General features: G+C 41.3%; 1 protein-coding gene and 1 non-coding gene across 2 annotated transcripts; one reads left to right on the forward strand and one right to left on the reverse strand.

The window, feature by feature from the left end:
* Positions 1 to 4425: 4425 nt before the first annotated feature.
* On the reverse strand, positions 4426 to 31067 carry LOC126235545 (trichohyalin-like). The gene is made up of 2 exons (XM_049944262.1): positions 30874 to 31067; positions 4426 to 5599 (listed from the first exon to the last, which is right to left on the reverse strand). Exons 1-2 carry the CDS (start codon positions 31065 to 31067, stop codon positions 4426 to 4428), a joined length of 1368 nt encoding a protein of 455 aa, XP_049800219.1.
* Trnas-uga (transfer RNA serine (anticodon UGA)) lies at positions 17992 to 18066 on the forward strand. Its single transcript has one exon. It is a non-coding gene; the product is annotated as a tRNA-Ser (tRNA).
* Positions 31068 to 51494: the final 20427 nt, after the last annotated feature.

Genomic DNA, 51494 nt, shown 5'->3' on the forward strand with positions numbered 1-51494 from the left:
AGCGGGTACCATAGTGCTATCTGGTTTCCCCCTTCAAGCTAGAGGAGTTTCGTTCTTTGTAGTTTCTTCGTTTGATGCTTATTTTGTGAGCTATTTGGCCCGGTCACTATCAATAGACCACCCTGTATATGGATCATCTGGCAGTAGCATTCCTTATGGAAATTAGGTTATTGCATAACCAATTAATGAGATGGATATTATTTCTCCAGGAATATCAAATAGAGATTAACTACATAAGAGTCACAAAATAAAGTACTAGATGCACTGTTATGATTGCCATTGGATGTGAGTGACTTGACTGGAATTGAGAGACCAGGTGTTATTTTCACAATAATTTTTTAGTTTCAAGTTCCACAAATAACAACATAAGGAAGTTAGCAATAAGAATAAAGCATTCTGCAAGGATATATGAATATTTTAGAGAAAAGCTACAGCAATGTGGGCAAAGAATGTTACTATCAGAAAAAACATGTCTGTGGACAGTAGGAGAAGGTGCTTTGTTCTGGAGATTAAGAGAGAATAAATTCACTTGCAAGTTGCGTATTCCACAAACAGTAAAAAGAGATTTAATATGGCTTATCCATAAAGGATATGGACATATTGGAATATGTAAATGTATTCAACATTCAAATATATCCAACATATATTATTTTAAGAATCTAAGTAGAGAAGTGGGAAAGGTATTGAAAACCTATGAAGTATGTCAAAGAGTTAAGATCATAACATTAAAGCGCCATGCAAACTGTACCCAGTAATACTGAAAGTTCTACATGATCATCTACCTGTAGCAGAGTTTCATGGCCAATTGCCTAAAGGTAGAGAAGACATAACATACATTCTTGTTCTTATTGAATGTTGGTTGAATTATGTAAATCTATATCCACTTAAACAAGCAAATGTGGTTACCATAATGAACTGCTTAAAAGAATACTTTACAGATATAGTGAAACCCCCACAATTACTAACAGGTCACAGTTCACGAGGAATAGTTTTAAAGAGTTTCTAGCATGGGAAGGTGCTAAACACATAGCTATTTCAAAATATCACCCACAATTCAATCTTGTGAGCAAGTAATGAAAGAAACTGGACGTTTGTGCAGAACCAGCTACATGGGTTCAGATGATTCCATAGTTTCAAGTGATCATAAATGAACTACCACACATGTCTACGGGACTGTCTCCTGTCGAAGTGAGGAATAAAACTTTTATTGGGGAGCCCCTATTAAAATTAATTAAATGCTCACCTATAGGAAAGGTAGAAACAGAGGAATTGTGAAGATAGTCAGTAATAGTTTGCACAAGCAAGCAGATATCAGAGTGAAAAGAGACAATGAAAGTGTGAATGTGCCCTTATTCTATACTGATAAATTTGCAAGTTCCAAGGGGAACCTGCACTCTAAGTGTATTCAACAGTTTGATGTCAATTGGGTTTACTGAGTTAACTGTTTCAGTATTTTCTGTTGAGTTTTCCTCCAAACAATTCCTTGCCCTTTCGTTATTCTGTTATCTTTCAGCTGACTTTATCTCTTACTGTACTATGTTATATTTAGTTAAAAAGTCACACTTATGTTTGTTTAAAAACATGTTAGAATGAAACGAACCCTTACCTTTTTATAAAGATTAAATAGTGGTGCTTAGGCACATACAAAAGTAATAAAATGTAGCAACTGATTTGTACAAGCTATACATAGAGAGATGGTTTCATATGTTTTGTACATGGGATTTCCTACATTTTCTTCTTTCCTCTTATAAACAATGACTGGCTTTCTTATATCTTTTATAGTGGAGATTAGGTACTATAAGTCACCAAGTACATAAGTGATTATGACAAAGATTAAATATTTTATGTAATCACATACATACATACTTACTTAAGACAATGGTGAGATACTGTAAGTAAGCAAAGACTTAAGGAACTGATGAGTAGGACTAAGTTACATTCTTCTTCAAAAAAAATGGCTCTGAGCACTATGGGACTCAACTTCTGAGGTCATTAGTCCCCTAGAACTTAGAACTAGTTAAACCTAACTAACCTATGGACATCACAAACATCCATGCCCGAGGCAGGATTCGAACCTGCGACCGTAGCGGCCTTGCGGTTCCAGACTGCAGCGCCTTTAACCGCACGGCCACTTCGGCCGGCACATTCTTCTTCCCCTGGTGTTCTAGTGAAGAATCTGACTAGGAGGAAGTCCTGGGGGAGTGAGATGGGAATCTGTCATCTTTATTTCTTTAATCCTAGCACACTAATTATTACCTTTACTAATTATTACCTTTCATTTCTTTCTTCTTCAGTAGGAGTACCGGTTCTGTTTTATTCATATGTTTCTATCACTGAAACCCTTCTTTTATCCATGCCACATAATGGTAATTACAACCTGTTTTCAAAGGACAGCTGAGAGATAATGCATGTGATGAAGGGTAGCACAATGACACAGTCAACATATGTATTAAAAACACACTATATTGGTTTTGACATATTATGATGTTACTGCATTCTACTAAAACAATCAGTGGTCTAAAATATGGTAACATAAGTAACAGAGGTACTAAATAAAAAGAACAGTAGGTTGTCATTGTTGTCTTCAAACCAAAGACTGGTTTGATGCAGCTCACCATGCCACTCTGTCCTGTGCAAGCCTCTTCATCTTCGAATAACTACTGCAACTTACATCCTTCTGAATCTGCTTACTGTATTCATCTCTTGGTCCCACTCTATGATTTTTACACACACCCCCCCCCCTCCCACTCCCCTCCAATACTAAACTGAAGATCTCTTGATGTTGCAGAATGTGTCTTATCAACCGATCCTTTCTTCTAGTCAGGTTTCGCCACAAATTTCTTTTCTACCCAATTCTGTTCAGTACCTCCTAATTAGTTACGTGAGCTACCCATCTAATCTTCAGCATTCTTCTGTAGCACCACATTTCAAGAGCTCCTATTCTCTTTTTGTCCAACTGTTTATCGACCATGTTTCGCTTCCATACATGGCTACATACCATGCATACATGTTCAGAAAAGACTTCTTGCAACTTAAATCAATATTTGGTGTTAGCAAATTTCTCTTCCTCAGAAATGCTTTCATTTCCATTGCCATTCTAAATTTTATATCCCCTCCACTTTGGCCATCATCAGTTATTTTGCTGCCCAAATAGCAAAACTCATCTACTGCTTTCAGAGTCTCGTTTCCTAATCTAATTTCTTCAGCATCACCTGATTTAATTTAGCTACATTTCATTATCCTTTTTTTTTTTTTTTTTTGCTTTTGTTCATGTTCATCATCTTATATCTTCCTTTCTAGATACTATCCATTCCATTCAACTGCTCCTCTAGCTCCGTAGCTGTCGCTGACAGAATTACAATGTCATCAACAAACCTCAAAGTTTTTATTTCTTGTCCCTGATCTTTTATTACTACTCCAATTTTTTCTTTTGTTTCCTTCAGTGTCTACTCAGTGTAAAGATTGAATAACATTGGGATGGGCTACAACGATGTCTCACTCTGTCTCAACAAATGCTTCCCTTTCATGGCCCTGGGCTCTTATAACTGCCATCTAATTTCTGTACAAATTGTAACTAGCCTTTCACTCCTTGTATTTTACTCCTCCCCCCCACCCTTCAGGATTTCAAAGAGAGATTCCAGTCACTTAGTCAAAAGCTTTCTCTAAGTCTGTAAATGCTACAGATGAACGATTGCCTTTCCTTAAACCTCAAACAGGCACGCCATTTTTCAGAAAACAAGTGGGTACATGGTGCACAATGTACACATGTGAAGGATAGCTGTCTTTGTTACCAAAGTAAATATGTATGAGCAGAATCACAGTTTAATGTTAGTTTAATTATATGACAATAAAATAAACTTACATAATATGAGCTAAAGAATGTTTAATTAAACAATAGTGAAATAAACCTTGATTGTATCATTCTATGCTCATGGACAGGGAATTACCCTCAGAAATGACCCACTCAAAGCGTTAAACAGTGCACCTGCATCAGATCCCAGCCAACTGCTTTTTCAATTGCTAATTATCTTGTGACAATGGCCTCATTGTGGGATTGTGCTGCTAGCTCATAATCTGAGTCATTTTTTTTGCATGGATCATAAATTTTTCTCACCTAACTCACCATTTATTTTTTACTGCTGCTGATCACTTGGATATATGACAACACAATATATCATTGTGTCAGCTGAAGCAATAATGAAAGAATAGGCATGGGCTCACAACTGCATAGTGACAATAGAATGATGCAAACACCCTCCCCCCCAAGGGGCTCACCACTCTTGGTGAGTACGTGTTTGGTGACCATGGGGCAATATTATCTCTTGTACTGTGCTCTTTCTCCCTGCACCGCTCTTTCCCTGTATTGCCCTTTCCCTGTACTATTTTTTCCTCGTTTTGCTCCTTCCCTGTTTAGCTCTTTCCTGTTCAGTTTTTTCCCTGTTCCACTCTTTCCTTGTTCCTCTCTTTCCTTGTTCCTTTCTTACCTTGTTCCTTACCTTCCTCGTTGCTTTCTTTCCTCGTTGCTTTCTTTCCTCGTTGCTTTCTTTCCTCGTTGCTTTCTTTCCTCGTTGCTTTCTTTCCTCGTTGCTTTCTTTCCTCGTTGCTTTCTTTCCTCGTTGCTTTCTTTCCTCGTTGCTTTCTTTCCTCGTTGCTTTCTTTCCTCGTTGCTTTCTTTCCTCGTTGCTTTCTTTCCTCGTTGCTTTCTTTCCTCGTTGCTTTCTTTCCTCGTTGCTTTCTTTCCTCGTTGCTTTCTTTCCTCGTTGCTTTCTTTCCTCGTTGCTTTCTTTCCTCGTTGCTTTCTTTCCTCGTTGCTTTCTTTCCTCGTTGCTTTCTTTCCTCGTTGCTTTCTTTCCTCGTTGCTTTCTTTCCTCGTTGCTTTCTTTCCTCGTTGCTTTCTTTCCTCGTTGCTTTCTTTCCTCGTTGCTTTCTTTCCTCGTTGCTTTCTTTCCTCGTTGCTTTCTTTCCTCGTTGCTTTCTTTCCTCGTTGCTTTCTTTCCTCGTTGCTTTCTTTCCTCGTTGCTTTCTTTCCTCGTTGCTTTCTTTCCTCGTTGCTTTCTTTCCTCGTTGCTTTCTTTCCTCGTTGCTTTCTTTCCTCGTTGCTTTCTTTCCTCGTTGCTTTCTTTCCTCGTTGCTTTCTTTCCTCGTTGCTTTCTTTCCTCGTTGCTTTCTTTCCTCGTTGCTTTCTTTCCTCGTTGCTTTCTTTCCTCGTTGCTTTCTTTCCTCGTTGCTTTCTTTCCTCGTTGCTTTCTTTCCTCGTTGCTTTCTTTCCTCGTTGCTTTCTTTCCTCGTTGCTTTCTTTCCTCGTTGCTTTCTTTCCTCGTTGCTTTCTTTCCTCGTTGCTTTCTTTCCTCGTTGCTTTCTTTCCTCGTTGCTTTCTTTCCTCGTTGCTTTCTTTCCTCGTTGCTTTCTTTCCTCGTTGCTTTCTTTCCTCGTTGCTTTCTTTCCTCGTTGCTTTCTTTCCTCGTTGCTTTCTTTCCTCGTTGCTTTCTTTCCTCGTTGCTTTCTTTCCTCGTTGCTTTCTTTCCTCGTTGCTTTCTTTCCTCGTTGCTTTCTTTCCTCGTTGCTTTCTTTCCTCGTTGCTTTCTTTCCTCGTTGCTTTCTTTCCTCGTTGCTTTCTTTCCTCGTTCTGCTCTCTTTTTCCTCCGCTGTGGCGTTTGAGGCCATTCTTTCTTTCCTCCTTATCTTTTCTTCTCCTTCCTGTTTGTGCCTGATGGCCATCCATGCGTTTGATGTGTAGCAGGAGACTGGGTAACAGGTAATTCCCAGCCCTGGGTTGGCATGTAGGGCCCACATATACCCCTGGTACAGGCCAGGCCCAGGGAGGGGTGATTGCCTGAGCTGTTACCTTCCTCCTCTGCCAATTGGTCCCTCTCTCTGTCGTTCAGGAGGTGTGACCTAAGGTGAGGACAATAACCTAAGGCAGAGGGCTCCCCTTTGGAGGGCCCCTGGCTGGAAGGAGCGCGCCATCGGAGACGCTGACAATTATGGGGGACTTCTTCCCAATGACTGACTTTCCTTCTGTTTCTCTGAGTGTTTCTCATAAAAGAAAGTGGAATGAGGCTCCTACCTCAGTGTCTCTTCCTGTCGCGCCTTGATATCTAGTAGTCTCACGTTTAGACAAAAACCAGACTTTTGCTATGTTAACCCCTTTGTTATACAGAAAGGCGTGGATGGCATCGCCGGCCCTGTGAAGTCATGCTCTCGTCTCCACAATGGTACTCTCCTTTTGGAAATTAATAGTGCTCTCCAGGCCCAGAAACTACTCAAGGCCCAAATCCTGCACGAATATCCCATAAAAGTGGAGGCTCACAAGACACTTAACTCGTCCTGCGGTATTATCTATACCCGGCTGTTGGATGGTTTGATGGAGGATGAAATAACTAATTATCTGTCAGATCAGGGCATTACTGCTGTTCATCAAGTTATGAAGAAGGAAGCTGCCGATTTGGTGCCCACTCGCACATTGTTCCTGACTTTTGATTGGTTAATGCTTCCTACTAAGATAAAGGCAGGCTATGAAGTCATCTCTGTGCACCCTTACATTCCCAATCCATTGGGTGGTGTTATAAATGCCACCAGTTCAGTCATACCAGCACGTCATGTAAAAACACAGCCAAATGTGTCACTTGAAGCAGGGATGCACACATGGGCGCCTGTCCACCTCCTTCCCCTCGCTGAGTTAATTGTCATGGAGAACATGCTGCTTCTTCTCATTCTTGTCCCATCTATCAAGACGAGCGGGCTGTTCAGGAGATAAGGGTGAAGGAGAAGGTACCTTTTCCTGTTGCCTGGAAATGATTGGCGAGCCATAAACCGAATGTTCCTTCGTCTGAAAGCTACAGCACTGTGTTAGCCTCTCCTCATCCCACGAAAAACATGGCTATGCAAACTTGTGACTTACAGTTCAGTTTTATGGTGGTAAAGTTGCCTTGCCTTCAAGCTGACACTCTGTCTCCCACTTCCTGGGCTGTCGATAGTGCTACCCGTTCTTCGCCCTCACCAGCAAAGACAGTTGCAACACAGCCAGCGATCCGTCAATTCAAAAAGGATTATTCCTGGGAAGATTTCTTGTGTACCACGAGTTCGCAGCCGTCTGGCTCTTCTGCCAATCGCCAAAAGCCAAAACAATCGTCCAAAGGCAAACAGTCTTCCCCCTCTCTGACTCGTCGGCCCTCCTTGACTTGTCAGTCCTTTTAAACTGACCGACACCAAGGAAGGTCCGTTGATCCTGCTGAGTTGACGGACGAAGATCCCCCACCTATGGATTCCAGTGGCCATCCTCCCTCGACAGCCTGCCCTAAGTGGCTGTCAAGGTGAGTGTTTCTTCTTCATTCTCCGGTGTTCCTAAATTTTTATTGCCCTTTTACGATGGAATATCTGTGGCCTTCGGTCTAACAGGGTGGACCTCCAGCTGCTCCTGCGATCACAATGTCTGCTTGTAGTCAGTCTCCAAGAAACCAAGCTATGTCCTCAAGACCATTTTGCTCTTTCCCATTTTACTTTGCTATGGATGGACCTTCCCCATACGGTGGGGATTCCTGGTCATGGTGGGGTCACGCTGCTTCTCCGAGATGATGTTTGTCATCGTCCTATCCCCTTGCACACCCACCTGCAAGCAGTTGCTGCCTGTGTTTTCCTTCCCGAATTTACCTTTTCCCTCTGCACCATTTATATCCCTTCGTCTTCTGCTGTCACTACATCAGACCTGACGCAGCTTGTTGCTGAGCTTCCTCCACCCTTTCTGTTCCTCGGTGACACCAATGTCCATCATCCTCTTTGGGGCTCGCCTGTCGCCTGCCTGAGAGGTTCTCTTTTGGCGGATCTTCTGAATCATCCTAATCTTGTGTGCCTTAACACCAGCGAAGCCACATTCTCTCTGATTCCACGCACACTTATTCCCACTTAGACCTCTCGATCTGCTCTGCCCAGCTCGCTTGATGTCTAGAGTGGTGTGCTCTTTCCAATCAGCTGCCAAATCCTCTATCACTCGTACTACTACTTCTTCCTGTCAGGTCCTGGTCCCTTGGTGGACTGTGGAGTGCACAAATGCGATTTGTGCCCGAGAACGTGCACTTAGTGTCTTTCACCGTCATCCTACATTAACGAACTGTATCCGCTACAAGCAACTATGTGCGCAGTACCGTCGCACTATTAAGGAAAGCAAGAAAGCATGCTGGGTTTCCTTCGCCAGTTTGTTCAACAGATTTAATCCGTCCTCCCTCGTTTGGGGTGGCCTGTGCCAGCTTTCCAGCACTACTGCCCACTCCCTGATTCCTGGTCTGACTGTGGCGGGAAACATCATAGGTGACCCTGTTGATGTTTACAATGCTTTGGGCCAGTACTTTGTGGAGGTTTCAAGCTCCACCCACTACCATCCTGCCTTCCCTCCTCGGAAACAGGTGGAGAAGGCTTGTGCAATCTCTTTTCTCTCTCTGAATCAAAAATGCTACAAAACTCCTTTTACTATGAGGGAGCTCGAGCATGCTCTCTCCTCATCCAGGTCCTCTGCTCCTGGGCCTGATACAATCCCCATCCTCATGCTGCAGACTCTTCCTCCTGTGGGAAAATGCTTTCTCCTCGATACTTACAACCATATTTGGACTGATGGTGTATTTCCCACACGTTGGCTTGAAGCTACTATTGTTCCCCTACCTAAGCCTGGCAAAGATAAATCTCTTCCTTCCAGCTATCTCCCAATTTCCCTTACCAGCAGCGTTTGTAAGGTGATGGAATGCATGATCAGTGGTCGATTAGTGTGGTGGCTGGAGTCCCACCATCATCTCACTAATGTTCAGTGTGGGTTCTGAAAGCGGCACTCAGTGGTTGATCATCTTGTCACCCTGTCAACGTTCGTCATGAATAATTTTCTGCAGAAGTGACAAACAGTGGCCGTTTTCTTTGATTTGGAGAAAGCCTATGATACCTGTTGGCAGACAGGCATTCTACGTACTACGCACACATGGGGCCTTTGTGGTCATCTTCCCACTTTCATCTGGGAATTTTTAACAGACTGAGTTTTCCTCCTTATCCCACACCTTTCCACAGGAGAACGTGGTGCCTCAGGGCTCCGTACTGAGTGTCGTCCTCTTTGCCATAGCCATCAACCCAATTATGGACTTCCTTCCAGCTGGCATTTCCGGCTCTCTTTTCATTGACGACTTTGCTATTTATTGCAGCTCCCAGCAGACATGTCTCCTGCAACGCTGTCTTCAGTATTGTCTGTACCATCTCTATTCATGGAGTGTCACAAATGGTTTCCACTTTTCTGCTACCAAATCCGTTTGGTTCAACTTCTGGCGGTACAAGGCATTTCTTCCACTGTCCTTGTGACTGGGTCAAAATGCTCTCCCGTTCATGGATGCAACGAAGTTCTTAGGTCTTACATTCGATAGGAAACTCAGTTGGTCTCCCTATGTGTCATGGTCCCAGCATTCTCTGGTTCTCTACTGGGTGCTTATAACCTTAGATGTTTTGTGCCCTAAAACCCCAAACAAACAAAAAAGATGCAAAACAATTTTAGTTATGGCTGTGTGCACTTTATACATAGGTGTGCCCAGTCAAGAGTGAAAGCACAGGCATGAATGCAAATTTGTAGGAGTGTGGAAATGTAAATGGAAATGTAAATATATAGTGACCAGGAAAAATGAACAGGAAAAAAAGGGTAGGATGATTTGTATAAATGGCAAGTGTTTGTGGTGCAGTGGACCCAAGATAATAAATGTATTGGAGATTAAATGTAGGTGGACCCATGGAAGGGATGGCAAACACCTAGGTCAGGTGAATGCACAGATGGAATGACCTGAGCCAAATTTCAGGAGTTGAGTTTGTAAAGGGACATTGGCATTTTAAATGGAAAGGTGATAAGAAGGAGGTGGTCTGTTCCAATTCAAGAAGGGTTATCCAAACTAGTACAATGTAAAGAGACATACCTTGTTGGTGCCAAAGTAAAACAGCTGCTTTTCTATGCATGCTTCATTCCATAAATGTGTGAGAATTGCAATTAGCAGCCGATGGTTGAATTTACATATCAGCATGTAGCTTTTTGGGTGCATAAAATAAGGAAGGTAGCTAGCCTATGCTTAAATATTTATTAATATAATAGAGGGAAACATTCCAGGGTGGGGAGTCATTCCGGTCCCGGGAGCAGGGGGACTTGCCTTGGGGGGGGGGAGGGAGGGACGGGTGTGCACTCGCGCGCGCACACACACACACACACACACACACACACACACACACACACACACACACACACACACACACACACACACACACACACATGTGCGGACGCAGGCAGACATATTTAAAGACAAAGATAACTCTTTGTCTTTAAATGTGTCTGCTTGTGTCTGTATATGTGTGGATGGATATATGTGTGTGTGTGTGTGTGTGTGTGTGTGTGTGTGTGTGTGTGTGTGTGTGTGTGTGTGTGTGTGTGTGTGCGCGAGTGTATACCCGTCCTTTTTTCCCCCTAAGGTAAGTCTTTCCGCTCCCAGGATTGGAATGACTCCTTACCCTCTCCCTTAAAACCCACATCCTTTCGTCTTTCCCTCTCCTTCCCTCCTTCCCTCTTTCCTGATGAGGCAACAGGAAAGCTTGAATTTTGTGTGTGTGTTTGTGTTTGTTTGTGTGTCTATCGACCTGCCAGCGCTTTCGTTCGGTAAGTCACATCATCTTTGTTTTTAAATATTTATTAAGTTAGAGCAAAGTAGTAGTGGCTTCCTCTGTTGCATAAAAGAGACACAATATATGGTCATCAATATAAGGTGACAAGACAAAGGAAGCTTGGAAACTATTTTACATGTAAACCCTCTCATTAGTGTGACAGTATTAAGTAAAATGGAGATGATATCTACAGTGAGGAGGAAGTAATTCACAAAACTTACATTGGAGGAAGTTAATGAAATGGGAATATGTTTCATAAATGATTATGGTACCTACAGGGGAACTGTACAGCAAATTTACTAAACAAATAGTAAACATAAAACTCCAGATATTTCAAGAGTATGATGATTATATAAGAAAAATAGTCCATTATCATAGTGAAATATAAAACATATAAAAAGGCATAAAGTGAAATAGAAGATAACTTTAAGATAATAGGACTGAAATGGAGAACAAAGCTCTTGTTGATTCTTGAAAAGAAAGTTTAACTATGTTGAAATGATTACAGTCATGTATGCAGAGAAGTGTTAATTGATAATGTAGGTTTTGTGATTTATATGAAATAATGCTTTCCACAATGTAAACAAGACCCCAATTAATAAAAACAGAAATGAAAGTTATAGTGATGGGCATTGAAAGGGAAGAGCTAGTCTCTTATCTGCTTCATAGTTATGGAATAAAAGCTTAAGTGAGTCCAAAGGGACGTTAATTGTAAATAATTTGATTGTTAACATCACAACTTTGCAAATTGTTGTAATGGGTTGTTTAAGGCATCTTTCATCTTAGCAGGGGAATATGAAGATTGTCATGACTTTTTAGGATGGCGTGTCCCGCTTCCAACCTTCCATGACAATAAAAGATGTTCATGACATTTAGTAGTAACTGTCAGGACAACCCACTGAAAGATATTGTTTCTATGTGTACAGATGGGAAAACAGGTTGAACAATGTGTGTGATGAGCAGTTTTATTGAGAAGAAAAATGGATTTTAAGATTTACATCTTAATTGTCTTTCACATCAGATACAGCACTGTCTCTTCAGTGAGAACAGTAGCTGAGACTGGGTCGACATAGTACCAAACATTTTGTGTAACACCCATACTGAGTCCATGTGAAGATCATTCCACAGGAGTATCGCTGACTAGGGACGATATGTTGTGTACCACTGACAGAGGGATGTCCACTGAAGCACACTCTGCCCACCAGTAGGAGGACTGGGGACTGTCACGTGGAGTGCACCAAATGGGATAGTAAGAATGCATTGGTATTGAGAATGCTCTCTTGCCTGCCAGCTCAGTGCAAGACCGGACATGTCCACTAGTTCCTCCTTTTAGGGGCACAATTTTGCTGTTGCAGCCTCCTGTTGCTGTAGTGAGTTTGAGTTTTGTGTACCCCTTAGGCATAGAATTTTGGAGAAATAAAACCTCCACTGGAAACAGTCTTTTCTTTCGAATATTTTCTACTAACACCACTAGTCATCCCACGTCGCACTCATTTTCCCATCCTGACCAAGTCAAATATGTACAATGTGATGTAAGCTGAAGACAGGTTATCTCACTGTTATGTCTGGCTGACAAGTTTCCTTTGGGGATTGCTGCCACTGTAATTTGAGGGATACGAGCTTGCAGAGCCTGTTAGCCTGGTATTTACCATGTAATCCGGCCAATTATAGAAAACTTCAACGTCCTGTTTGTGCTTGGAAGAGCACATTGTGCGCTTGCCGTGAGTCAACATTTGTGGTGAACACCATCAACCATTAGGCCATAGACAGCCCCTTTGCTGCATGAGCCACATGAGGGCACTCTTCAGACTGTGCCACACTGCTGCTACAGCCTTGGAGATGCTGAGATGCTGTGTGCACATTCTGGTGCATGCTGTCAACCACACTATGTCTTTGTAGCCACAGAATCTTGTTGCACCACCAGGGATCCATGTCACCTCGCCACTGCATACAGATGCTGCCACCAATGTCCTTGTCATCTCGAAGCCTGGCACTGCTGTACTGCTGGTTTGTCAACACCACCACCTTTGCCACTGTCTCCAGTGATGCGGGATGTTAATCAGTCACTGCAATGCATCTTTACTTGTCTTCACCATCTGCACTGCTATCCCCCACTGTGGGAACTCTTCGCTGCTTAATCTAGTATTACTTACTGTTGAAACCCCTATTTTGTAACATTGTTGTCCTACAGAAATCTTGGCCTTAATATTGTAACCGTACCTGTTACGCATTGATGTACTTTGCCAGAGAAGCAAAAAACAGCTTCTGCACTCATTGCTGCTTCAAATGACGAGGTAGATTGTCTTGTGCTCTTACAAATGCAGCTTAATCAAATGGCACTTACGAAATTAGAGTTCCAGAGACAGCTTGATGAAGCTTTATGTGAGCCCCACTGAGAAACCTTGCAGGTGTCAGTACAGACTGCAGCAAACTCTTCCAAAGCCACTGTAGTGTCTCCTATCAAAGATGTGCCTAATGTCGCGAGTATGCTCCCTGCTGTTACTTTTGCACCTTCAGTTTCTGGAAAACTAGGAGAAAATACACTCCTGGAAATGGAAAAAAGAACACATTGACACCGGTGTGTCAGACCCACCATACTTGCTCCGGACACTGCGAGAGGGCTGTACAAGCAATGATCACACGCACGGCACAGCGGACACACCAGAAACCGCGGTGTTGGCCATCGAATGGCGCTAGCTGCGCAGCATTTGTGCACCACTGCCGTCAGTGTCAGCCAGTTTGCCGTGGCATACGGAGCTCCATCGCAGTCTTTAACACTGGTAGCATGCCGCGACAGCGTGGACGTGAACCGTATGTGCAGTTGACGGACTTTGAGCGAGGGCGTATAGTGGGCATGCGGGAGGCCGGGTGGACGTACCGCCGAATTGCTCAACACGTGGGGCGTGAGGTCTCCACAGTACATCGATGTTGTCGCCAGTGGTCGGCGGAAGGTGCACGTGCCCATCGACCTGGGACCGGACCGCAGCGACGCACGGATGCACGCCAAGACCGTAGGATCCTACGCAGTGCCGTAGGGGACCGCACCGCCACTTCCCAGCAAATTAGGGACACTGTTGCTCCTGGGGTATCGGCGAGGACCATTCGCAACCGTCTCCATGAAGCTGGGCTACGGTCCCGCATACCGTTAGGCCGTCTTCCGCTCACGCCCCAACATCGTGCAGCCCGCCTCCAGTGGTGTCGCGACAGGCGTGAATGGAGGGACGAATGGAGACGTGTCGTCTTCAGCGATGAGAGTCGCTTCTGCCTTGGTGCCAATGATGGTCGTATGCGTGTTTGGCGCCGTGCAGATGAGCACCACAATCAGGACTGCATACGACCGAGGCACACAGGGCCAACACCCGGCATCATGGTGTGGGGAGCGATCTCCTACACTGGCCGTACACCACTGGTGATCGTCGAGGGGACACTGAATAGTGCACGGTACATCCAAACCGTCATCGAACCCATCGTTCTACCATTCCTAGACCGGCAAGGGAACTTGCTGTTCCAACAGGACAATGCACGTCCGCATGTATCCTGTGCCACCCAACGTGCTCTAGAAGGTGTAAGTCAACTACCCTGGCCAGCAAGATCTCCGGATCTGTCCCCCATTGAGCATGTTTGGGACTGGATGAAGCGTCGTCTCACGCGGTCTGCACGTCCAGCACGAACGCTGGTCCAACTGAGGCGCCAGGTGGAAATGGCATGGCAAGCCGTTCCACAGGACTACATCCAGCATCTCTACGATCGTCTCCATGGGAGAATAGCAGCCTGCATTGCTGCGAAAGGTGGATATACACTGTACTAGTGCCGACATTGTGCATGCTCTGTTGCCTGTGTCTATGTGCCTGTGGTTCTGTCAGTGTGATCATGTGATGTATCTGACCCCAGGAATGTGTCAATAAAGTTTCCCCTTCCTGGGACAATGGATTCACGGTGTTCTTATTTCAATTTCCAGGAGTGTATCATCATGCTCCTCCTAAATGTCCATGATGTAGGGAAAACATATTCCTGGACTGACAGTTTTAAATGTATTGAAACTTTCTGGCAATGCATGGATGTATATGGAGTCAATTTATGTATTACATGACACAGTCACTTTTGATATCATGGCGAATGGGTTAGCGAATGCAACTCTGATAAGCAGGGTGTCAGTTATTACTGTGATTGGTTATTGACACTCTCAAAGAAGAACAGAGAAAATTTTGAAGTATTTGCTGATCGCATCAGAACTGTATCTTGCCGCAGCTATACCTTAGGCAAGAATCAAACCTGTAATGATGTGCTAATGAAAGAGGCTGAAGTCAGACTGATTGATGTATTTATGTGGGGAATTAATCCACAGATGACGAGTGAGGTAAAAGTAGCCTCCCCCACCTCTCTGCATGAGGCAATTTGCTTAGCATTAATATGCGAAGAAGCAGGGTGGTTCATTTAGAAACCTGCTCACAATCATGAATCAGACCAAGTTTTTGTTGATGATAGCAGTGGTGCAGAAAGCCAAATCACACTGCAGACCATTGTTGCACACCTTGTTGCACAAAATGCCACATGATTGGGCATCCAAGCTACAAATGTTCACAAGGGACAAAGCTTTCCTCAGAGGGCTTCTCCACAAAATGACGGAAGAAATGGGAGGCTTCAGTGAAACAATACACAGTAGAGAATGAGTGAGGGGCAGGCCCTGCCACCCACACTCCCCCCCCCCCCCCCCCCCTCCCCTGCCAGTCAGAACTATGAATCCAGTCAAGAAGGGAACGACTAATGAGGTTATGGGTTTAGTACTAGAAGGTAAAATCAGACTGGAGACTTTCCCTAAGTTAGTAGATACCGGAGTTCAAATTAGTGTTTTATTTATGTCCCAAAATGACAAGTGTGCGCTCAGGCCACCATGGTACAATATTAGTGGCTTAGGTGAGGAGATAATAATACTGGCTGGAACTTGTTCTGTTGATCTGCAGATTGACAGGAAAAAAAAAGGTTTGACATGGAAGAAGTAAGGAGATGCAGGCGAGATTTTGATTTTATTTTAGGGAATGATTTCCTACACTGTTTTCAGGTGGTGATAGGTTACTAGATATGAACTGTTCAATTCAGTGAGGCAACTCACTGTTTTGGCAGTAAGCGTCCATCTCAGTCACAAGCCCAATAGAACCATGTACATGGGCTTTAAAAATTACCACCCATATCAGAATCAGTGGAGGTAGGGAAAAGTTCTCTGGATTCATGTGAAAACATGAATACTGTGGGATCAGACTTTCTGGTCAATCTGCTCAGCCAGAAGAACATTCTTGACTAGTTGCCAACCCATGTTAAGAGAAGCATAAGTAACCAGATGTTTTAGGAAAATAGTGTATAGTACCAGTTTATGTTGATGATTTCAACAGGATATTGAGATTCCACAGAGAATTATATTGGTAGGTGGAGAAGAGAAACAGAAGTTCAAAATGAAAAACAGTTTAAGCAAAGTAACAGGAAGAATTTGGTAGTGAGAAACATTGTTGAAGTTACACCTGCATTATGGAAGTAGTTGTGAGAGAAGTTGGTGCATTTGCATAAGTCAAATTACAATCTTTAGTGCCCAGTTCTGGAGGAATATGCATGGCTGTTCGAGGAACAGCAGAATTTGCCAGCAACTGGCCTTGTACAGCATGGAATTTTCGTGGGAGACACTAGACTGATTGCTCAGAAATCATATAGAGTACCATTTCATTTACAATCTGTTGTTGAAGAAGCTATTCAACCTTCTGGAAACACATGGTTGTCACCTGTAGTCATGGTCTCAAAAAAATCATTGAATGGAAAGAAGTCCTTTCATGAGTGTGACGATATGAAAGTAGTGAACAAAGTCACTACCCCTGACACTTACTCTCTACCCCATATCGACAAAACATTGGACTGATTAAGGAATTGTAAGTATTTTACCACATTTGACATGCACTCTGGGTGTAAACCTTTTGTGATTCCTGTTGAATTATGTGAGCTTCTCCATATGCCTTTTGGTCTAAGGAATATACCTGACACTTCTCAAAGATTTGCTGCCTTACTCTTGAGAGATTTGAAGTCTACTATGTGTCTCGTGTATCTGGATGACATAATAATTTTTTCAAGGACAATTGAGGAACACAGAAAGAGATTAGGGACTGTGTTGTCTAGGCTGCTAAATGCACACCTAAATTTGAAGATGAGAAGTGTTCATTTGCTAAGTAATAGGTCCAGTACCTGGGATATGCTATTATTGCAGATGGAGTTAAGCCATAGGTTGACAAAAGCTGTAGACAATTTTCCAATACCTACAAACTTTAAAGAGTTGCAGTCATTTCTGGGACTAGCAAGTTTTTATCATGATTCTGTGGAGGACTATCCTATGATAGCCAAGCCACTGACAAAGTTGTTAAAGGTGGGTGTTGAACTTGAGTGGACAGAGGAATGTGACATAGCTATGCGAAAAATTAACTATGTTTCAATGAGTTCACCTTTGTTAATCTACCCAGATTTTGAAAAACCATTTATTCTTTCCATGGATGCATTTGGTTACACTGTGGGTGAAATTCTTTCTCAGGAATACAATGCCGAAGAAAGACATACAGGTTTCATCTCTAGGCAGATAATTGTAGCTGAGATTAATTATAGCATTACTGAGAAAGAGTTTTGGCTCTTAAGTTTGGTGTTAATTACTTTAAGTGGTATCTGTAGGGATGCAAGTTCATTGCAGTCACTGACCACACCGCTCTTGTGTGGATGTTAAGTTTAAAGGACCCCAGTACTCACTTAACTTGATGGGCATCGAAGCTATCAGAGTATGATGACACAGTATGTATTAAGCCAGGCTGTCTCCATCAGAATGCAGATGGGTTAAGCCAAAAGGTCAGAATTGTTCAGATAGGTGATGCTTCAAAAGAGGAGCTATGGGAAGCACAAGAGAGAGATGTAGAATGTCACCAGTAGGTGTCCTATCCATAATTTGTCACTGAAGACAACGTTGGGTAACAGAAAGGTAATACTTAAAGAATTACAGCAGTGCATTATGGCGCAATGGCCTTACAGTATGTAGGCCTGGCTCTCCTGCGAACCTTGCAGAACTAGCACTCCTGAAAGAAAGGATATTGCGGAGACATGGCTTAGCCACAGCCTGGGGGATGTTTCCAGAATGAGTGAAAATTTCATTCTGGAAACATCCCCCAGGCTGTGGCTAAGCCATGTCTCCGCAATATCCTTTCTTTCAGGAGTGCTAGTTCTGCAAGGTTCGCAGGAGAGCTTCTGTAAAGTTTGGAAGGTAGGAGACGAGGTACTGGCAGAAGTAAAGCTGTGAGTACCGGGCGTGAGTCGTGCTTCGGTAGCTCAGTTGGTAGAGCACTTGCCCGTGAAAGGCAAAGGTCCCGAGTTCGAGTCTCGGTCGGGCACACAGTTTTAATCTGCCAGGAAGTTTCATATCCGCGCACACTCCGCTGCAGAGTGAAAATCTCATTCAAGGTACTGAGCTTTCACACTGATTCTGCTGACATATAGAAAGCTTGGCACTGTACCACCACACCATTTATTATTCATTCTCAGTCAATCTATACACAGCTAAGCAATGACCTACTTGGCACACTAGAACATCGAGAAAATAAGATTATATTGTTCAATCAGTATGTTTCATTAACTGAATAAGCAGACAGTCACATCCAAATAGCAACATCAGTTAGGAAGACTTACATTTAACTGAAGTATCATCACTGGAAAAACTAATACTGTGTAAAGTACTTGCATATGTTCAGATTAGTTAGGAAGCCAATTCTGAAGTAGGTGACATATCTGCCAACCAGTTTACACACCTTTAATGAGTTGTTTTGCAAGGAATTAGTCTTGGTCAAATTTTTCGCACTCAGTAATCCATGTCTTTGCAATAATAGGAACCTATTTCTGAATTAAGGAGTCAACCAAGGTAAGTTTATTTTTGCTGGTGCTGATAGATGTAGTACAGTACTACAAGGAATATTACAAGAAATATGTGTTCACACTATGCACCCATGGATTATCTAGAGAATGCCATAATTTTATCCTGTTAAGGCACAGAAACCTAGTTGTAAGCTGCAAATACCAATAAATTGCATAAGGGATGGCACACAGTTATGTCACACTGAGTCGGAATTTGTATTGTGCAGGTTATGCTCTTCTCCACTGAATGGCAACCATCATGAATAGTGTGAATATCATGTGGAATGTAGCAAGTACTGCCACAACAGATGGTGCACATCATCGTTCAGCCATGCCCCAAGCCTGCACATGTGTGACTGTGAGGAACACAAATCATGATGCAGCCTTCAGCTTGATCTGTTGACCATTTCTAATACTATCACCTGATAGGAAAAACAAGATTTTGATCCCATTATAGTTACATCCTAATATCCTTCTTCAAAAATAATGGAAAGGGCACAGTAAAATGTGAAGATTTAATGGTGAACTGATCACTCATTTAGAGTAATGTCTGACATATAGGCATCAAATTAATACCTCTACCACTGTCATGTATAAAAAATATTATTCATGGCTGGAATGTTTAGCGCTCTTTTGAGACTTTCTTGTAAGCCTTTTGCATAATAACATCCCCTAACCATGGCTCTTTGAAAAGATTTCATTGGGTTCCACAAGTAATTTGATTTTGCCATTTAATTCTCAGGAACTAATACTGTGGTCAATTTAGCTGTTGGCTAAACATAATTTAGTTTGCCCTGCTAAGACACCTGACTGCCACACCTCCAGTTGGCTTGGATTGTTTTATTTATCATCATGGCATAGCTGGTTAATGGAGGTCCATATGTGAGCAAAGGCTCTGCTACTATGTGCATCTTTGTGATTTGCCCACTACGAGGAAGATAAGCAAAACAATCCAAACCACCCATGAAATTGTTGAGCCTTAACAGCATTGTAAATAAAATTATGATTATGATGTCATCTTATTCAAGCTACAGTCAGAACAATCCTTATTCCCGTCTACCTTCCATTATTTTGCAATCAGACCAAGGTGAAATACATTGTTCATTTATTAGTTCCATACTAAAACTCTTTAACTTCTAGAAGTAATTTTGTGTATTTGACTTACAAAGCCACTGAGGCTATTAATTTGCAACTCCAAAATTACTAAATAATGATTGCTTATCTTTCTATATTAGCATACACAGGAATTCCATGTATGACTCCTGTATGTACCACGAATCATATTGGTGCTGATGGTGTTGTTGTGGTCTTCAGTCCTGAGACTGGTTTGATGCAGCTCTCCATGCTACTCTATCCTGTGCAAGCTTCTTCATCTCCCAGTACCTACTGCAACCCACAACCTTCTGCATCTGCTTAGTGTATTCATCTCTTGGTCTCCCTCTACAATTTTTACTCTCCATGCTGCCCTCCAATACTAAATTGGTGATCCCATGATGCCTCAGAACATGTCCTACCAACCGATCCCTTCTTCTAGTCAAGTTGTGCCACAAACTCCTCTTCTCCCCAATTCTGTTCAACACCACCTCATTAGTTATGTGATCTACCCGTCTAATCTTCAGCATTCTTCCTTAGCATCACATTTCGAAAGCTTCTATTCTCTTCTTCCTGACACTTAAATCTATACTTGATGTTAACAAATTTCTCTTCTTCAGAAACGATTTCCTTGCCATTGCCAGTCTACATTTTATATCTTCTCTACTTTGACCATCATCAGTTATTTTGCTCCCCAAATAGCAAAACTCCTTTACTACTTTAAGTGTCTCATTTCCTAATCTAATTCCCTCAGCATCACCTGACTTAATTCAACTACATTCCATTATCCTCGTTTTGCTTTTGTTGATATTCATCTTATATCCTCTTTTCAAGACACTATCCATTCCGTTCAACTGCTCTTCCAAGTCCTTTGCTGTCTCTGACAGAATCACAATGTCATCGGCGAACCTCACAGTTTTTATTTCTTCTCCATGGATTTTAATACCTACTCCAATTTTTTCTTTTGTTTCCTTTACTGCTTACTCAATATGCAGCTTGAATAACATCAGGTAGAGACTACAACCCTGTCTCACTCCTTTCCCAACCACTGCTTCCCTTTCATGTCCCTTGACTCTTATAACTGCCATCTGGTTCCTGTAAAAATTGTAAATAGCATTTCACTCCCTGTATTTCACCCCTGCCACCTTCAGAATTTGAAAGAGAGTATTCCAGTCAACATTGTCAAAAGCATTTCTCTAAGTCTACAAATGCCAGAAACGTAGGTTTGCCTTTCCTTAATCTATCTTCTAAGGTAAGTCATAGGGTCAGTATTGCCTCAGGTGTCCCAACACTTCTATGGAATCCAAACTGATCTTCCCTGAGGTTGGCTTCTACCAGTTTTTCCATTCATCTGTAAAGAATTCGTGTTAGTATTTTGCAGCCGTGACTTATTAAACTGATAGTTTGGTAATTTTCACATCTGTCAACACCTGCTTTCTTTGGGATCGGAATTATTATATCCTTCTTGAAGTCTGAAGGAATTTCACCTGTCTCATACATCTTGCTCACCAGATGGTAGAGTTTTGTCAGGACTGGCTCTCCCAAGGCTGTCAGTAGTTCTAATGGAATGTTGTCTACTCCCAGGACCTTGTTTTGACTTAGGTCTTTCAGTGCTCTGTCAAACTCTTCACGCAGTATCATTTCTCCCATTTCATCTTCATCCTCTTCCATTTCCATAATATTGTCCTCAAGTACATCGCCCTTGTATATACTCGTTCCACCTTTCTGCTTTCACTTCTTTGCATAGAACTGGGTTTCCATCTGAGCTCTTGATATTCATACAAGTGGTTCTCTTTTCTCCAAAGGTCTCTTTAATTTTCCTGTAGGCAGTATCTATCTGACCCCTAGTGAGATAAGCCTCTACATCCTTACATTTGTCCTCTAGCCATCCCTGCTTAGCCATTTTGCACTTCCTGTCGATCTCATTTTTGAGACGTTTGTATTCCTTTTTGCCTGCTTCATTTACTGCATTTTTATATTTTCTCCTTTCATCAATTAAATTCAATACCTCTTCTGTTACCCAAGGATTTCTACTAGCCCCCATTTTTTTACCCACTTGATCCTCTGCTGCCTTCACTACTTCATCCCTCAGAGCTACCCATTCTTCTTCTACTGTATTTCTTTCCCCCATTCCTGTCAATTGTTCCATTATGCTCTCCCTGATACTCTGAACAACCTCTGGTTTAGTCAGTTTATCCAGGTCCCATCTCTTTAAATTCCCACGTTTTTGCAGTTTCTTCAGTTTTAATCTGCAGTTCATAACCAATAGATTGTGGTCAGAGTCCACATCTGCCTCTGGAAATTTCTTACAATTTAAAATCTGGTTCCTAAATCTCTGTCTTACCATTATGTAATCTATCTGAAACCTTCTAGTATCTCCAGGCTTCTTCCATGTATACAACCTTCTTTCATGTTTCTTGAACCAAGTGTTAGTTATGATAAAGTTATGTTCTGTGCAAAATTCTACCAGACGGCTTCCTCTTTTATTTCTTACCCCCAATCCATATTCACCTACTTCATTTTTTTCTCTTCCTTTTCCTACTATCGAATTCCAGTCACCCATGACTATTAAATTTTCGTCTCCCTTCACTATCTGAATATCTTTTATCTCATCATACATTTCATCAATTTCTTCGTCATCTGCAGAGCTAGGTGGCATATAAACTTGTTCTACTGTAGTAGGCATGGGCTTCTTGTCTATCTTGGCCACAATAATGCATTTACTACGCTGTAGTAGCTTACCCACACTCCTAGTTTTTTATTCATTATTAAACCTACTCCTCCATTACCCCTATTTGATTTTGTATTTATAACCCTGTATGCACCTCACCAAAAGTCCTGTTCCTCCTGCCACTGACCTTCACTAATTCCCACTATACAGGGTGTTACAAAAAGGTACGGCCAAACTTTCAGGAAACATTCCTCACTCACAAATAAAGAAGAGATGTTATGTGGACATGTGTTCGGAAACGCTTAATTTCCATGTTAGAGCTGATTTTAGTTTCGTCAGTATGTACTGTACTTCCTCAATTCACCGTCAGTTGGCCCAATTGAAGGAAGGTAATGTTGACTTCGGTGCTTGTGTTGACGTGCAACTCATTGCTCTACAGTAGTAGCATCAAGCACATCAGTACATAGCATCAACAGGTTAGTGTTCATCACGAACGTGGTTTTGCAGTCAGTGCAATGTTTACAACTGCGGAGTTGGCAGATGCCCATTTGATGTATGGATTAGCACGGGGCAATAACCATGGCACAGTACATTTGTATTGAGACAGATTTCCAGAACGAAGGTGTCCCGACAGGAAGACGTTCGAAGCAATTGATCGGCGTCTTATGGAGGATGGAACATTCCAGCCTATGACTCGCGACTGGGGAAGACCTAGAATGACGAGGACACCTGCAATGGACGAGGCAATTCTTCGTGCAGTTGACGATAACCCTAATGTCAGTTTCAGAGATGTTGCTGCTGTACAGGGTAACGTAGACCACGTCACTGTATGGAGAATGCTACGGGAGAACCAGTTGTTTCCGTACGATGTACTGCATGTGCAGGCACTATCAGCAGCTGATTGGCCTCCACGGGTACACTTCTGTGAATGGTTCATCCAAAAATGTGTCAATCCTCATTTCAGTGCAAATTTTCTCTTTATGGATGAGGCTTCATTCCAATGTGATCAAACTGTAATTTTGCACAATCAACATGTGTGGGCTGACAAGAATCCGCACGCAATTGTGCAATCACATCATCGACACAAATTTTCTGTGAACGTTTGGGCAGGCATTGTTGGTGATGTCTTGATTGGGCCCCATGTTCTTCCACCTACACTCAATGGAGCACATTATCATGATTTCATACGGGATACTCTACCTGTGCTGCTAGAACATGTGCCTTTACAAGTACGACACAGCATGTGGTTCATGCACAATGGAGCCCCTGCACATTTCAGTTGAAGTGTTCGTACGCTTCTCAACAACAGATTCGGTGACCGATGGATTGGTAGAGGCGGACCAATTCCATGGCCTCCACGCTCTCCTGACCTCAACCCTCTTGACTTTCATTTATGGGGGCATTTGAAAGCTCTTGTCTACGCAACCCCAGTACCAAATGTAGAGACTCTTCGTGCTCGTATTGTGGATGGCTGTGATACAATACGCCATTCTCCAGGGCTGCATCAGCGCATCAGGGATTCCATGCGACGGAGGGTGGATGCATGTATCCTCGCTAACGGAGGACATTTTGAACATTTCCTGTAACAAAGTGTTTGAAGTCATGCTGGTACATTCTGTTGCTGTTTGTTTCCATTCCACGATTAATGTGATTTGAAGAGCAGTAATAAAATGAGCTCTAACATGGAACGTAAGCGTTTCCAGACACATGTACACATAACATATTTTCTTTCATTGTGTGTGAGGAATGTTTCGTGAACGTTTGGCCGTACCTTTTTATAACACCCTGTATATAACTTTAACCTATCCATTTCCCTTTTTAAATTTTCTAACCTACCTGCCCGATTAAGGGATCTGACATTCCATGCTCCGATCCATAGAATGCCAGTTTTCTTTCTCCTGATAACGACATCCTCTTGAGTAGTCCCTGCCCCGAGATCCGAATGGGGGACTATTTTACCTCTGGAATATTTTACCCAAGAGGACGCCATCATCATTTAACCATACAGTAAAGCTGCATGCCCTCGCGAAAAATTACGGCTGTAGTTTCCTCTTGCTTTCAGCCGTTCGCAGTACTGGCACGGCAAGGCCGTTTTGTTAGTGTTACAAGGCCAGATCAGTCAATCATCCAGACTGTTGCCCCTGCAACTACCAAAAAGGCTGCTGCCCCTTTTCAGGAACCACATGTTAGTCTGGCTTCTCAACAGATACCCCTCCATTGTGGTTGCGCCTATTGTACGGCTATCTGTATCGCTGGAGCACACAAGCCTCCCCACCAACGCAAAGTCCATGGTTCTTGGGGGGGTACAGGTGCTGATGCCACAAAATAAAGTGGAATACTGCTGCATACTAGTTGTGAATGTTCTTTGTAACAGCTGCCTGTGGAGCTGAAGCAACACACTGCCACAAGCCACCTGGGCAGATGCGTAACTCTGTCCCGCTGAGATGGCACATACCAAGTGCCAATAAGCAACACACTGTACTGTGGGCCAGATGCTATAGAGTATATTAGTGACCCAGTACAATCAACTTTAAAAACATTGCTGATATAAGCCATTGTACACTATTTAACATGCAAGTAGTGCAACATTTCTTCTCTGTGTGCTTACCGCTAATGACCTTGAAGTACCTATTCTGGATTTACTGGTGCAAACCATGATTAAAGGGATTTCACAAACTCTGAGCCTGTAGGTAGCCTGCCCCCTCCGTGCTTAATTACACAGTCCCTACTGGACCATCAGGTTGGGTAAATCGACCTTTTGAACAAAAGAACACAAGTACAACACACTGGAAAAATGTATTCGGAGACATTGACTATCTTTAGCAATCAAACACAGTACAAAGCTTTTACAAATTTTCCATAATTAGTACTTGTATCCCAACACACTGGGGATACTCTTAATTTGTATGTTTTGCCCTATTACATCATACAATATGGCATTAGAAGACTGTAAACACTGAGGATGAATCATATGCACACGTAAACCCAATAGTGAAATGCTGACTGTTATATTATTATTATTAGTGCCCTGATACACTATACACTTGAACATAAACTAGATATTCATGAGCCAAGTTATTTTGATTAGTTCACCCAAATACAGACACAACTTATATATTTTGCACCAAGACAATCCAGTGCTAGTTTAAGAAGCCAATTGCATATTATGTTTATTACTGAGCTCTAATTATTTGTAGCATTGGTGTGAAACTTCTGATCTACACAGGCAAGGACTGTTGATGCTGCCAATGGGACTTGTCATCCAGCATAGCCGTTAGTTATAGATGCAGGTAAGTTGAGCACAAATGACTGAAGTGTTAAAATGCACAAGGACTCACATTTGAAATAGAGGCATCTGTCCTGGTAACATTTATGACAATAGGAGATCCCATAAGGAAGTATATCAGAGAGCTGGTAACAGTTTAAAAAAGATACAAGGAAACAGTTTTTCTTTACTAACAAGTCTCAAGAAGCAGTGGTAACATGCATTGTAAAGATGGCAATCAGCACCCTCATACGAGACAGATATTTTCAAAAGTACCTTCACAAGTTCAAGAGTTTGAGAAATAAAAAAATAAGAGAAAATTGCTCCAGAATTAACAACGGAAGAGCTGACTATGTCCACGGCTGCTCTAGCCACTAATAATGATTGTTGCATTTAGCTTAAGGTTATTGAGGTCCACCTTGCTGTTTTTGCATTAGTGTATATTAGATTTTGTAATTTTGTTCAATAAAGAGTGACAGTTTTCCCCCACCTCTGTGCTTGGGTGTAGGCTTAATTGCATTTTGTGTCATTTGCATACTGATAATTAATTGAAGGAATTGCCTTATTGCAGCTAGGTATTTTGATAAAAATAGATAGCATGTATCAATTCTTAGTAGTTCATTTATACATAACAATGTTAGGAAAAGCTTACTTCTAACATTAACGTCACTTCCACAGCTGTGACTCTGTCAGTGATTTACTATTTTCTGTTGTGGAAGAGTATTCCTTGTTAGGAGGTTGGATTTGAAATTGAACAAGTTCACCCAACACAAATTGCTATATTGCCCTTTGATTTGGGTGAAAGCAGCAATTCCAAGTGAGCACGAGTTAGCATAGGTTATTTGCACAAGAACTGGCAGTAGTTAACTGTGACAAGGAAAGTCTGTGATGAGTGATCCCATTAATAACATTATTGCACTAGAGGGACCATATGGGATATACCAATGTACCATAACATCATCAAGTGACAATGATGCACGATACTGAGGGAATGATCAATTTTGGTGACACAGTGTTTTTTGCTGGTGGACATGTGAGGGAACATTGATTTGTCCGATGGTGAACTGAACTTTGAATTCCCCCTCAGTATTTCTTACCCTTTTGGCGAGTTACCAACTCTATTCTGCACTTCCTTCTTCTGTTGAAGAGTGGCCAGCCCAGGTTAATCTGGACTGAGTCACTCCGACAGTACTGAATCTATCTGATCTTTTCCATCCAATAACAATGAAATATTGCTCCTCCTTTGCTGCAGTATTCCATACTTAATTTTACCCTTGTTTATCATGAGGCATGGCCAACATCTCACTCTTTCAACCAAGAAAACAACTGATGTTTTGAAGTACAAAACAGTGTATCGATGGTCTGTCAGTAAGTGGTTGGGCAATTCTAGGGAGAAAACCCTTTCATTGAGGCCCACGCTATGCCTCTGACACACACACACACACACACACACACACACACACACACACTCTCTCTCTCTCTCTCTCTCTCTCTCTCTCTCTCTCTCTCTCTCTCTCTCTCTCTCTCTCTCTGTCCATTATCTACACACGGAGTGTGTTATGTGGTCTTCAGCCACACACTGGCGTGCTGTGTTCATGTGCACCACATAATGTATTCACACACACTCAGAGTGGTGCCTTGGGCTTCTCTATTGTTTTAATGCTATACATGTTTTCATTTTTATGTTCTTCATATGTTCAGACACTTATATGATTATGTGGTGTGACACATTATCCCCCTTAATTAATTTTGATACCGTGAATGTTAAAACACACATTGCTGCTGTACAATGGAATACACCTTTTTGAGATCCCCTATAAAACTGATGGCAGTATGAAGTGGGAGTGCGAAACGTGTCAAAATTTATCTTGTGTTAAATCAGCATTACTAGTAGGTGTCACCTCATCTCATTATCAAAAAATTTGCTGTTATGAAAAGAAATGTGTGTGTATGGGTTGTTTGGAAAGTGTTCTTATATGTATTTTTGTAAAATGTAGAAATTGTTGCCTGAAAATACCTGAGAAGCAGAATCTGGTCAAAGCCACCAAGTTTATTATGCATGGACAACTGCAGAGTTGCAGCTCGTGGCAAACAATAACATCTATGGCTCAACTGGCCACTTCAAGACTCCAACAACAGCCACAAATAAAAACCAATTATTGTTAAAAGAATTAACATGCTATGTTTTTTCATCATAAGTGGTTCTTGGCTTATCCCATAAGAAATTTGGTTAAATGTTGTTGGTTGGTACGTGGACTAACATCAGTCCGAATCAGGATTAGAGTTTGGAGTGTTTGAGTTAAATGCTACAGTCAAAGATTAGATGGCAAAAAGTCTGCAACATTGTAAAAAGCAAAAATATAAATTCCCAAGGAAATAGGAATATTAGTTCAGAGTTGTTAATTTTGAAATAGAGAAATTATTTCATATTTCTTAAGTTAAAAAGGAGAGAAATTTCAAGAGTGAGATTTTCACTCTGCAGCGGAGTGTGCGCTGATATGAAACTTCCTGGCAGAAGTTTTAAGTTTAAGGAGAGAAATTATTTCCAGGATTTCATTTAAAGGGAAAGAAAATTAATTCTTCAAAGAAAGATAATTTACTCATTTCTGAGAGGGTGCGAATTTTAAAATGTATTAATACGTTGATTTTCAAGCTATGCAATGATACTGTTGAAGCATGGCTGCTATCACAGACATATGTCTGTGGTTGCTACTTACAGAAGTTATCTATGATTAATAACATCAATTAAACAAGAGCATAAATTATATCTCTAAAAATTTGGTGAAAAATAAATATTATTTAAACATGCAGGCAAGTACACTTCCGTTAGCTGGTTCTGCTTTATTTGGTTGTGGTTTTGTATTGGGAAGATATTTATATGGTATTGTCAAACATGACAGTTTGTATTTTTTAATAAAAGAGTTGAACATTTCTGGTAAGCTGTTGTTTAGTGGATTGTGTTGTCATGTAGTAGAGTTACGCGCTGAAAGCTTTTATTCCATTGCTGCGAGTGGTGAGGTCAAGTATCGGATTTTCTATCCAATGTATAATATAGAGCATAGCATATGCTATTGAAGATGAGAGATTGGTGGTAGTTATTCTTATGAACCTTGTAAATCTTTTGATAATCAGACAGATACACTGAAGAGCCAAAGAAACTGGTACACCTGCCTAATATCATACAGAGTCCCCACAAGTACACAGAAGATGTCTGAAGTAGTGCTGGAGATACCTGACACCATGAATCCTGCAGGGCTGTCCATAAATCCATAAGAATACCTGAGGGTGGAGGTCTCTTCTGAAAATCATACTGCAAGGGATCCCAGAGATGCTCAATAATGTTCATGTCTGGGGAGCTTGGTGGCCAGCAGTTTAAACTCCGAAGAGTATTCCTGGAGCCACTCTGTAGCAATTCCAGATGTGTGGGATGTTGCATTGTCCTGATGGAATTGCCCAAGTCCATTGGAATGAACATGAATGGATGCAGGTGACTAGATAAGATGCTTACATATATGTCACCTGTCAGAGTCGTATCTATACATATCAGGGGTCCCATATCACTCTAACTGCACACACCCACACCACTACATAGCTTCCACCAGCTGGAACAGCCCTCCACTGACATGCAGGGTCCATGGTTTCATGAGGTTTTCTCGTTACCCGTACACATCCATCTGCTCAATACAATTTGAACGAGACTCATCTGACCAGGCAACATGTTTCCAATCATCAACAGTCCAACGTCAGTGTTGATCGGCCCAGGTGAAGTGTAAAGCTCTGTGTCATGCTATCATCAAGGGTACACGAGTGGGTCTCCTGCTCTAAAAGCCCATATCAATGATGTTTTGTTGAATGCTTCACATGCTGACACTTTTTGATGGCCCAGCATTGTAAGCTGCAGCAATCTGCAGAAGTGTTGTGCTTCTGTCATGTCGAATGATTCTCTTCAGACATCATTGGTCCTGTTCTGGCAGGAAAAGGATCCAGCTGCAGTGATGTTGGAGATTTGATGTTTTACTGGATACCTGATATTCACGGTACAGTTGTAAAATGGTCATACAGGAAAATCCCCACTTCATCGCTACCTCAGAGATCCTGTGTCCCATCGCTCATGCACTGAGTAATAACACCACATTCAGACTCACTTAAATCTTGATAAACTGCACCAGACACTTGTTGTCTTATACAGGTGTTGCTGACCACAGCACCATATTCTGAATATTTACACATCTCTGTATTTGATTACACATGCCTATACCAGTTTCTTTGGCACTTGAGTGTACATTCAGTAAACTAGATAAAAAACCAGTAATGTCATATCTCAATGAGGAACTTGCAACTTCCAGCACAGGGCAGGAGCATACAGAGGAACTCTGGCTCAAGTTTAAAGGAACAGTTGTACATGCAATGGATAGATATATACCCAGTAGAACAGTTCATAATGGGAGGGAATCTCCATGGTGTACATTTACTGTAAAGAAACTTCTAAAGAACCAAAGATTACTGCATAATAGGCGTAAAAGAAAGTGTAGGGCTATAGATAGAGAGATGCGGAATGAAACACGTTTGGCTGTCAAGAGAGCAATGCGTGATGCCTTATGCTATATCTGCAGTAGCAGAGACAAAATGCAGATGACAATTCCTCAATCTATTTTTATTGGGAAAAACCAATAAACAACATTGCTGATGTGAATGTAGTAGTTGAAACAAAACACAATTCAAACAAGAAACAAAATATGGATCCTACTCTGGATCTCATAGCAGGGGTATAAAAAAATAAAATGTTTTCCTCACAAGTCTCTCACTTGAGAGAGTCTGCCAAATAAAGACAGAAACAAAACTACTAGAGAATGGTTGGCACAGTATTACCACAATGCTGTCCAGAGAGGCCAGGCCACCATTACATGTCACTCTTGAGTCACATTCCGAAGCTACCACTCCTGATGATCTGGGACTAACAGCAGACGTGGCGCGCAGATGTTGCGTCTGGGATGGCAGGACCCTACAAGTCCGAGCAGCATGTCAAACTGCCTTCTGGCCAGTGGTGGACCGGCCTATAAGGCCAGTTGGCAGATGGATCTTGTGGGACTATTTTCTATCATGTGAGTGGCATATGACAATAGTCCACTTGTTGATTGTGACCTATGGTCAATCAGCAGTGCTCAGGTAGCAGGCCGTGGCAGCCATTGGCTGAGACACAAGACTGCGTTTTCATCTAAAACAGTGGCCTCAGTCATTCCATAAACATCTGCTCTGGTTTCACACTATGATGAAGGCATATTGCATCTCTGTTTTGTCATGCAGGATGCCAGTGTCACAGGTGGATGGGATGGATGCTGCAGTCCTCTCCCACCACTGAGGGATGAGGTGAAGGCTCAGCTTGACATCAGGCCCCAGATCAATTGGTAACAGTAACTCCAGTGTGGCAGCAAGTGCTGGATCCCCTTCCATAGGCATAGCGGCAGGAGCACGAGGATTCACCTGGTATGCTGCAGGTGGCAGTATACAGCAGAAACAGACTGCAGGGCAAACAGTGATCTTCCCTGAGGTCCAGTGGAGGAGAAGGCAGCATAGGAGCCTGTTCCAAAGCACATCATGGGCTGAGCTGGTTGCTGTGCTTCTGGCGCATCATGCCATCTTTGATGGTGACACTCACCATAAAGTGGCTGAGGAGCTTGGAGATCATGGCTGGGACCCACCAGGGATGGTTTATTGTGAACACCATCACCAAACTGGATCCTGCAGCAAAAAATGAGAGTGGTTAGAATGTTTCTGAGGAGGGAAGGTGGAAACAGGGTGGACAGGGTCAATCATTGAGGGCGGCCATGAAGTTTTTCTGCTGAGGATAACCCATCCTGGACTGTGGAAAGGAATATGTAAGGGAGATGTCCAGAGTGTGCTTCTGATGCAGTTTGGCCAACTGTGTCTTAAATGTGTGGACAAATCTCTCTGCCTAACCACTGGATGCAGGATAAAATGACACCGTATGGACCAACTGCATGCCAGAGGTAGCATAGAAGGAAGTGAATTCAGCCGACATAAATTGAGGGCCATTGTAGTCCCTCAGTGGCAAAGATGTGGGAGAGACCATGAGTGGTACTTGTCGCCAATATGGAGGACATGCGGGAGACATATGGGGGACGTATGCCGGCATCCAGAAGGATGAGCCAGGAGGAATCAAGAATGGGCCTGCAAAATTCAGGTATCAGTAGGACCCAGGGGAAGCAGTTGGACGCCAAGGGAACAGGCAATGAGGGCACACTGATTCTTGACTTTCACATGTGGTACATGATGTCAACACATGGGTGATGGCAGCAAATATCCCTCTCCAGTAAACATGTTGGCGGACAAGGCATTTCGTGTGACCGGTACTCCAATGTCCAACAAACAAGACCTCCAATACCCACTGGTGCATTGAGGGCAGGAGCACAACCCACCAGCGATCATTATTCTCCAAGATGAGGATACCATCTCTGACAAATAAATCATTGTGCTGGTGGTAGTAAGCTTGTACCTCTGGCTATGTAAGCTGATGACAATAACATGGCCACCCTTGCTGAAAGTGGTGCATGATTGTTCAAAGTGTTGGGTTATCCACCATTGGAGCTTGGCATCCAGTGGTAACATAGATACTGTAATGGCAGCAGCGTCATCCAAGTGGAAACAGGTAACTGGGTTGGTATCAAACTTTGGATTGGTCCCCACCAGGAGACGAGAGCAAATCTGCATTGGCCTGTAGAGCCGTGACCCGGTATTGAGTGTCATATGTATACTCTGCGAGGAACAACACTCAGCATTGGAGGTGGTGAGCACTCCTCATAGGGATGGCTGAAGTGGCACCGAACTAATCCATGAACAATGTGAAGCGGCAGCCACAGATGGAGTCGTGAGACTTCTTAAATCCGAAAATGATGGCTAAGGCTTCCTTCTCGATTTGGCTATAATTGCGTTGTCCAAGTGAGAGAGTTTTGGAGACAAAGGCAAATGGGCATCCAATGCTGTCAACAGTGTGAGGCAAGATGGTCCCCAATCCATAGTCTGACACATCTGCAGCCAAGGTGACAGTTTTGGAGGGGCATAAAGCACACTGGCTTAAGGAGGGCTGATTTGAGACACTGAAATGCCTGATCACAAGCTGGAGACCATTCCCACAGTGTATTTTTGCAAGGAGAGTAGATTAGATTAGATTCAGTTTTTGTTCCATAGACCCAAAAAATGAGATGAGTGTGGAAGTAGTTCTTCCAGAGCTGCAGCGTGGAGAATACAACCCCTGTAGTAATTCACTCTCCAAGGACAGACTTGAGCTGCGAAGTGTCCTTTGGTGGTGGAAGCTGCTATATAGTGCCGAGATATTGTGACATTGGACAAATGCCACACCACTCAAGACATGTCTGAGGTATGTTACCTGAGGCACAAAAAACAGACACTTCTCCACCAAATAACGTTGAAAAATGGCTGGGGAACTTGCTACCCTGAACAGAAACTGGTTGTAATGGAAAAGTCCAAAAGGGTTACTGATGGCCAGGAGAGAATTCGATGTCTTCTACAAAGGTAGCTGGAGGTAGGCATCATTAAGATCAATCTTGGCAAATATTTTTCTGCCCACCATTTTTACGGGATGTCCTCAACTTTTGGTATGGGGTAGGTGTCAATAACGGATTGCACATTGACAGTAGCTGTAAAATCCACATATACTCAAAGAGACCCGTTTGGCTTCTCAACGATGATGGTGGGTGAAGCCCAATGACTACGGTGCACTGGCATCAGGACTCCTTCATCTTCCAGGTGCCGAAGCTCCAGCTGCAGCTTATTGCAGAGTGTGAACGGTACTGGACGGGCTTTGTGGAACTTCAGGACTGCCGAGCGGAGGAGTTCAATGGAGTTCAATATGGGCTTTGAAGCCAGAAACCTCTGGAGAGACATTGGAAAATGTCTGAGAATGAGTCCAGAAGCTCCTGCAATTGATTGTCAAAAGACTTTGTCTTGACAGCAGGTGTATCTTGAGCCGCAGGAAGTGGAAGAGGTTTGTCCCTGATAAGCTGGTGGCCTTGGAGGCAGCAAGGACCAAAATCCATGCTGACCCATCATGCATGAGGCATTGGATCTGTGCCAAGAACCACCCCTTTAGTTGGATGATGTCATTGCTGTAACTCTTCATAGTCATTGTGAATAGATGGAAAGGCAGCAATCCCAACTGGTGGATCAAGCCCCCATCAATGATAGTGGCTGTGGACCCAAAATGAGAGGGGTGTCATTTACCTGCACTTTCAGAGTGAGAGCGCCATTGTGTGCCAAAAAACTGACTGTACAAACCAAACTGGCAGAATTTGGTTTGACTCATCTCCTACAGATTCTGGAACATCTATTGTAGTGTGGTCCACAACCATCAATGTTGATTACTGGCAGACTTTGGCCAAATGACCCTGCATCCCACAGGCTGAGCAGGTCACCTTCTGGAAATGACAATCTTGTTGTTGACGCATAACAAAACATTGATTAAATGAATGCAAACATTGATTTTGTGGCCGAAGGTGGGGACAAAGGACCTGGTCGGAGGGGGCAGCCACAGCCCCTGTGGAGGGTCCCTGTTGCTGATGTTGTTGTTGCAATGTGCAGCTGCATGGCATGCAGGCAGCAAAGACCTTAGCTGGTGATTGGAGTGTGGCAAATGATCGAAGTGACTGTCAAATAATCGAAAAACAATTTTCCAAGGAGGAATCTTTCAGTTTCGAAAGATCTGTTCACAGGGAGTGATTTTGGGCATGGACAAGAATCATGTCCTGAATGAGTGCTGAATCATATGACTGCTTGCAATGCGGGTTCCCACAGAAGAATCACCAGTCACTGGAAGGATCTTGAAGAGCTGCAGTGCATTTCCTGCAAGACTGTGTTGGGAGTTTTCGGCAACAGAAGAACTTGCACTGAGCTGTTGCAATGTGTACCTGTGAGACAAAATAATCCAACAGGCTTGCTGATCGCGCCTCATAGGAGAGAGTATGAGGCTCCTTGTTTGGATGTAATTAATTCAATAGATGATAAATTTCAGGGCCACATTGGCAAGAAAAAATGTGTGACATTGTGCGTCACTAGTGACATTATGTGCAATGAAATATTGTTCCAAACAGGCCACATAGTTTTTCTTTGGCTCAATGCTTTGTCAAACATGACAAAAGCTGGCGGTGTTGCACAGAACCCCATCAGAGAGGAGTCTGAATACGACCTATGTGTCGAAACCTCCAAGGGTGGGAAGGTCATTGCCTGTAACTGCAGGATAATGAGCTCATTTGTTTGTTGCATGCGTTCTAAGAGTGCTATGACTCCTACTGAAGGTTCATCGTAAACTAGGATAATGTCTGTCACAGAGAAAAACAACCTGAAAAATGCATGAATATAAAAAAAGAACCTCCCTGTTGCCATTGCTCTGTCAGCAGTAGCAGAGAAAAAATGTGAATGAAGTAGAAGTAAAAGTTTATTGTCTCATTACATAAAATTTCAAGCCATTGACTTAAAAGTACAGGAGACTCATCAAAACACAGAAACTGGTTTACAATTTTCCTTATAATATCAGTAATATAATATACAGTACTGAATAATTACTTAATTAAGCAGTTAATAGTTTTTCTTCGAAAGTAACAAACTTTTAACATTATCAGTCCTAAGTAATTGCTCTATCCTGCTCAAATTTTCAGGTTGTCATTTATGAATTCTTCTACTGAATAGTAACATTTCTGCACTACTTTCTCATATAAGGATTTTTTCAGTGTTTCTAAATTTATGCTGAGCAGTTCTCTTCCTTTCACTTTGTTATAAATTTTCATACCTATATAATGTGGAGTTTGAGCATAAAGTTTTAAACGTTGGGTGGGCAGCATAAAATTCTTTTGATTTCTGGTGTTGTAATCATGTTGAAAATGATTTGCTACAAATAAATCGGGGTTACTATGTACAAACATAATCAGCTCATATATTTATAGTAAGGGAACACTTAGTATACTCAGATTTTTTAAGAATGGGTGACATGATTTTCTTCATCCTACATTTTACACATTTCTGATGATGACTTCTGAAGTTTTAGTATTTGACACATATGGTTTGAGGCACCCCAAAACGCAATTCCAAACCTTATTACTGACTCAAAGTAGCTGTGATGTACTACTTTTCTTATGCCCATACTGGTAGCATTGTACAATATTTTCATTGCATATGCTAGGCTATTTAATTTATTTGCAGGGTACTGTATGTGTGACCCCCATGATAGATTTTTATCTAGTTGCATTCCTACGAATTTCACACACCTAGCTTCCTGCAAATCCTGGTTTCTGTGACCAACCTGAATATCATTTAATTTTGCTTGTTTTGTTTTAAATTGCAGTAACTGAGTCTTTTCCATGTTTTATTTTAACCCGTTTAAATCAAACCAGGTATCTAAGTTTTCTAGAGTATTTAATACAGTTTGTGGAATTTGATCTGTAATGTTACTTTCAATGATTAAAGATGTGTCATCTGCAAATAACTGAGTGACACTCAATATTAAGTGGCAGATCATTTATGTACAACAAAAACAGAATGGGACCTAAGACAGAACCTTGGGGTACTCCTTGTGAAATGGTTTTCCATTCTGAAGTATAAGTTCCTCTCTCTGATGTTATAACCACTCTTTGTCTTTGGTTGGTTGGATAGGATTTAAACCATTCTAATACCGTGCCCCTAATTCCATACTTTTCCAGTTTACAAAGTAGCAAGGAGTGATTCACACTATCAAAGGCCTTTGATAGGTCACAAAAAATTCTTGTGGCATGCAGTGAGTTGTTTAGAGACGAGCTAATTTTATCAACAAAATTATTTATAGCAGATATTGTGGTTTTGCCTTTTTGAAATCCATAGTGATTTTTTGAAATTATTTTAAATTTTTCTATGAATTTTTGAATTTGTATGGTGACTACCTTTTCAAATATTTTTTACAGTGATGGAAGAAGAGAGACTGGACAATAGTTTCCCATGTGTTCTTTTGTGCCTTTTTTGAATAGTGGCTTAGCTACTGCGTACTTCGGTGTTCCTGGAAAATACCCTTCTTGAAGGGACTGGTTAACTATTGTAGTTAGTGGCTGCGCAGCTATTTTAGAGACTGTTTTTAATACTTTTGTTGGTATCCCATCCCATCTGCTGATGTTTTACTTTTTGTGACACTAACACATTTTCTATATCTTTTACTGTAGTTTTTGTAAAGGTACTGAAAAATTCACCATCAGGTTGCTCACTGTTGAAGAAATTTACTGTGTCTGGATACTCTACTACATTGACATTAGATTTATTTGCATTTATAACAAATTCATTAAACAATTCAGAAATTTGAGCAGGATTTACAATAGTTTTATCCTCTATCTTGATTTCAGAAATATTGTCGCCTCTATCTGTGGCACCTGTTTCAGCTTTGATCACTGACCATAATGCCTTTGATTTGTTTTCACTATCCAATATAAATCTATTATTTGCCAGCTCTTTGGCTGCCTTTACAACTTTTTTAAAAATATTTTTGTAATCTTTTACATAGGTAACAAAATCAGCACTTTTATTATGTTTTAGTTCCCTATGTAGCCATCTTTTTCTTACACTCAAGATTTTTATTCCTTCAGTAATCCACTTTACTTTATTTCCTACTTTTTTATGATGTACACTAAGGGGGAACATTTCATTAAAAACGAGAAGGAATTTTTCCAGAAAAGTAGCTAAATTTTCAGAGCATGAAATACTATGATCTATAGACCACTCCACCTTATTTAATCTATGATAGAATAAGTTTATATTTTCTTTGCTGAATTGGCATTTGGTGTAGGTTTTTTTTGTGCAATGTTCTATTGTTTTTGGTAACTCCATAAACAGAGTGCAATGATCAGAAAGTCCTAAATCTAAACAAAACTTATTTGCCTCAGTATAAGTGTAATTGGTTAAAATATTAATGATATGGTTATAATAGAGGGAAACATTCCACGTAGGAAAAATATATCTAAAAACAAAGATGATGTGACTTACCAAATGAAAGTGCTGGCAGGTCGACAGACACACAAACAAACACAAACATACATACAGAATTCAAGCTATTTGTCTGCTTGTGTCTGTATATGTGTGGATGGATATGTGTGTGTGTGCGAGTGTATACCCGTCCTTTTTTCCCCCTAAGGTAAGTCTTTCCACTCCCGGGATTGGAATGACTCCTTACCCTCTCCCTTAAAACCCACATCCTTTCGTCTTTCCCTCTCCTTCCCTCTTTCCTGATGAGGCAACAGTTTGTTGTGAAAGCTTGAATTCTGTATGTATGTTTGTGTTTGTTTGTGTGTCTGTCGACCTGCCAGCACTTTCATTTGGTAAGTCACATCATCTTTGTTTTTAGATATATATGGTTAAAATATTATCTATACATGTTGCAGACACTTCGTTTACTCGTGTGAAATCAGTGAAATTTGCACTGAAACCTGATGTTTGAATCATATCAATGAATTTTGTTGAGTTATTGGCTTCACTGGCTAGATCTATGTTGAAATCAGTGGTTATTATGATTATTTTCTTGGTTTCTTTTTGAAGTTTTTGCAATAGACACTGGACTTTCAACAAAAAATGTTTTGTTATTTTTGCACCCGGAATTCTGTACACAGTTAAAATTACAATATTTTGTGCTAACTCTATGCAGCAGCTTTCAAATACAAATTATTCATTAAGGGAATCGAAATCGAGTCTTGCTTTATATTCCATTGATCTTTCCACTAGTATGCACGATCCTCCTCGAGTTAAATTATTTCCGCAAAAGCTGCTGGCAAAATAAAAATTATCAAGGTTATTTAAGATTTTGATACTATCCTTTGTAAGCCAGTGTTCATTCAAGCATACAATCTTGATATTTGGAATTTCCGACAAAATGATTTGCAAGTTGTTAAGTTTAGTTTCTCTGCCATTTGTATAATTTGAACTTAACCCGTTTATGTTCAAGTGCAATAAGAGCGTATTGTTACCTTTTTGAATATGCCTAATGGCATCTGGTTTGTGAAACACTGTTTGTGTATTTTTGTTTCAACTTTCTGAGTCTTTTTGTTGGGAAAAACCAATAAATAACATTGCTGATGTTGACAAAGTAGTTGAAACAAAACACAATTTAAGCAAGAAATAAAGTATGGATCCCATTTTGGATCTTATAATAGAAGAATAACAAAATAAAATGTTTTCCTCACGAGCCTCTCACTCGAGAAGGTCCACCAAAGATAGAGGGAAACAAAACTACCAGAGATTGGTCAGCACAGCATTACCACAAAGTTGTCCAGGGAGGCCAGACGACTGGAACACGACACTCTTGAGTTGCAGTCCAAAGCTACCACTCCTGATAATCTGGGACTACCAGCAGACAAGGCACATGGGTGTTGTGGCCGGGATGGCAGATTCCTATAAGTCTGGGCGGTGTGCAAAACTGCCTTCTGGCTGCCAGGGTGCTGGCTTATAAGGCTTATTGGCGGACGGATCTTCTGGAACTATTTTCGATCATGTGAGTGGCGTAAGAAAATAGTCTGCTAGTTGATCGGGATCTCTGATGCTGCAGCCGATCTGTGGTGCTTGGGTAAAGGGACCTGGCAGCTGCTGTCTGAGACAAGAGGCTGTGTTTTCACCAGTAGCAGCAGCCATGGTCATGCTGTAAACATCTGCTTTGGTTTCACTTGCTTTGATGAGGGCATCCAGCATCTTTGTTCTGTCTTGCAGGATGCCAATGTTGCAGACGGACAGGAAGGATGCTGCACCTTCAATGACTACTGTAGCTAATATTGTCAAGTAATCCTTCACAGAACACAAAGAAATTCTGGTTGTATGTGTAAAGGCTGTTAGTGGCACCAAAGTTAGTGTCCAGTCCCTACTGAATGAGACAGGAACTGAAATTGAGAGTAGCAAAGCAAAAGCTGGAATGCTTAACTCCACTTTCAAATGTTGCTGTACATAGGAAACACCTGGAGAATTGCCCAAATTTAATCCTTGTACCACTGAAAAGATGAATGAAATCACTATTAGTATCAGTGATGTTGAGAAACAGTTGAAATCATTAAAACTGAACAAAACTCTGGGGCCGATGAAATCCCTGACAGAGCTTATACTGAATTTGCAGCTACATTAGCCCCACTTCTAACATAATCTATCATATGTCCCTTGAACAAAAAACCATGCCCAGTTCTTGGAAAAAGGCATGAGTCAAACCTGTCTACAAGGAGAGCAGTAGAAGTGATCCAAAAAACTACCATCCAATATACTTGACATCAATTTGTTTGTTGAGCTCAAACATAATGAAGTATCTTGAACAGAATGACCTCTTCAATGCCAACCAGCATGGATCTCAAAAACATCAGTCATGTGAAACCCAACTTACACTTTCCTCACATGACATACTGAAAGCTTGGGATTGAGGCAAGCAGGTAGATCCTGTATTTCTTGATATCCAAAAAGCCTTTGTCTCAGTACCACACCTATGCTTATTGTCAAAAGTATGATCATTGGGGTGTAAAGTGAAATTTGTGACTGTATTATGGACTTTTTTGTACGGAGGATGCAACATGTTTTCTTGGATGGAGAATCATCATCAGTTGCAGAAGTAACTTCGGGTGTGCCCCAAAGAAGTGTGTTGGGACCCTTGTTGTTCATGCTGTAGATTAATGACCCTGCAGACAATATTAATAGTAAAATCAGGCTTTGTGCAGATGATATAATTAAGTACTATCTGAAACAAGCTGGATAAATATTCAGCCAGATCTTGAGAAGATTTCAAAGAGGTGCAGAGTAAGCAACTTGCTTTAAATGTTCAGAAATGTAAAATTTTGCACTTCACAAAATGAAAAAGACTTAGTATCCTATGACTATAATATCAATGAGTCATTGTTGGAATTGGCCAACTCATACAAATACCTGGCTGTAACACTTTATAGGGATATGAAATGTAATGATCACATAGGTTCAGTCATGGGTAAAGCACACTGTGGAAATGCAATCAATCTACAAAGCAGACTGCTTACAAATCATTCATGCAACTGGGTCTAGAATATTGCTCAGGTGTATGGGACCCATACCAAATAGGCATAACAGGGAATATTGAATGTATACAGAGAAGGGAAGCATGAATGACCTCAGGTTTGTTTAATCTGTGGGAGAGTGTCACAGAGATATTGAAGGAACTCTTGAAAATAGACATAAACTATCCTGAGAAAGTCTATTAACAAAGTTTCAAGAACCAGCTTTAAATGATTACTTTAGGAATATACTACAACCCTCTACATCTCGCTCACATAGGAATTATGAAGATAAGGTTAGAATAATTATTGCATACACAGAGGCATTCAAACAATCATTCTATCTGTGCTCCATACATGAATGGAGAGGAAGAAACCCAAATGACTTGTACAATAGGACATGCCCTCTGCCATGCACCTCATGGTGGTTTGCAGAGCATAGACATAGATGTAGGTGCATTATTAATATCATTATCATCATATTCCGATAGGTACCACCAGCCCATCAAACCACAAATAGTATCTGTGGCAATTCTGTAGTGCACAACATATTTATAGTTGTACGCAGTGTGGGCTGTATTGAGAGAATTTCAACATCCAAGTAAAAGAGTCTACATTGTGATTTTGACAGATTTACAATACAAAATTTCTGCCTGCTGGTTATCTTAAATGCAGTTTTCACTTTGAAGTGGAGTGACATAGTTCCAGGGTAGAGATAACATAGCAGATTCTTGTGTTGTGCTTTTGACTACGTCTGAGCAAAACTAAGGTGTCCATTTCTGCTGTACAACATTGCTCTCCACTTATGTGTCACTGTGCCTCCGTGGTGTCTAATCGTTTTGTTATTTCTGCAAGGGTGATCGTGTTATTGTATATTAAAAATTGTAACTAAAGAATAACAATGATAAAACTAATGTTACCTTACACTCCCTGGAAAAACTTTAAAATAACAATGAATACCTACCAATTTAAGATTTATTTGCATTAATTCTAAAGTAATAGTTTTTAAGACAATTGTTATTTGTGTTAGTTATTTGATAATAATTTCAGGGGGTTGGCGGGGGGGGGGGGGGGAGGGAGTTGGGGGGAGGCTTTGTAATGTGCCAAAATTTGTGTTCTGTTAAATTGGCATTACAAGTAGGTGTTGTCTCATCTTATTATCAAAATTTGCTGTTATGAAAAGAAATGAGGGTGTAATAATTCATTTGGAAAGTGTTCTTATATGTGTTATAGTAAAATATTGTAGAGATTGTTGCCTGAAAATATCTGAGCAGCAGAATCATATCAAAGTCAGGAAGTTTACTATGCATGGATGATTGCATAGTTGCCATCTGGATTTGCTCACATGTACCACACAGTGCCATTTGGTCACACTCGACAATTATCTGCTGTCTTATTACCACGCACCTCCTTGGTAGAATACCAAATACACTTTGTACATACTACAACATTTTACACTAAAAAGTCATTACATTTTGTTCAGAGGAAATAATTCAGCTTTATTGCTATAATTCTACACCTAAGGGTACAGGAAACTGAATTTCTGATTGCTCAGGATTAGAACACCACTCTAATGGATTCCCATGCTACACCTGGTATCCATTTTGCTGAACTACTTGCATCGGCCTCCTGCCTGTCTCCTAGCTGCTGTTAGGAACTATACCCTATTGTCTAACAGTACACCCAATCCTGTAGGTGAGCTTTCTTGGACTTTTCCATTACTTGCCATCTGGTCATTTTTGCTGACCAAATGCATTGGTTGTAAGACAAGCAATTTCAGGTATCAGATTACACCTACTTGCACATTAACGCCAACTCATGTGGTTTGTAAGCATTCAGAATCGTACACTGCCTCATATTTCCCCCCTCTTTTCCGCTTCTGGGTTCATGTAAAGCATTATCATTACAATGTTGTATGCGGTTTATCCCATCATCTGTTGTCCAAGTTCACCATTTCACGCTGTCACATTCCACATAGCACTCTTCAGTAGTTCATTAAATAACATACACATAACTACCTAACAATGTTCTTCCTGTTGCCAGTTATTTTACAGGAAGTAAATATTTTGTGTTATAAGCTGATTAACTGAAATCAAATGATCGTATGGCATTGTTGGCCAGGAGGCCCCATGCGAGGAAGTTCAGCCGCCGTATTGCAAGTCCTTTTTAGTTGACGCCACTTCGGCGACTTGCGAGTCAATGATGATGAAATGATGATGAAGAACACACAACACCCAGTCATCACGAGGCAGAGAAAATCCCTGACCCTGCCGGGAATAAAACCCAGGACCCCGTGCACCGGAAGCGAGAACACTACCGCAAGACCACAAGCTGAAACAGTGCTAGAACTTATTATCCTAATGTAACACAGTAGTGTGAATTATTGTAGGCATCCAGGTTAGTATCAAATGGTGCTGCTACTAAAACATCATAAATGGGTACCATTACACTCTCATCACCTGCTGCTGATCCTTACCAAGAGGTGCTGTATTGTGTTCACTTAACTCACTAGTGCTGCGAGTGCCCCCACCTTTCCAAAACACCTATCATCATTGGGTTTAATGTTAGAGCATTTGGATAATGTGCTGTACACCCATCATCATGTCAGCATAGGGGATGTCTTGGACTAGGCCATTTTAAGAGCAGAAGAAGTAGAACTACATCAAATTACGAATCGATTTATGGTGTGTGAAACACTGTTGCAAAGGTCGGGCCAAAGTGGAATGCTTCCTATCTTAGGAGACATTACAGAGTTGCTTATTACCACCCAGGAACAGCAGAAAAGCATTTCAGACGCCATGCTACTGCAATACACCAAGCGATTTCAGTTCAATGCAGGTGGCGCTGTGATGAAAATAATATTTGGAACCCCCAATCGAGCTGATGCTGGTTGATGGGGTAAAACTCTTCAACAATTCACTTCTTTCACTCCTAATACCATGAAACACTTATACACTAACATGTGCAGCTCTTGCATATAAAGTAAAATCTTATGTCTACCACCAGACGAATTCGTAGTGTAGCTGCTGAATTAATACAACATGAGGAACTGAGGGATTCAATCCACTACAAATTGGTTACCAGGCACCAGGAGCTGTCAAACCTAACTGCTGTCCTAGAGGTAACTAAGGCACCACAAAATTCTATTGTATAACACCCATGCAACCCAATTACATGCTACTACATTGCATGCTATTATTCAGTTAAGTTTACAAGAAAAACATAGCCCTAACTTATTACCTGCTGCACTGTTCTAGCAAACACTCACTGATATTTCTTTTCACTTATTGTTGCCAATGCAAGTGGTTTACTCTATATTGAAACCAACTCTGTCATATCATTATTCCATAGCCAAGGTGTAGTTATCACAATCTGTAGATGTTTTACAGGCACTAATATCTCTAGCTGACAGTTGTGCCAATTGTGAATTCAAGAGTTACCATCTACACTCTTTTCCAGTCAACTGGTCTGTCACCCAGACACACATCTTTGGAAAACCCAGGATGTCCTGATCATTAGTAAAGAACATCAAACACATGTGGTGATTTCTCTTAATGCCTTTCAGTCTTGTATTCACACCAAATATTACATGTGTTCTGTGCTATCACTTAATAGTTGGATAAGGGACATTGAAATCACACTATCGCTAGAAGAGACGAAAACCCCTCCTTGCCCTTGTATCATCCTTATGATACACATACTAGGTTCATTCCTGTCAGAAACAGTTTGTTGTAGTCTGTGCCACAAATATCTCGGTAGTTTTGATCTGTTATCAGTCTACATTCCTGACTCAGACCTAAAGGATCATCATGGCTAACAGTGGATTACTGTTTAACACTTCTTCTTGCAACATATTTATGCCCACTGTTAAGCTTTCTGCTCATTTAACATACTCCCATAACACAAGTTTTATACCATTTTGTTATAACTGCCTGAAGGACCTACTGTAATACCATACCCAGATAGCCTGTCGGTGTTTCCCAACAATTCTAAGACTCTACTTTTAGACACAGTTAACAAATTATTAGCCACAGAACATGGACAAATCACTCTTGCTCATGCAATTGTGTGTGTCACTGAATGGAACAACAAAGATTACATCCACTGAGTGTTTATTCCCAGTGCTACGACTGTCCCTCTAACTCTAATCTTTTTTTTTTTTTGCCTTGTTATATGGATCTTGTACATCCATGACTACTGTGAATGTTTTAAGCCACAACCTGAGTCAATACCCGAGCAACAGCCATCAGGCGAATACCATGGTTATACCCAGGCACTCTTCAGCCATTGCCCACCCTTATGTCAAGAGGCAGAGATTAGGGGTTTGTGTTATTACATTGATGTTCCTTTTAAGTGATCAAATTTTGTGTCTTGGCAAGATGTCATGTTGAGTCACTACAGTGGATAATAGTGTACCGAAGAACATTTGCATCTGAACATTAAAGAGTCTTGCATATCAGATATAAGGGATATTTTGCAATTTTTGTTAAGAAATGTAGATGATTATACATTTCTGTAAACCAGTCACAGATATTGCCTTATTACCTTTATTTATTGAACAGAGCCCATTACACATCATTTATGTTAATAATAAATGTGCTACTATTACTATAATGACCCCACACCTTGAGTTCTTCCGAAGGGCCTCTCCTGATGTGAACCCCATCCGTAAGTGTTACAGCCACCCGTAATCCATGACGCCTATTCACTGAGCCTGCTGACCCTCTAAGGCAAAATGAACCCTGTTGGTTTCGACTGCAGCCCTACACTGTGGTGCCTGAGCCATGCCACGCACTGCTCAGCCACTGTCCAGCTGACCACCTCAAGTGCGCCCTCGCGCTATCCATCGGCTTTGACAGCAGTCATACTTCTGGCACTGCCCACACACCAAAGACATTGCATCAGCAAGCTGACATCAAACCAAACACACAGGGCTGCTTCCCTGTAATTTTGCTTGATTTTGTAACCAGTGGTATGTGGCCGTTCTACACATGAGTTTCACAAATGTCAAAACCAAATCAATGTAAACAGTTATATGATTTGTAAGCAATTCCCCTTTTAAATGATTTGCTATAATTCAATCCCCCCCATATTTCTAAGGATCCATATTACCATATATGTTGCCAGAACTGTCTGCAGGAGCCATTTAAATTTGCATCCAGTTTCATAATTTGTTACTAATTTTTAGGATACATGAAACAGCTCTCTTTCCCAAATTGTTTTTGAATTTTTCATTTTAATTATCTTTCATATGACATATGGTACTGCTTCTTTGGTAAGACAGTGGCTGAGCCTGGGTCAGCTTAGTACCAGATCCTTTGTGTGACACCCATGCTTTGACCACATGAACGTAGTCCCCTGACAGAGGAATGCCCACTGAAGCACTCTCTGCCCACCAATATTACTGGAGGTGGTCAAGCGGGGCGCTCTGGACAGGTTGGTGAGAGTGCGTCAGTGCTGATAATGCTCTCTTGCCTGCCAGCTCAGTCCACGAACAGATGTGTCCATTAGTTCCTCCCTTTGGGGGTGCAATGCCCCTCAGTTTAACTGTGGCACCCTCCTATTGCCGTAACATGTTTGAGTTTAGTGTACCCCTTAGACAAAGGCTTTTGAAGAAATAGAACCTCTACAGGTGACTGGAAACAGTCTTTCCTTTCGAAGTTTTTCTCCTAACACCATCGGATACCCCACTTCCTGCTCATTTTCCCATCCTGATCAAGTCCAGTTCTTACACTTATACAATGTGAGACATAAGTGAGCATCTCCACTTGCTGTGTTCCTTGGCATCAAGCTTTCACGGTGTTTCGAAGGCAGGAAGAAAAAGAGGATAGATCATAGCTAGAATGGATGCTGTCAAAAATGACTGTCAAATTGGCTTATGTAAAATACACTTTTTGTCTTGACCTTGCACAAGCTGCATATGTTTAAGACATTCTGCCAACCCATCTAGTGTATGAGATGGTGTTGTTGTAAAGGAAGTGTGAATACATAAAGTTTAAATTTCAGTTATTTACATTACTCAAGTAGTTTGGGGGACAATTAATACTCTCTTTCTGCACCCATTCACACAGAAGAAGATGAAGTTCTGTGTAGGTTGGGAGCGTAGTTGGGTTAACTTGACTAGCAGGTCCACCCCAGCAAACACCAAGAATGGGTGACCAAAAGAAATCTTACTAAAAAAAGCTACTGATATCAAATACTGTGTAAGAGAGCTAGAGATTGCACACAGGAAACATAACACTGAATCCATACCAAAAACCATCACTGTTCCATTTAATTACACATGTGTTGACCAAATTGATAAACTGAAACACTGCTGTGTCATAAAGTTATTTGTTTGAACAGTTTATTACTGATAAAAAATATCGAAATTTGGTGAAGATTTATGAGAGATTAAGTGGCTGAATTCACATATACATTTTTGAAGATGATCCACATGAAAGGCGTCACAGAACTGCAACTACACATGAAAACAGTGTTAAACTGTGAGACATGGTGTTAGACCATTGCAGTTATAGATTCTGGGATAGGCGACACAACAGAACATCAAACGAAAGAGTCAGATATATCAGTCACTAGCTCAGTTCATGACGTCAGTACTAGAAACAAAAATAATCTTCACTAAGAACTAAAGTCACTTATTTTGGTCCACAAAGATGTCAGTTATCCAGGAGCACACATTTTCAAGAATTTACCAGCACCTGTAAAAAGTTAACTACTAATAAAATTCAGTTTAAGAGGAAATTAAAGGACTTATTGGTGGCCAACTTCTTCTACTCCAATAAATTTATTTTAGTAGAACTGATTGATGTGCATATATTGCCACATGCTGTGCTGGATGCAGTAAAGCAATGTGGTTACCACCACTGGCTGACATGCTATAGGACACCACTTCAAACCCAACCATCTTGAACTATTTGTCATTTAGTATTTATCAAGTTCTGAAAGGTTTTTGATTATAATGCTTGTACAAGGGTAATCCCAAAAGTAAGGTCTCCTATTTTTTATTAGTACATAGACCTGTTTATTTCTTCAATGGTTTACATCAGTTTACAGCTTGAACATTTAGCTATTTTTTGACATAATCACCATTTCTGTTGATGAATTTTTGTAGACACTGTGGCAGTTTTTGTATGCCCATATCATACCAGCTCATCGCCATGCTGTTCAGAAAGTTATGAACCTCTTCTTTCACCTCATTGTTGGAGGTCTATATACTTTTTAAAAAAATAGGAGACCTTACTTTTGGGATTACCACTACCCTCATATATTATGGAGTATTTGATGTTTGTATAAATAGCTGCACTTCCTGTCCAGGAGTTCAGTTCTGATTATACATTGGGGTTTGTAATTAACAGGCTATCAGTGCTGAGTGTTGCACTTCACTGATGATGCTTATTTTGGAATTGGACTTGATTCTGGTTATGACCTGACATTGGTTGTTGGAAACACTGGGTACATCTGCATGACTGTGGTCCCAATTAGGCAGCATAAACGCCATCACCTACACGGATAGGTACCAGAATGCCAAGATCTGCAAATTCAGAAGACCAGTAGATTCGAAAACAGCTGTAAGTCAGCTGCACATCAGACATCCTTTAGCATTTTCTGTAGATCCAGATCAGGATCCAATTATGTGGCTGAAAGGATATGATGAGGTCACCAAATATAATAGGTGGGATGGCAAATGTGTACTTCCACTTGGATGGCACAGGCTAGTAGTGGTTTGAGAATAATGAAGAGAAGCTGATTAACTGGAACAGATTTCTGGCTGAACTGAAGAGGATATTTGGTGATAATTAGCAGCAAGACCACTGAGCTATTGTAACGGGGTCAGCGTCATGGGGAATGATGCAGTCTTACATGCAAAATATTTTGGCCCTATGCCACATTGTAAATCAGAAAATGACAGAAGCCATCAAAATCACATACCTGATTAAATGATTTGCAAAAGACATGTACGAAGCTTTCCTGGTAAAGGATGTCATGAAAGTCAATGAATTTGTCAGGTAGTACCAGTAAATCGAGGAAATACAACAGAAAAGAGTCAGACAAATGAAGGTTGACTGACTCCTGAATGCTATCCCCATAGCAGTTTTGGAAGACCACTGCAACCTCATCTCTCTCATATGTCAACTAGTAAGAGAATAAATACAGCATTTTATGACAGCCAGAAATAGCTGCTGTGAATGCTGACCCCATACATCATGATGTAATATAGAATGTTGAAGAAGAGGTTTATCGATCTTTAGCACCAAACTCCATCACCAGTCAAACATGCCAGGAAGAATGGTCTTGGCCAACTCGAACTTATACTGCAGCTGTCAAACAACATCCCCATATATGAACTATGCAGATAACAACCAACTCCTCCACCAAGTATAACACTCTGCAGAAGAACTGACATTCGGAGAACAGAAAGGCCAACACACCAGAACATTTACACTGTGGACATCCTGGAAACATTACACATGATTACAGAGAAAGAAGATGAGTGATGACTATTATGCCACAAGATGTGAACCATCACAACAGTCCTATTCATGCCAGTCAACTGCAGATGATTATAGTTGACTGTGGGATGAAGCCCATTGGTGTATTCTGCATGAGGTCACTCACTAGCAAGCTTTAGTTGTTCCCCATCACCATACAAAGGTATCAGCCACTCACTGAGCCACCAAATTCAGGAGATGAGGCTGCCACAGATGAAATCCTCCCTAGACAACAGTTACCAAGCTGTCACGAAATCTCGTCAATGTTGTCACTGATGGAGAACCTATCCAAGTGCTAGTTGACTCAGGGGCTTAATTTTTCCATAATGTTGAACGCTTATCATCACCAGTTAAGGAAGACTATCTCAGAATGTGAAAGTGATTTTGCTGAAAGTTGCAAGTGGGAAATACATCCAGCCAACAGAAACATTAATTGCAAGACTGATTCACAATGACAGAACACAACTCTTTAAATTTGTTGTTTTGTGAGAAAGTAGTCACAATTTTATTCTTGGATGGGACTTGTTATTCTTTACAGACGAATGGAAAAACTAGTAGAAGCCGACCTCGGGGAAGATCAGTTTGGATTCCGTAGAAATACTGGAACACGTGAGGCAATACTGACCTTACGACTTATCTTAGAAGAAAGATTAAGGAAAGGCAAACCTATGTTTCTAGCATTTGTAGACTTAGAGAAAGCTTTTGACAATGTTAACTGGAATACTCTCTTTCAAATTCTAAAGGTGGCAGGGGTAAAATACAGGGAGCGAAAGGCTATTTACAATTTGTACAGAAACCAGATGGCAGTTATAAGAGTCGAGGGACATGAAAGGGAAGCAGTGGTTGGGAAGGGAGTAAGACAGGGTTGTAGCCTCTCCCCGATGTTATTCAATCTGTATATTGAGCAAGCAGTAAAGGAAACAAAAGAAAAATTCGGAGTAGGTATTAAAATCCATGGAGAAAAAATAAAAACTTTGAGGTTTGCCGATGACATTGTAATTCTGTCAGAGACAGCAAAGGACTTGGAAGAGCAGTTGAACGGAATGGATGGAGTCTTGAAGGGAGGATATAAGAAGAACATCAACAAAAGCAAAACGAGGATAATGGAATGTAGTCGAATTAAGTCGGGTGATGCTGAGGGAATTAGATTAGGAAATGAGACACTTAAAGTAGTAAAGGAGTTTTGCTATTTGGGGAGGAGAATAACTGATGATGGTCGAAGTAGAGAGGATATAAAATGTAGACTGGCAATGGCAAGGAAAGCGTTTCTGAAGAAGAGAAATTTGTTAACATCGAGTATAGATTTAAGTGTCAGGAAGTCATTTCTGAAAGTATTTGTATGGAGTGTAGCCATGTATGGAAGTGAAACATGGACGGTAAATAGTTTGGACAAGAAGAGAATAGAAGCTTTCGAAATGTGGTGCTACAGAAGAATGCTGAAGATTAGATGGGTAGATCACATAACTAATGAGGAGGTACTGAATAGGATTGGGGAGAAGAGGAGTTTGTGGCACAACTTGACCAGAAGAAGGGATCGGTTGGTAGGACATGTTCTGAGGCATCAAGGGATCACCAATTTGGTATTGGAGGGCAGCGTGGAGGGTAAAAATCATAGGGGGAGACCAAGAGATGAATACACTAAGCAGATTCAGAAGGATGTAGGTTGCAGTAGGTACTGGGAGATGAAGAAGCTTGCACAGGATAGAGTAGCATGGAGAGCTGCATCAAACCAGTCTCAGGACTGAAGACCACAACAACAACAACAATGGGACTTGTTGAAGGCATCACTAGCAGTCATAGACTGTGGAAGATCTGAGCTCCAGATTGATGAAGCTATTCCACAAGTACACATAACAAAGATTGTTCTGGGCAGTTATTTGCCACTGAAGACATTGTTATCCCATCGCCATCAACAAGATGGCTCCCAGTCATCAGTCTAGATTCTCAGTTAAATTATGAAGCTCTTGTTGACAGCAAAATGCTTCTCAAACTGACAAATGAAATCTACATACCAGCGACAATCATAAGCAAGAAGGTCAATGAGAGTTTTGGATCACTAAGCATCACAAGTAGCTGCAACTCACCCTAAAGGTGTGTGCATAAGCACAGCTGAATCAATCCAGGAAGAACAGCTTGTCAAATTGCCAAGAGGAACATTGTCTGTGAGTGTTAGCCACTCTGGCCACATTTAGGATATTTTCACATCCGGAGTCAAGAAAGAAAAACCAAACAGCCCATGGTAAAACACCATATCAACACTGATGGTCATCCAGCAATTAGATAGTCCTCATATTGGGTGTCACCAGCTAAACGATGGATAATCCTCGAGGAAGAGCAGCAAAATGATGTCACTGAACCTTCAA

This window comes from Schistocerca nitens, chromosome 2 (genome assembly GCF_023898315.1).
Source record: "Schistocerca nitens isolate TAMUIC-IGC-003100 chromosome 2, iqSchNite1.1, whole genome shotgun sequence".
NCBI lineage: Eukaryota > Metazoa > Arthropoda > Insecta > Orthoptera > Acrididae > Schistocerca > Schistocerca nitens.

Excerpts from the sequence above, each read along its gene's own strand:
- LOC126235545 (XM_049944262.1), bottom strand. The coding sequence starts at position 31,067 with ATGCCTATGGAAGGGGATCCAGCACTTGCTGCCACACTGGAGTTACTG. Across the intron at positions 5,600-30,873 it reads CAATATGCCTTCATCATAGT|AAAGCAACGAGGAAAGAAAG; the intron begins GTGAAACCAGAG and ends CAACGAGGAAAG.